The sequence below is a fragment of the Heterodontus francisci genome, chromosome 5, assembly GCF_036365525.1.
Source record: "Heterodontus francisci isolate sHetFra1 chromosome 5, sHetFra1.hap1, whole genome shotgun sequence".
Classification (NCBI taxonomy): domain Eukaryota; kingdom Metazoa; phylum Chordata; class Chondrichthyes; order Heterodontiformes; family Heterodontidae; genus Heterodontus; species Heterodontus francisci.
Genome location: NC_090375.1, coordinates 170,315,028 through 170,387,116, shown reverse-complemented (window position 1 = coordinate 170,387,116; position 72,089 = coordinate 170,315,028).

Below are 72,089 nucleotides of genomic sequence, written 5' to 3'. Positions count from 1 at the left end.
AATAGGAGTCTGAATGGGCTAAAGTTTCATTCCTGGGTGCCTGTTTTACATGACCAGCCCATGACTAGTTGAATCTCAAAACAAATGCAGTTTTTTAAAATCTATAGTTTCCAATTCCCAACAGGTTTCATTATATTTAGCTGAAATCTAAACGACAAGTGTCCTGTGCTCAGTTGGTGATAAATCTTCCCTCTTCAATTTGTACTAAGGATGTGAACAATGTTGATCAAGCTGCATTTGAGCCCATCCCTAGTTGCCCTGAGAAGATGTTGTGCCTTCCATAACTGCTGAAGTTTTTATGCTGATAGTATTCTCACAAGAGTGTTATGAAGGAATTCCAGTATTTTGACCCAGCAGCAATGAAGGAATGGTGATATCTATCTAAGCCAGGATGATGTATGACTTGGAGGAGAACTTGAAGGTGACGGTATTTCCACGTTATATAGCTACTCTTCTTAAAAAATCAGGAACTATTTTAGAAGCAAATGTATGCCAGTAATCTGAGACCTAACAGGTCAGCTATAGATTGTGGCTTGATTTTAACACTTGCACAACACTCCCCATCCCAACCCACATCAGAAATCAGTCTGATGTCATTGGTCCCTCACTGCAGTTTAAACTGGTGGCTTGAGAAGAGAAGCCACTTTGGCACTCCCACTAGGTGAGGCTAGCAGGAAGGTGAACCAGAGCCCAAAGAGATCAGTGCTCCACCTAGCCCTATAAATGAATGTTTAGGCCTTGTCTGCTCCTGGTTCCACCCTCTTTCTCCACAATTGAGAGACCTTCCAAAAGTCTCTTCCTGTGACATTTCACAAGGGTACAGAACAATAATGCTACCACTTGGTAATTTGCTATCGATTTCCACCAGAGTATTTATTTAAAAAAATGAATCTTCGATAGAGTAATTGTCTCACCTTTGACATTGACTGGTTAGTGCACAGAGATAGACTGATATTTAAAATTCTGTTTAAAGCTGTTAACTTAGCTGCTGTACAAGTCTCTCAGTTAAGGACCTTAGTTTAAATACCTTACACAATGTGCATTAAGACATTAATCATGTCAGTATAAGTGCTAATACAAATGTTAGTTCTTGATTCCATTGCCTGGCTTTCTCTTTTCATTTTAGCAAGGAGGATTTAGTCTGTTGTCTCAGTACTGGATATAATGTCTCAAGAAATGTTTTGACCATAGTCTGGACGATGATGCAAGTTGGTGCAAGATGATTCTGGTGAGCCAGGCATTTGATGGTATCTTGTTGTGACTGGTCAGTCATTAATGCCTCGACCTTATCTCCTAACGAAAAAGTCACCTTGTGCCTTGTAATTAAAGTTCCTTTTCGGATTTACCAATCCAACATTCACCATTCATCTTTACGGTACTCTACAATAAATCATAATAAACATTGAACTGCTACCCTACTTATCTGCCTGATTGATCACTCCTCTTCAATGCACATGCCTTTCACCAGCGACACAACTGAAACTTTGCCCACGTTTGCCTGCTTTTTATTTTTATTTACCAAAATGTTTCTGAATTTTGTGCCCACTATTATGGTGCTTGTTCTTCCCAATGGTTTGTGCGGTTGTACTGGACTATCTAATATGTTGCTGCATTTTAGTGACATTCCCAAGACTGAAGCCTGTGAGGTGGCTGGCAGCTAAGTGCCTTTCTGAGAATGGGGTGGCTCTCAGCCTCTTTGTTTATGACTGCTCAGATGGTCCTGCATCTGAAAGCAGCACTTCTGTAGGTGCGGGGTAAAACTGGCTATGCCCACTTTCTAGAATGTGAAGTCAGGCTTGAATAGCATAATGCATGGGTGAGATGGCAATATCAATCATTGCTAATTCAGGCCTGGCTCTGTTCCTATTATTGTGTCATATATATGAGCGAGCAGATCCCTTTGCAGCAATGACATTATTCAGCCACCATTGATGGCTCTGTTCATTCAAATAGCATGTTCAAAAAGGGGGTGACATAGCAACTCGAGACCTGCGTGAGTGTTCATGAGATGTGAAAAATGACATAACAGCCTCTGTCCTGAGGGGTTGCATTGCATGTGTCCCTATAATCCAAGAAAGGTAGCAGGGTTTCAATGCTGTGACTGAAAACCCATACATATGCAGTCCTCCACACTTCTTGTCACAGACTGAAAGTTGCTTGGGAAGTTTGCAATGAGTCAAACTATCTCTTGCTTCTTGAAATAATTAACCCCAGAGATCAGGACACACAGGGGACTAAAATTGGTTTGCGTCATTTTTCGAGCATGTGGTCAATTTGTGATCTGCCAAGGCTGGTTCCAGTTAGGAAGGCAGCACGCAAATTTGACTGATTGTAGCCAAGGGCCAAGCATCTACCACATTGCTGGCTGCCTCTGCACTCAGCTGGGGGCCAAGCAGCATTCACTCATCTCATGTGCTATAGCCAACCTTCTGATCTTAAAGGCAGCAGCTCCCTCTTAAAGGGAAGCTGCACTGAATGACAGGAGGCTTTTGCTGAACATAATTGCTGCAATTCTAAATAAGGACAATGGAACACCAAGGCAGAGAGATGGCTCCAGGTGCATGGATGTGGCATTGGAAGTTTTAGAACATAGAACATAGAACAGTACAGCACAGTACAGGCCCTTCGGCCCACGATGTTGTGCCGAACCTATTAACCTACTCTAAGATCAAACTAACTACCTACCCTTCATTCTACTATCATCCATGTACCTATCCAAGAGTCGCTTAAATGCCCCTAATGTATCTGCTTCTACCACCACCGCTGGCAGTGGTGGAAGCGGACAGGAAGAGAGAGGCCACAATTCCACTTGGGATGAAGGTGTGCCAGAAGGCCCTCAAGGGCCACCCTTAAAAGGGATTGGGAGCAGGATCCCGGAGTGTAGACCAGAGGACCTAGCAACAGTGCCACAATAAATCTAATGACCTCATGTGGGTGGTCAATGTCAGTGAATACCTCATCACATGACATCTCCTACACAATGTTTCACCAACTTCTCCCACTGCTCAATGTACCAGACCTCCATCACTCAATCAGCACCAGCCCTGGCACTCATGCACTCATTAGTACTTAGTACTCATGCAAAACATCCAGGTACTCCACCTCATCCTCACATACTTACCACATCTCACTGCCTCCACATACCTCCAGCTACTCAGCTAAGCCAGGCACATCACCCAAAACCAGTGCAATGCAATCACTGAGATTCTTCCCTCTCTTTTGCAGGACAAGATGATATACAACAGAAGGGATTAGAGCAGATCCATCGAAGGACAAGGATGCCTCCATCTCTTGAGCCCTACGAAGAAGATAGTTCTCCACATCATGAGGTTGGCTGCGATAGAGTCTGTGGCATCCAGTGTTGCTGAGAACATTCAGGATGATGGTATCTTCCTGCCTTATGCCCCTTCTCAGCTGTGAGTTTACCCTCATCTTGTACCTGGCATGATGAGAAAGCTGAAGACAGTATCACCATGGACCTCTTGCTTTCCATCCCACCCAACTTCCCTTATCCCAACCTTTCCCATCTGATTTTCTGCTGGCAGACATCCAAAAACTGTTACTTGCCCAGATACTGCAGGCCCAGGAGATGGAGAGAGAGAGCAGCAGCACAGCACTGATGAAGAGGCCCCATCATTTGATCTGACACTCACAGCCACCAGTTTGGATACTGGCACTGCACTTGCCTTAGAGGGTAGTATAGGACTGGAATCAGCATATCTTATGTCATCGGACACAAATGGCCTGCAGCTAGGGCAGGTGCAATGAATGGTTTGTGAGCCAGCTCAACAGAGATCGTAGATGCAGATGGGTTCAGCTACAGGGGACTCACATGAAGATCTCAATGGGGCAACATATATTGGTGGTCTCCTTGACATATAGCACATGATGCTTTGGGAGTGTCAGTGGACCAGATGTGGTGGAATGGCTGCTGGCTGCCTGCACATTTTTGTCTGGTGGCGCAAAGAGGCCTATTGATGAATTATCCTGTAATACCAGGCAAAACACAATTGGTACAAAATTAATCTTGGGCAGTAGAGTAATATGATAACGGTGACTCGGCAGCACATTTTACACTCTCCTCAATTTTCTTTTCCATTGGCTTTGATCTTTTCTGCTACCGCGTAAGTCAAATTTCACTGCCAATGATTTGCAATTCACAAAACACTTCAATAAATTCTTATTGCAAAACAAATCAACAGTCAGGAGATAAAAAAAGATCAGTAATTGGCTCCAAATGTCAGGAACAGTGAGTATTCAGAGGATTTGACAAAATAGAAAACAGAATGAAACTAATACATCTCCATATCTAAATATAATTTGGTTAACTACAGGAGCTCTCTTGCATGTCTTTTGTGGTGTATCAGTCGTAGACTGAAGTAGCTTTCCCTTTTCATGTCATGTTCATACAATATTAACCACAATTTCACATGACCATCTGTGTACCTGACAGTGAGGCCCATAACAACAGATGGTTGTGCATAAGAATCGAAAATGGCAGCAGACATACAAAGATCATCCACATTTTCAACATATTTTTGGGACAGTTGTTAAAGGTGCAAGTAATGCCCTTCAGAGGTTACTGTTAATTCCAAAAATACTTCCTTTTATATGAGGTAGTTCTTCATGGTATCAGGCACCTTTGACACTCCCCATCTCAAAGTTAGAGGAACAGCTCATCTCTCATGACTAGGCTCCCACATTGAAATAATGTACCATCAGTATAAGTAGATACCTATTTCCTGTGGAATTGCTCATGTACAAAAATAAAAATTGATTACTTTAATGTTTTCTGCATTTCTCCCATTAACTATTTCACTCATAAAATAACAAATCATCTGTCCCTGCCTCTATTATAGGCTAAAATCACTTACAAGTTACCTATCCCTGAGTTTACCTGCACCTCTGTTACAGGCTATATGTGTTCATACCTAGGTTCGGAGTCTCTCAATCTCTTAGACTGACTAAACTGTGAGATGTCTGTGCCTCTCTCTGACTGAGCCTACCACTCCAGAGGATGGAAATGAAAATAAAGACCATCCATTGACCTCTCTCTCAATTCTTGGAGGCTAGGATTGGATATGCTGCCAATTACAGTAGTCACACCAAATCAAAACAAATTTCTTTGGTTTGGCGGCACATGGTACCTACAGCATCTGTTCAGCTAGGCATCCTATTGGACACATTGAATGAAAACCAATATAGCATCAGGATATAAACTGCTATAGAATCTGCTCAGTGGAAATCCATTATTCCTAATTAACATGCAAAATGGCTTTTGTATCTCTGTGAGTTAACCCTTTGTAAGCTATCTAACATTTATCGATATCATAACATGAGTAAACTCTTCAATACTCCATCAACAGCACTTTCCAGACCCGCCACCTCTTCCAGTAGCAGATACATGGGAACACTACCACCTGCAAGTTCCCCTCCAAGCCACACACCATCCTGACCTGGAACTATATCGCTGTTCCTTCATTGTCACTGGATCAAAATCCTGGATCTCCCTTCCTAACAGCACTGTGGGTATACCAAGGACTGCAGCAGTTCAAGAAGGCAGCTCACCACCACCTTCTCAAGGGTAAATGGGATGGGCAATAAATGCTGGCCGAGCCAGAGATGCCCATATCCCATGAACGAATAAAAAAAAACAAAATTTGTCCCAGCCTATATAGGTAAAAGTACCAAAAAGTTATAGGATAGTTTTTCTCAAATTGGAATGATGCAGCAAATGGTTTTCCATCTTTATTGGTGCCATTTTTACTTACTATATACATAAATGATCTAGACTTAGGAACAGAGAGACAAATATTCAAATTTTCTGATGGAAGCAATTTGGGGTTACAGCAAATTCTGTTAAGAAGACTGGAAGATTGCAGGAGGACATAGATTGGCAAACGAGTAGCAGAGATATTTGGAAGCAAGACTAGAGAAAGGAAATTCTTCTTAAATGGTACGTTTTAAAATAATGTGCATTCAGATCATTAAAGGCAAGTAGACAGCACCATAAGAAAACAAATGGAATCTTTGCTTTTGAGTTTTAGAGACACAATTTTTTTTTAAAGAATTAAAGTTGAATTAGTATAAAATTTTAGTTCGACCATAGTTTGACTACTCTTCAGTTTTGGGTTCTCTTTTATAGGGAGGATATAAAGCAAGTAAAAGGAAGAGTGTTGGATTAAATGTTGCAAAAGACTTGTTGGGCAATTGATGTGCTTCCATCTTGTCATAATATATGATTGTAAAATGCTAAAATATCTTTCTCCTTTTTGCAGTGCTATGAATGCTGGATTAGTAATATGATTATTTTTTTTTAAAACTGTGATCTTTAATGCAGTGTAATGGATTCTGAGGAGACATGAGACCTCACATCAAGTCTACCGAGAGACAAGCCAGGGGTCTTGGTTAGCATGAGAACCAGGAACCCAGATCAAAGACACTTTTGAAAGGAGGGTGCAAGGTTATAACATTTAAGGACAATGGGTTTCGCTCTCCCAGACCCTCAGATCATAAACAGGGAGCCTGGGACTCTAAAAATGCAAATTTGAGTTGTAATTGTTAACACCTGGAAACTAAGGTAGGCCCAGGTGGTTTTGTGATGGCCAGACTTATGGACTCTGAAAAATTGTGAAAGGGCAAATGACTATTGAGATTTGATTTGAATAAATTCAACAGTCTTTCCTAGACAGTAAGGCTGAAAGGAAGACATGTAGACCAGCAGCAGCCTCAAAAAACAAAGAGAGAGAAAGCAGCTGCTAAGACTTGAACCTGATTCGAAAGTTGAGGCTTGCAGAGAAGATAAGACCAACAGGATCACCAGAGATTGCCTTATTAGCGGAAGTCCATGTCGAATGTGCTCGGAAAAAGTGGGTGAAGAGGACATTGGCTTTGAGAAAGATTGAGAGATCCAACCCATTGCAACTGGGAGGAGTTTGGGACTTTTATCCACAAGGATACCTTTTCTCCTGAGAACACTGTGTAACTTATAAATGTGGTGTCGGATTTTCAAGTGTCTTAATAAGTTAATGTGAAATAACTTTCTCTGTAATTTAGTGTATTAGCTACCTAATAAGTACTATTTAGTTAATGTTGACTTTTAGTTGAGTTGTTACAGTAAAAATCTTAAAATGTTAAATCTTATGTAATTCTTTAATTGTCTTGGTAGTTCCTATCTCTTGTTTTAAGATGAGGTCGTAATAAATTGAGGGCTGGTCTGGCATTTGAATCATTCACAATTAGGATACAAAACGAGTACACAGGAATTTGCTAGAATTTAAACAAACTAGATTTCACAATTACTTTTGCTGTACTCATAATGAAGAGTCAGCATGTCTACTTTTAAGACTCAGGCCTTGCAGAGAGAAGATTTGACTCTCAATGATTTAGTACAGTAACAGTGGATGTGTTTAAGGCTGAAACAGAGCAAGTGGGGGTTAGTTTAAAGTCAGAGCAAAAAAAGCAGAAATTGTTCAAGTGTTGCCTTGGCATTTTAACCTTAAGGAGAAAACAGTGGTTTTGGTACTTCCCAGATTGAGTTAGCTAGAATTAAGTACAAAGGAGGCAGCTGCAACTTGAAAAAGAGAGAGAAGATGAAATTAGAAATGGAAAGGGCAAGGGAAGAAAGAGAAAATGAAAGAACGAAAGGGAAAAAGACACAGTTACAACTTGAAATGAGAAAGCTTGAATTCGAAGAGAAAGAAACATAAAAGGAAAAGGAGAAACAATTATAGTTTGAAATGATAAAACTTAAATTAGAAAGAGAAAGGGAAGAGGAATACAAAGAAAGAGAATAATAAATGCAAAATTTGGTATGAGACCATGAAGTGATACTGGAGAAGCTCAAAGTCGGTGGGCATGCAGTGCGGGTGACAATTGAGGATGACCCAGATAAAACTCCTCATAGTTTTGATTTGGCAAAGAAATTACACTTGGTACTTAAGTTAGTGAAGAGGAAGTAGAAATGTATTTTGTGTCTTTTGAGAAAATTGCTATAAATCTGGCATGGCCTAAGTCACCTTGGCCAATCCTCATACAGAATGTTTTAGTGGGGAAAGCTTTGGGGGTGTACTCATCTCTGTCAGATGAACACTCAAGAAATTATAACAGAGTAAAGACTGCATTTTTCAATGCCTATGAGTTAGTACCAGAGGTTTACAGACAAGAACTCAGTAACTTTAAAAAAAGGACCAGACATATATGGAATTAGTTAGTGAGAAGGAAATGGTATTTGATAGGTGGAATAGGTCAATGAAGATTGAGCAAGACTTTAAGAACCTTAGGTAAGTAGTCCTAATGGAAGAAGTTAAAAATAGTCTTGCTTCAGGACTATGGTCCCACCTATAAGAACATAAAGTTGGCAAAATAGGGGATGCTGCAGCAATGGTAGATGATGATGAATTGACCTATAAAAGTAATAGTTACAGGCCCAGAGAAGTTGGAGAGATCGGAGAGTTGATATTGGAAAGATCTCTGGTTTCAGTGAGACAAAGGGTAAAGGAGAGGAAACAAGCAATCCTTAGAGTAGTAAGAAAGATAGTCAGGAGATGAGGTTTAAGTCAAAAGGACCAATGTGTTATTTTTGTAATAAAGAGGGCACAGAAAACCAGAATGCTGGAAGTTAAAAGGCAAATCAGTAGGTGTGGTAGGTTTACCGAAAGCCTGTCCTAAAAAGGATGCCCCAATAGGAGGCATTGCTGACAAGCCAGTAGCCTAGGTAATTTTGAATAATGAGCAGAAGTGTTCTCCCCTGTGTGCTGATGAATTAAATCAGGTCCCTGAAGGTTATAGAAGTTTTGTGTTGCAGAGTAAGATGTCCCTAAATTTGTCTGGTGAGACAGACAAGTCGATTGTTCTGCTTAGAACTACAGGGACAACCCAGTCATTAATGGTAGAAAAGGATGTGAATTTTTCTCTAAGTAGTTCAATGAATGTGAAAATTCTAGTATGTGGCATTGAGGGATGTTATTTATCTATTTCATTGTTTGAGGGTAATTTATTATGTGATTTGGTCCTATAACTGTGAGACCTATCGAAACATAAAGTTTCACTAAAGTTCTAACTTTACATCAAAGTGAAATATAGCTTTGAAGTATGATGGTTTGTTGCTTTGAGCCCTATTTTATGACCCTTGGGCTTCTCAGCCAGATATACCAGGGCTTGAAAGTGTTGTTTTTTTTTATCACAGTCTAACGATCTTGTTTATCTGCAAAAAAGCAGTCTGCTGCTTTTAGGAGGTTACTTCAAAAAGCCTTTTAGTCTTGCAAAGCATGCTGTTAACGTTTAGTCAGTTCCTGTATACCTGCCTACAGCAAACAGCATTCCATATTTCAATTAACCTATTGTTGCTCCTGGGTTGGACATTCTTGCAAGTCTCAACCACAAGTTTCGATTAAAATAATGTGCTGAATTTTGCAGAGTTGAGCCCCCAGTAATACTATCCCCCTCCCACCTCCCTTTATGCCTGCAGTGTTGTGCCCCTGGTAATGCCATCCCGCTCCCATCTCCATACACACACATGCAGAGTTGAGACCGATGTTGGGGTTTGTGGCGGGGGGAGCTGGAAAATGCCTCTGGGAGTGGCCCACCCTATTCCCCGACACTGGGAAGGCCCAGCCCCATATTGCCAGTGGTAGCGAGGCCTCATAGTGGCCACCTCCTCCATCGCCGCATGTCAACGGGAGCCCAATTTCAATATGCAAAGGGCTATGTACCTTGCCACTTTATACCTCTTGCTGCCTCTTCGTAAACAATTTTGATTATTCAGGTAAACGGGCATCTCTCACATGCCTTCCCATTCCCGACCTGTTAAAAGCCGGCGGGACAGAATTTGCAGTGCTCGGAGCCTGTGAAGGCTGGTGTTGCGATACGGGTCTCAACTCTGCATGCGTGTGTATGGAGATGGGCGGTGATGGCATTACCAGGGGCACAACTCTGCAGGCATGTAGGGAGATGGGAGGGGGATAGTATTACTGGGGGCACAACTCTGCAGGCATGAATGGAGGTACCGCATACCCTCCTTCCGTAAAGGGGGGCACTCTGGGCCCTGGTGTGTTTATGTGAGTGAAGGAACAACGGCACTCCAGGAACCCTTTGTGTGGGGTAGGTGCCATAAACGGTAGGCATTTAAATGTAATCTGGCTGGTGCGCCAATCAATGCAACTGCTACAATCTGAATGTGGTCATGCTCTGCCATTCTTAGTGGAAGCTAAGATGGGCAATACCATGCCACGCCAAATAGCTGATGTATGAAAGCACCTGATGTACCAATCAACATCATTCTTTGCCCTGTTAGGTGCCTTGGAAGTAGTGAAGGAAACGAGTTTAATTGCAACTTGGAGATGGGGATGGTACACCCTGTATTCTTTGATCCGCTTGTCATGAGGAGCCATATCTGCCACAGGCAGAACCAAGAGGCAGATGCAGCCCACATGGAAGCCCCCAGTCGTGAACAGCAGCAGCTCCCAAGGCCAACTCACCAATATAGAACGCCGCACATCTACAGGTCCCGCATGACATACTTGCAGATGTCAGAGCGCCAGTGTCGGGGCAACTGCAGATGTCGAGAGAGGTGGTGACACATCTCTGTGCCTTGCTGAACAATGACCTGCAGCCCATGGGCTTTGGTGGATATCCTATTCCTGTGGCCCTCAAAGTGACAGCGGCTCTTAACTTCTGCATCTCTGCATCATTTCAGGGAACTGCCAGTGACCTATGTGGGATGTGTCATGAAGACCCCACCTGCCACAAATCAGGCTTATTAATTTTGTCATATGAAACATTAATTTTATACTGGTGCTGGGTTGAAGAGATGACTTGGTTGAAGAGATCAACAGTGGCTGAAAAAATTTACATTCTAAGAGTTGCCTAGGAAAAGACAATGGAACTGCTCCCTGATCCAATTAACCCAAATGGATTTTGATCACCAGACATTAACGGTGGAACAAGCCAACATTCCATTTCCTCCCCCTACCCCGCAGCCACCCCCCACCCACCCCCCACCTGTACTGCAGGTGTCTGCTAAGATGAAAGAAATCCACAAAAATGCAGGAGAATTTGTTAAAAAACATGACTAACCTGCTGGCCCAGGTTTGGTTTTGAACTGCTCACAAAACAGTTTGGGTCAGACTGCAACTCAACCTGAAGAAACAGCCTCTCTCCTACCTGGGTCTCTCTCTCTCTCACTCTCTCATGAATTTCCAAATCCACTGAAGCCACTTAAACCTCAAGAGAGAAGACTCCTCCATCGAAATAAGTTTGAAAGTGTGCACTGGGCCCCAATGAAACGACAAGATTTAACTGCAATCAAAGACTCTACATCAAACTCAAAGGACAGTAACTGAACCGCAGTTATTGCTTCAAACTTTTCCCCTTCATTCTTATTCCTTTTCTGTCTCTATCTGCGTGTGTGTTTGTCGCATATGCATTCTAGCGTGGTCACATCGTGTATTCCTAGTAGTCTGGTTGATTTCTTTGCCTTACCATTGGAGAGCAGTGAACAAGGATTCACTGAGGGGGAGCTAAAAACATGGTGTTTTAAAAATTAAACCCTATTACTGGCAAACCAGGCAAAAGCTGAGAGGAAACCCCTAGACCCCTTTCTCATCTGGTTGTAACACGTGACACAGTCAGCAGTGCACTGCTGCATCAGGGAGATCACTGATGCCTGTAACAGCGGGCCAGTGACTATGTCCGCTTCAGGACAGACCCTGAGAGCCAGACCCAGAGGACCATCAGGTTTGGCTCCATCGCGGGATTCCCACAGGTTCAAGGGGTCATAGACCGCACCCTTGTGGCCATCCAGCTGCATACCTAAACCAAAAGGGCTTCCACTCGCTCAACATGCAGCTAGTATGTGATCACCATAAGTGCTTTATGCAAATCTCTGCCCGCTTTCCAGGCAGTTGCCATAATGCCTTCATCCTGTACTGAACTGGCTCACATTGAGGGGTGGCTTCTTGGAGATAAGGGCTACCCCTTGCAGACATGGATCCTGCTGCCAGTGAGAAACCCCACCACTGCAGCAGAGGAGAAATACAACGCCAGCTATGGAGCTAGGAGAGCCACCATTGAGCAGGCAATCGGCATGCTGAAAATGTGATTTTGCTGCCTGGATAGATCAGATGGTGCCCTGCAGTATGAGCTAGAAAAGGTAGCTCGCCTCATTGCTGTCTTCTGTGCTCTGCACAACTGCGCATTCAATAGGGGAGAGGCCTTGCAGGATGAGGACAGACATGAGCAGAACTCCTCCTCAGACAATGGGGACGTAGAGGACTTACAGCAGGAAAGGCGCTTGGGAGGACAGAAGGCATCCAGGCGGCGCATGCAGGGTGAGCAGCAAGCAAGAGATGCACGGCAAGGCCTTATTGATCAAAGGTTCTCCACACCATAGGAACCACCATGGGCTCTGCAAACCACACAATACCCTCATTCATCTGCTGTGTAGCAATCCTTATCTGCAACATCTTTGTCTCCACCATTACTGACAGCAGCAGACTGAGCCATTGTCCACGTTACTGCATCCGTGGAGACGCACATGAGTAATGCTGGCATGGCAATAATGTTATTCCATACATTGGCAGTTCTGAAAGGCCAATAGTGTAATGGGAGGAGACACGATCAGTACATGCTGGTACACTTCACACAGTAAAAGCAATACACATGTTAGTGAAGAAGATTTAGAGATTGAACCTTTTACAGTGTAGTGTCACCCGTGCAGACCCATTTGTGTCATGGTGTTTATTTTTACACATTTGGGGTGCTCCTTTGTGGTGCCACCTCTGTGCAAACAGCCTGACTGGAGGATGGCTGCTGATCAGAATGCCCTTTGGTTGTGGATGACTTTGGCGGTCGTATTCTGTGCTCACGAGGCTTGGAGGGCCCTGGCTGGCTGGGGGATTCCTGCGTCAGTGCAGAACTTACCTCAGACATTGTAGCTGCTGGAGCTTGACTTACTAGTGGAGGGGAGGAGGGGCCAGTGTCCACATTGGAATCACCTTGAGGGGGGAGCAGGCTCGCCTCCTCCATCTCAGGGCTCGTTTGAACCGTCTGCTCTCTCAGGAAGGACCGGGGCAGGGACAGTCTCCATGCCCCTGGTCCCTCTCTTGCCTTGTCACTGCCGAGTGGATCTGATGGCCTCGGCGAGGGATTGCAAGTCCGAGCTATTAATGGAATCTGGCTCACCAAGAGGCCTGCCGTCCTCTCCATGGATGAAGCCATGCGCTCAAATGCCTGGTACATGGCAGCTGTCATGGCCTGGATTTACTCCCCCGTCATCTGCTCAAAGCCGCACATGGCCTGTGGCATCTCCACCAGATGTTGCCATGACTGCTGCTACAACTCCAACGTGACTTGTGCTGTCCACAACAGAGGGTCATCAGTATAATAAAAGCAAAATACTGCAGATGCTGGAAATCTGAAATAAAAACAAAAAATGCTGGAAATACTCAGCAGGTCTGGCAGCATCTGTGGAGAGTGAAGCAGGGTTAATATTTCAGGTCAGTGACCCTTCATCAGAATATTATATTAGAGGGTCATCATTAGCCTGGAGCACAGCATGGGCCTGGCCACCCACAGCCCTCTGACTGTCAGAGGCCACAGCTGGCTCAGCCTCTGTCAGCTGTTTGGGGGTGTGTGCAGTGCTCTCACCAGCTTGTGACCCAGATTCTAAAGCCAATTGGATTCCCACTGGGGTGACTGTATCTACATTGGTGGAAGGTGCGGGAGTGTCATGGGATGCTGCATCCTCTGAGGTTGTCTCTTCCTCAGAGGTGCGGGGCGTGTCCTGGGCCGTCGGGTTGCAGACGGAGTATTGACCTGCAAGATACAATGTGAAGAGCACAATGTCAGTCTTTATGTTGCGCATGTAACCATTATAACAGCATTGTCTCAAACAATAAAGATTGTCCAGTGATCATTGTGTATATCAAATGGCTGTCTGTTCACCCAAGACCCCGAGCTCTACGGCAGTGACTGAATGGTCCACATGGATTTGGGCGAGCTCGACGGCCACCGCCACAGCCTGTGTCAGTGGTCTTACAGCTGGTACTCCTCCACCTGTCCTGTTTGCCTCCCGAGCATTGTGGGCCCTCTTTGCTTGGAGGAACAAGGAAGCAGATATTAATCATTGCAAAGCAACAACACGACACATGTCACAACAGGGGTGCTGGGCCCAAAGATGGGGAAGGCTCGGTCTGCACTACTGAGTGAGCCTGTCATTTAGGTGTTATGCTCTGAGCAGAAGACAAGGGTGAGTTCTTGCATACTTTCATCCACTATTGTTACGTCATTCCTCCCTGCCCGACCTCCCTGTCTTTGGCATGGCAGTGGCACACATGTGCCAGTCTGTGTGGTGACACCCAGGTTCAGCGGAGCCATGCAACAAAGTATCACTTACTTTTGAGGCGCGCAAGAGATCAGTCACCTTCTTGCGGCACTGGACCCAGTCATGCCGAATGGCCCCACGGCTGCTGACCTCCTCTGTCACCTCCACCCAGGCTTGCTTGTTCAGACGGGAGGGCTTCCTCTTACCATTGCTGGGGAAAAGGACCTCCTGCCCACACAAGGACACAGGACCCTGCCCACACAGCCTGGAGGAGACTGAACAGGGAGGCATCGCCGATCCGTAGGGCCACCCTCCAGCGTGCCTCTGCCATCTTCAGAATATTCAACAGACTTGATCTCAACAGGTAACTCCACAGTCTTCCCTTTGCAGCTGCAGCAGCAAGGTTGTATTTCTCATGTGAAAGTAATACAGGGCTGGCTGCCGTTTAAATATGACACCAACACCTGCTTTCCTGTCACCTGACGCCGATCATAACAGCGTCAAGCCCACACCCTCCACGTCATTTGGGGGGGCGGCGCAACCCAGGCATGTTAATGAGCTGCCGTGCTGAATATCGCAGCAGCTCCACAACAAGTGGTCCGCGCGGGCAGACCACCATCTTTGAAACTCACCACCGAGATTGGCGGCGAGCTTATAAAATCCAACCCAATATTACTGTTTCTTACAGTGAGTAATTTGGTGCAGGTTAGTGAGGTACTGTAAGGCCAAAGCAAAGTTGTCTGTCAACTTATTTAAGGTGACAGACATGTTAGCATCCAGATTCTGCACAGCCATAGTCAAGGAATGCATGGATTTAGTTGATAGCCTTGTTTGAAGCTTCACTGAGCTGGCCACGCTATCCAAGACGACATCATCACAATGTTCTGCAACAATAGTCTGCTCATGATTTATGCAGACTCCTCTCTTCAATTTACTTGGTAGGCCTTTCAATGCATGGCACATTGTCTCCTGTTCAATGATTCTCCTTTTCTTCAATGGCCCAAGTGTCTAATTGAGCAGAACTTGGTGAGGGCTGTGGCCTCCGATGCAGAATCTCCACTGGTATCCCTGTCTTCTCCATTTACCCTTGCTCACTTGTGAAGTATGAGTCACCAGGTGAAAACCCAACAATCTGCCTATGAGGCCCCACAGAAGAATATCTGAGTTGCTGCATGGCACACACGAGCCCTGTGACAGTGGACCCACAGGAGGATTCAGCTCTACTAAATCCATGGTTGGCCACCTCCACTGACTTCTGCTGCATGCATGAAGGCTCTGAAGGAGATAAAAGACATGAATAAGTCCTGGCAACGTAAAAATATTGCTCGTTGTCATGATGAAGATGGTTATATTTCACTCATTGTTGAAATCAAGTCAATGTGACTGAATGTGGGTGAATGATATTTAATTGTGTCATTGGGTAGCTGGGAGCTCCCTGTCTCCATATCTCTGATGGCCAGGGACACCAAAACTCCACAGATTTCCAACACCCCCTCCTCTGCGCTTGACAGTTCCAAGAAATTTAGAGAATCAAATCCAGTTCCAGTTCCAGTTCATTGTGTTCTGCATTTGCTTCTCCTGAAATGAGTGCGATGGCATGTGTTCACCTGATGGTTGGAGTCCATTTGGTGAGGACAAGTATGCGAGACAGGTATAAAATTGTATAAGGATCAGGGTGAGTGGGAGTAGTATGAATACATGGGATGGTAACTTTTGACCCATTTATCATAGATGCTTATCTTTGACATACCATGGATTTGCTGATCAAGTGTTGTCTTTTCTCTATCTTTCCATGGGACAGAAGAGTAAAAAGAAGAAAAAATGGAAAGGATTCGACTGTGATTCCATATTAAGATATAAAAAGTGCTGTAATGAAATAGTTAAATAGTGCCTGCTATAAATGCTGACTTCGATGATTAATACTTTGATAGACAACGTAAATGGGTATCGAATGAATAAAGAAATCCATTGCCACAGCCAGCTAAATTTCAGCTCGAAGTACTGTAGTATTAAAATAGAAATAGATTTCAAACCTGAGCTAGCTCTATTGATGTCCCAGTTCACATGCCTTTGCTTGCAGTATTACTTTAGTTGCTTGAGCTTTTAATTCAAATTAACTCCTGTTTCCACTTGTGAAGGTGGGGGCTGGAAGTTGGGGGGAGGGGCTGGAAGTTGGGGGTGGAGTGCTGGAAGTTAGGGGGAGGGGGCGAGTGACCATAAATGTAAGGTAGTCACTAATAAATCTAATAAGGAACTCAGCAGAAACTTCCTTACTCAGAGGGTAGTGAGAGTGCTACCACATGGAGTGTTGGAAGCATAGAGCATAGATGCATGTAAGGGGAAGCTAGATAAGTAGATGAGAGAGAAATAAGCAGAAAGTTGTTCTGATGGGGGTAGATGAAGAGAGTTGGGAGGAGGCTCAAGTGGAACATAAACACAGCCATGGATATTTGGACTAAGTGGCTTGTTTTTGTGAATGGATGCCACATTGGATTTGGTACTGGGAAATGAACCCGGCCAGGTGTTAGATTTAGATGTAGGTGAACACTTTGGTGATAGTGATCACAATTCGGTTAGGTTTACCTTAGCGATGGGCAGGGACAGGTATATACCGCAGGGCAAAAATTATAGCTGGGGGAAAGGAAATTATGATGCGATTAGGCAAGATTTAGGATGTGTAGGATGGGGAAGGAAACTGCAGGGGATGGGAACAATCGAAATGTGGAGCTTATTCAAGGAGCAGCTACTGCGTGTCCTTGATAAGTATGTACCTGTGAGGCAGGGAGGAAGTTGTCGAGCGAGGGAGCCGTGGTTTACTAAAGAAGTTGAAGCGCTTGTCAAGAGGAAGAAGAAGGCTTATGTTAGGATGAGACGTGAAGGCTCAGTTAGGGCGCTTGAGAGCTACAAGCTAGCCAGGAAGGATCTAAAGGGAGAGCTAAGAAGAGCAAGGAGAGGACACGAGAAGTCATTGGCGGATAGGATCAGGGAAAACCCTAAGGCTTTCTATAGGTATATCAGGAATAAAAGAATGACTAGAGTTAGATTAGGGCCAATCAAGGATAGTAGTGGGAAGTTGTGTGTGGAATCAGAGGAGATAGGGGAAGTGTTAAATGAATATTTTATGTCAGTATTTACAGTAGGGAAAGAAAATGTTGTTGAGGAGAATACTGAGATTCAGACTACTAGGCTAGATGGGATTGAGGTTCACAAGGAGGAGGTGTTATCAATTTTGGAAAGTGTGGAAATAGATAAGTCCCCTGGGCCAGATGGGATTTATCCTAGGATTCTCTGGGAAGCTAGGGAGGAGATTGCAGAGCCTTTGTCCTTGATCTTTATGTCGTCATTGTCGACAGGAATAGTGCCGGAAGACTGGAGGACAGCAAATGTTGTCCCCTTGTTCAAGAAGGGGAGTAGAGACAGCCCTGGTAATTATAGACCTGTGAGCCTTACTTCGGTTGTGGGTAAAATGTTGGAAAAGGTTATAAGAGACAGGATTTATAATCATCTTGAAAAGAATAAGTTCATTAGAGATAGTCAGCACGGTTTTGTGACGGGTAGGCCGTGCCTCACAAACCTTATTGAGTTTTTCGAGAAGGTGACCAAACAGGTGGATGAGGGTAAAGCAGTGGATGTGGTGTATATGGATTTCAGTAAGGCGTTTGATAAGGTTCCCCACGGTAGGCTATTGCAGAAAATACGGAAGTATGGGGTTGAAGGTGATTTAGAGCTTTGGATCAGAAATTGGCTAGCTGAAAGAAGACAGAGGGTGGTGGTTGATGGCAAATGTTCATCCTGGAGTTTAGTTACTAGTGGTGTACCGCAAGGATCTGTTTTGGGGCCACTGCTGTTTGTCATTTTTATAAATGACCTGGAAGAGGGTGTAGAAGGGTGGGTTAGTAAATTTGCAGATGACACTAAGGTCGGTGGAGTTGTGGATAGTGCCGAAGGATGTTGTAGGGTACAGAGGGACATAGATAGGCTGCAGAGCTGGGCTGAGAGATGGCAAATGGAGTTTAATGCGGAAAAGTGCGAGGTGATTCACTTTGGAAGGAGTAACAGGAATGCAGAGTACTGGGCTAATGGGAAGATTCTTGGTAGTGTAGATGAACAGAGAGATCTTGGTGTCCAGGTGCATAAATCCCTGAAGGTTGCTACCCAGGTTAATAGGGCTGTTAAGAAGGCATATGGTGTGTTAGCTTTTATTAGTAGGGGGATCGAGTTTCGGAGCCACGAGGTCATGCTGCAGCTGTACAAAACTCTGGTGAGACCGCACCTGGAGTATTGCGTGCAGTTCTGGTCACCGCATTATAGGAAGGATGTGGAAGCTATGGAAAGGGTGCAGAGGAGATTTACTAGGATGTTGCCTGGTATGGAGGGAAGGTCTTACGAGGAAAGGCTGAGGGACTTGAGGTTGTTTTCGTTGAAGAGAAGGAGGAGGAGAGGTGACTTAATAGAGACATATAAGATGATCAGAGGGTTAGATAGGGTGGATAGTGAGCGTCTTTTTCCTCGGATGGTGATGGCAAACACGAGGGGACATAGCTTCAAGTTGAGGGGTGATAGATATAGGACAGATGTGAGAGGTAGTTTCTTTACTCAGAGAGTAGTAAGGGCGTGGAACGCCCTGCCTGCAGCAGTAGTAGATTCGCCAACTTTAAGGGCATTTAAGTGGTCATTGGATAGACATATGGATGAAAATGGAATAGTGTAGGTCAGATGGTTTCACAGGTCGGCGCAACATCGAGGGCCGAAGGGCCTGTACTGCGCTGTAATGTTCTAATTCTAATTCTTATGTAATTTATGTAATGTATGTGAGGAAGTGCATAGACAGAGAAGAATGGGTGCATCGGAAAGCTAAGTGGATGTGAGGAGTGATGTGATAGAACAGGCTTGAGAAGGCAGAGTGAGGGGTTTGAGACAATGCACAGAGTACAATGTAGGTGAATGTGCAACGGGTTAGGCTATTAAAGTGCTTCCTGCACTGAATCCAGGAGTATAGTGCCGTGATCCAACTATTCACCTCCTGGGAAACCCCCAATTACACCTTTTTTGTTTCTGCCACAGTTTGTATCCTCCCATTACTGGAAAATAGAATGTCACTCTGGCTCCTCATAGCCCCCAGCAGTACATCAAAGGAGGCATCAGTAAACTAGGGGTGAAGTAAAATAGAAGCAAAATACTGCAGATGCTGGAAATCTGAAATAAAAACAAGAAATGCTGGAAATATTCAGCAGGTCTGACAGCATCTATGAAGAGAGAAGCAGAGTTAACGTTTCAGGTCAGTGACGTTTCATCAGAACCAGGGATGAAGCCCTTTGAAAGTCTCAAATCCATTATTGAAGTTGCTTTTCTCTTCTTCTCAATTCTATTTCATCCAAATTGTCCTCATCAGGCCCACTGCTGTGGATTGGATGGGAAACCCAGAACTGAAATGATAATGAGGTGGCTGAGTTAAAAGTTGCTTGTCGATGCGCTGAACTTACTTTGGAATTTCCCAGGAAATACTGAAACTCATCCCACTCCAGTTGTGTCTCCCAGTTAATTAATTTATTTATTTAGAGATACAGCACTGAAACAGGCCCTTTGGCCCACTGAGTCTGTGCTGACTTTCAGCCACCCATTTATACTAATCCTACATTAATCCCATATTCCTACCACATCCCCACCTTCCCTCAATTCCCCTACCACCTACCTATACTCGGGGCAATTTATAATGGCCAATTTACCAATCAGCCTGCAAATCTTTGGCTGTGGGAGGAAACTGGAGCATCCAGTGAAAACCCACGTGATCACAGGGAGAACTTGCAAACTCCACACAGAATTGAACCTGGGTCACTGGAGTTGTGAGGCTGCGGTGCTAACTGCTGTGCCTTTGACTGTATCTTTTTCTGTATGCCTTTCACAGTCTTTGATTGTCATCTCAATATCTCAGTTTAATTTAGACATGCATTCAATCCCTGCCCCTTTGTTGAAGGCTCTCTTTGCTCATGGTGACAGATCTCGTAAGATCAGCAAAAATGATTGCATCTTCTTCTGAGAATGGAGGCCGGCAGTGTGAATTCTTGAATACAAAGTGAATAGCAAACTGCAGCCTGAGACTGGATGCAGATCATACCTAGGGATGAAACTCTAGCCATATCTTTATCTAGATTATTAAAATTAACACATGTTTCACACCAGACTTGTGACAATACACTTGAACCTGGCTCTTGAGATTTTAGATTCTTTTGATTAACTGCACTTTAGAAAGATGCAACTTTCCATCAGTACTCAGGAAAATCTATCAATTAAAAACAACCCCTAAAAATTAAATCAATCAACTCACTCAAAGTACTGTTTGAAAGTTTTGGGAGGGGCAAAGGTCTATTTTTGCCCTCAGCTAACTACAGGCTCAAAATAAAGTTTCTTATATAGTTCACACAACATGACTAAACCTACCTATAAAATTATTTTCTATGACTGAATACCTCCATTCATTTTTCTACTTGCAGACCTCAGCCACTCTCAAGTGCCCGGGGGTCTTGATATTTTTCCTGAGCTCTCGCTCTGTCAGCTTACCAATTACACCTGTTCCTATAATTTCCACAATGCCATAGTATGAGCATGTGCACCATATAGTAATGTGCAGCAGGCAGCGACATGATTCTTCATATAGCTTTGCATCTCCGTTTGCTAAAGCAAGTTTTACCAGATCATTCGGTATTCCAACTGATTTGAAAGAAGCTAGAAAACTGTAAAAGCGTACTAAACAAGCGTTTAGCATTTACTCGAAAGAGGGAGATTAGCCCAGAGACAAAGTCGTAAAAGTTTTATTTGTTTTATTTATACTCAGAAGTCCAAAACAATGATTGCTTACACAAAATTCTGTTCAGTACAAATGTCAAATTGTGTGTGGAGACAATAATACAAATTTAAGAAATGCTATGATTGGTTCAGCTTTATCTGACTGTCAGTTCTCTGTCAAATTTGCGGGCTGGAATATTAAAACCTGGGATGTTTTTGTAACTATTTTCTGGATTATTACAAAATTATGCCATTTGATTTGAGGTGGGCATTGTGGAAAGGAAGTCAGTTTTAATGATAAAATAAAAGCAAAATACTGTGATGCTGGAACTCTGAAATAAACCTCTCTACACCTCTAACCCCCACCAGGACGGTTTGAGGGCTGTCTGCTTTTTCCTTGAACAAAAGCCCAACCAGTCCCCTCCTCCACCTGGCTGAACATGTTCTCACATTGAACAATTTCTCCTTCAACTCCACTCACTTCCTTCAAATAAAAGGTGTTGTTTTGGGTACCTGCCTTGATCCTAGTTTTGCCTGTCTTTTTGTGGAGTATGTCAAACAATCTGACTCAGGCCACCTCCCCAACTCTTTTTCTGGTACATTGATGACTGCATCAGTGCAGTTTCCTGCTCTTGCCCCAAACTGGAAAACTTCATCAACTTTGCTTCCAATTTCCACCCTTCTCTCACCTTTGCATGGTACATCTCCGACACTTCCCTTCCCTTCCTCGACTTCTCTGTTTCCATCTCTGGGGATAGGCTGTCTATCTAATATTTATTATAAGCCCACTGACTCCCACAGCTACCTCGACTACACTTCTTCACACCCCGCCTCCTGTGAGGACTCCATTCCATTCTCCCAGTTTCTCCGTCTCCGATGCATCTGCTCTGATGATGTTACCTTCCATGACAGCGCTTCTGATATGTCTTCCTTTTTCCTCAACCGAGGATTCCCCCCCACTGTGGTTGACAGGGCCCTCAACCGTGTCCGGCCCATTTCCCACACCTCTACCCTCATCCCTTTCCCTCCCTCCCAGAACTGCAACAGGATTCCCCTTGTTCTCACTTTCCACCCCACCAGCCTCCACATCCAAAGGATCATCCTCTGCCATTTCCGCCACCTCCAGCGTGATGCCACTACCAAATACATCTTCCCCTCCCCTCCCCATGTCATCATTCCAAAGGGATCATTCCCTCCACGACACCCTGGTCCACTCCTCCAGTACCCCCAACATCTCATCCATTTTCCACGGCACTTTCCCATGCAATTGCAGGAGGTGTAATACCTGCCCATTTACCTCCACTCTCCTCACTATCCAAGGCCCCAAACACTCCTTTCAAGTGAAGCAGCGATTTACTTGTCCTTCTTTCAATGTAGTATACTGTATTCATTGCTCACAATGAGGTCTCCTCTACACTGGGGAGACCAAACACAGATGGAGTGACCGCTTTGCGGAACACCTCCTCTCAGTTGGAAAACATGACCCGAGCTTCCGGTTGCTTGCCATTTCAACACTCCCCCCTGCTCTCATACCCACATCTCTGTCCTGGGCTTGCTGCAGTGTTCCAGTGAACACCAACACAAGCTCGAGGAACAGTATCTCATTTATTGATTAGGCACACTACAGCCTACTGAACTGAATTCAATAATTTCAGAGCATGACAGGCCCCCCATTTTATTCGTAGTTATTTTTCTTTTTTCTTTTTATTTTATTTTATTTTATTTTAGTCTGTTTCATCATTCATTTTTTTAACCATGTGCCTGCCCACTGTTTTTTTTTTTCCATGTTTGTGCTTTGGGCCAGGGCTGTTCATTTTTCTATAATAAAAACAAAATAAAAACAAAATACTGCAGATGCTGGAAATCTGAAATAAAAACAAGAAATGCTGGAAACACTCTGCAGCATCTGTGGAGAGAGAAGCAGAGTTAACGTTTCAGGTCAGTGACCCTTCTTCAGAACTCGCAAATGTTAGAAAGTAAAAGGTTAAAAGCAAGTAAATTGGGGGTGGGGCAAGAGATAACAAAGGAGAATGTGTAAATAGGACAAGGTCACAGAATAGCTGACCAGAAGGTTCTGTCCATTAAATGACAGCTGATGTGATGCTGTACCATTTTCAAAGACTGGAATAAGATCGCACCAAGATATAGGATAAGTCCAGCCACTAAAGGAAACTACCACACAGGGTTTGCTGTTCATTTCCGACACACATTACTGAAAGCTTATCTAAATCTCAAGGCACGAATTGACACTCTTCAAGGAGTAATAGAGCTGTGACTCAGTCATGAGATATTGATCTATGATATGAAAGGAGAAATAATCTAGATTAAGGTTAGAAAAGACTTGAAATGCTATTGTGAGCATTTCGCATGCTTTATTGCTTGCTCAGCCAATCACACAGCACAATTTTGCTAACAATTCTAAGGGGAAGTGTTTTCACTGCAGGACACTTTCCTTTTCTGATGTAAAAAAAAATGTTACACATCAAGGATGACAAAATAATCAATTAGTTGGGCCATCTAAGAGTGGTTCACAGGAGCAGTGTAGATTCATGTCATGGATGCTGCCGAGCAGCTTTCCAGCTTTCAAAGATATGCTACCCTAACAAGAGGGCATAGCAGTAAAAACTGACTTCCTTTTAACATGCTAACAAGATGTTTACGAACCATTTTCCCACTTTAAAAATGTAGACTGCTAGAACTATCTCCAACAAAAAATGTACAGTCATAGGATGACTAGCTTTTATGACCTTAGTAGAGAGCATTAACTTTAAAAACAAGAGACCTGAACTTCCCAGACCAATTAAAGAATTACACAACAAGATTTCATGTTTTAAGACTTTTAGTATAACAACTCAACTAAAAATCAATATTAAACAGAACTCAGTAGGTAGCTAATGCACTAAATCACAGAGAAAGTTATTTCCCATTAACTTATTAAAACACTTGATAACCTCACACCACATTTATATGTTATACAATGTTCTCAGTAAAAAAGATATCATAGAAGCATCGAAAAGTTATGGCACAGAAAGTGGCCATTCAAACCATCGTGTTTGCGCCAGCTGAAAAAACAAGCCACCCATTCTAATTCCACCTTCCAGCACCTGCTTCATCGCCTTGCAGGTTACAGCACTTCAGGTGCAGCATTCTGGAGGGCGAGGGTGCGCAGCCAGAGGTCGTGGTCCACATTGGTACCAATGATATAGGTAGAGAAAGGGATGAGGTCTTGCAGGCTGAATTTAGGGAGTTAGGAAAATGATTAGAAAGCAGGACCTCAAAGGTAGTAATCTTTGGATTACTCCCAAGGCCACGTGCTAGTGAGCATAGAAATAGGAGAATACACCAGATGAATGCATGGCTGGAGAGATGGTGCAGGAGGGAGGGCTTCAGATTTCTGGGTATTGGGACTGGTACTGGGGAAGGTGGGACCTGTACAAGCTGGACAGTCTTCACCTGAACAGGATGGGGATGAATATTCTTGCAGGAAGGCTAGCTAGTGCTGTTGGGTATGGTTTAAACTAGTTTGGCAGGGGGATGGGAACCTGATGGCAGTTTCAGATAGGACAATTTCAGGGCAGGGAACAGGAGACAGAAAATTAGTGAGTGACTCTGAAAGACAGAAGAAGCAAAGGTTAAAAAGTTTGCAACACAGGAATTTGGCAGTGTTAAAAGGTATTTATTTAAATGCAAGGAGTATAGCAAATAAAGCCGATGAGCTCAGGGTACACGTAGACACTTGGCTGCTTGATATCATTGCTATAACGGAAACTTGGCTTAAAGTGGGGCAAGAATGGCAGCTCAACATCCCTAGATATAGAGTTTTCAGACAGGATAGCGAGGGGGACAAAAAAGGAGGGGGTGTAGCTTTTTTGGCTAAAGAATCAATTATAGCTGTGAGGAGGGATGATATGCTAAATGAATCATCAAATGAGGCCATATGGGTTGAGTTCAGAAATAAAAAAATGGGCAGCCACACTACTAGGAGTGTACTATAGACCCTCAAATACTGAGAGGGAGATAGAAGAACAAGTATGTCGGAAAATTTCTGAGTGTAAAAACAATAGGGCAATAATAGTTGGGGATTTCAACTAACCTAATATCAACTGGGATACAAACAGTGTGCAGGGCACAGAGGGCCCAAAATTCTTGAACTACATTCAAGAGAACCTTTTTAGCCAGCACATAACAAGCCCAACGTGAGGGGGTGCAATTCTAGATTTATTCTTAGGAAATTAAGCTGGGCAAGTGGATGAAGTACCAGTTGGTGACCATTTTGGAGATAGTGACCATAATACAGTTAGATTTAGCACTATTTTGGAAAAGGACAAAGATAGAACTGGAGTAAAAGTTTTAAATTGGGGAAGGCAAATTTTACGAAGCTGAGAGGTGACCTGGCGAAAGTGGACTGGATACAGCTACTTGAAGGAAAATCAGTGACAAATCAGTGGGAGGCATTCAAAAGCAAGATTCTACGGGCACAATTTAGACATGTCCCCACAAAAAAGAAGGGTAGTACTGCCAAATCTAGAGCCCCCTGGTTATCTAGAAGCATACAGGGTAAGATAAAGTAGAAAAAGAAAGCTTATGACAGTCACAAAAAATTTACTACTTTAGAAAGTCTAGAGGAATATAAAAAGTGCAGGGGTGAAATAAAAAAGGAAATTAGGAAAGCAAAGAGGAGGACATGAAAAAATATTGGCAGGTAAAATCAAGGAAAACCCAAAGATGTTTTATCTGTCTTCTTCTTTCTTCTTTTGGGCCTCCTTATCTCGAGAGACAATGGATACGCGCCTGGAGGTGGTCAGTGGTTTGTGAAGCAGCGCCTGGAGTGGCTATAAAGGCCAATTCTGGAGTGACAGGCTCTTCCACAGGTGCTGCAGAGAAATTTGTTTGTTGGGGCTGTTGCACAGTTGGCTCTCCCCTTGCGCCTCTGTCTTTTTTCCTGCCAACTACTAAGTCTCTTCGACTCGCCACAATTTAGCCCTGTCTTTATGGCTGCCCGCCAGCTCTGGCGAATGCTGGCAACTGACTCCCACGACTTGTGATCAATGTCACACGATTTCATGTCGCGTTTGCAGACGTCTTTATAACGGAGACATGGACGGCCGGTGGGTCTGATACCAGTGGCGAGCTCGCTGTACAATGTGTCTTTGGGGATCCTGCCATCTTCCATGCGGCTCACATGGCCAAGCCATCTCAAGCGCCGCTGACTCAGTAGTGTGTATAAGCTGGGGGTGTTGGCCGCTTCAAGGACTTCTGTGTTGGAGATATAGTCCTGCCACCTGATGCCAAGTATTCTCCGAAGGCAGCGAAGATGGAATGAATTGAGACGTCGCTCTTGGCTGGCATACGTTGTCCAGGCCTCGCTGCCGTAGAGCAAGGTACTGAGGACACAGGCCTGATACACTCGGACTTTTGTGTTCCGTGTCAGTGCGCCATTTTCCCACACTCTCTTGGCCAGTCTGGACATAGCAGTGGAAGCCTTACCCATGCGCTTGTTGATTTCTGCATCTAGAGACAGGTTACTGGTGATAGTTGAGCCTAGGTAGGTGAACTCTTGAACCACTTCCAGAGCGTGGTCGCCAATATTGATGGATGGATCATTTCTGACATCCTACCCCATGATGTTCGTTTTCTTGAGGCTGATGGTTAGGCCAAATTCATTGCAGGCAGACGCAAACCTGTCGATGAGACTCTGCAGGCATTCTTCAGTGTGAGATGTTAAAGCAGCATCGTCAGCAAAGAGGAGTTCTCTGATGAGGACTTTCCGTACTTTGGACTTCGCTCTTAGACGGGCAAGGTTGAACAACCTGCCCCCTGATCTTGTGTGGAGGAAAATTCCTTCTTCAGAGGATTTGAACGCATGTGAAAGCAGCAGGGAGAAGAAAATCCCAAAAAGTGTGGGTGCGAGAACACAGCCCTGTTTCACACCACTCAGGATAGGAAAGGGCTCTGATGAGGAGCCACCATGTTGAATTGTGCCTTTCATATTGTCATGGAATGAGGTGATGATACTTAGTAGCTTTGGTGGACATCCGATCTTTTCTAGTAGTCTGAAGAGACCACGTCTGCTGACGAGGTCAAAGGCTTTGGTGAGATCAATGAAAGCAATGTAGAGGGGCATCTGTTGTTCACGGCATTTCTCCTGTATCTGACGAAGGGAGAACAGCATGTCAATAGTCGATCTCTCTGCACGAAAGCCACACTGTGCCTCAGGGTAGACGCGCTCGGCCAGCTTCTGGAGCCTGTTCAGAGCGACTCGAGCAAAGACTTTCCCCACTATGCTGAGCAGGGAGATTCCACGGTAGTTGTTGCAGTCACCGCGGTCACCTTTGTTTTTATCTGTACATTAAGAGAAAGAGGATAACTAAGGAAAGGATAGGGCCTATCAGAGATGTACAAAGCAACTGATGCGTGGATACAGAAGATGTGGGCAAGGTTCTTAATGAGTACTTTGTTTCTGTCTTCACAAAGGACAGGGATGATACAGACATTGCAGTAAAAGAGGAGGAGTGTGAAATATTAGATAATGATAAGCATAATGAGAGAGGAAGTACTAAACAGTCTGACATCCTTGAAAGTGGATAAACCGCCAGGGCCGGATGGATTGTATCCCAGGCTGTTAATAGAAGTTAGGGAGGAAATAGTGGATCATCTTCAAATCCTCACTAGGTACAGGTGAGGTACCAGAGAATTGGAGGTCTGCAAATGCTGTGCCATTATTTAAAAAGAGTGCAAGGGATGTGCCAAATAATTATAGGCCAGTCAGTCTGACCTCGGTGGTGGGCAAATTATAAGAATCAATTCTGAGAGATGGGATAAACTGTCACTTAGAAAGGCACGGATTCATCAGAGATAGTCAGCATGGATTTGTTAAGGGAAGGTCATGCCTTACTAACTTAATTGAATTTTTCAGGAAGTAACAAGGAGAGTTGATGAGGGTAGTGCAGTGGATATTGTCTACATGGATTTGAGTAAGGCATTGGACAAGGTCCCACATGGCAGACTGGTCAGTATCCTTGTGGTTAAAAGTCCCAAACTCCTCCCAGCTGCAATGGTTGGATCTGTTAATCCTCAAAGCCAATGTCCTCTTCAGTCATTTCTTCCGAGCACATTTGACCTGGACTTCCATTAATAAGGCAATCTCTGGTGAGCCCATTGGTCTTTTCTCCTCTGCAAACCTCGAGCCTTCGAATCAGGTTCAAATCTTAGCAGCCTTTTGCTGTATCTGTGATCTGACAGCAGTTATTTTTTCTCTCTTTTGAGGCTGCAGCTGCTGGTTTTCATTTCTTCCTTTCAGCCTTACTGTTTAGGAAAGACTGTTGAATTTATTCAGATCAAAAATCAATAATCGTTTGCCTTTCACAATTTCTCAAAGTCCATAAGTCTATCACAAAATCAACTGGGCTTTCCTTAGATTCCAGGTGTTAACAATTGCAACTCTAATTTGCATTGTTAGAGCTCCAGGCTCCCTGTTTATGATCTGAGAGTTTGGGAGTGCAAAAGCCATTGGCTTTTAAAAGTCACAACCTTGCACCTTGTTTTCAAAAGTGTCTTTGATCTGGGTTCCTGGCTGTCATGCTACCCAAGACCTCTGGCTTGTATCGAGGTAGAATTGGTGTGAGGTCACATGTTTCCTCTGAATCCATTACACTGCATTAAAGATCACAGTTTTTAAAACATAACCATAATACAAAGTCCAGTATTCATAACACTTGCCCCATAAATAGAAAAATCATCATCATGGTAGTAGTCATTTTTCTACCACATTATCAACATATAACATTGTAGACATTCCAATCATTAACATGTTACATTTTACACAGGTAACAACAACATTTTCATATCTCCGAGTTGTTTTTCTCTATTATACCTTTTTTTTAAATTCTGGATATAACATCGGCAATTACATTGCTCTTTCCTCTAACAAGTACAATTTTAGGGTAAATGGTTGCAGCATTAAACTCCATTGGAATAATATGGCATTCTTGGTCTTGAATTTCTGTAAAAACCTAATGGGCTTTGATCAGTATAAGCGGATATCTGCCCACTCTGTCAAAACAATCCTCAAGTCCTTAGATAAGAGTCTGTTTTAGTTACTGCATTGGCTTTCCAATAATCAATACAGAAGCTTTTGGAACTGCCTGGCTTTGGTAAAAGCACAACTGGACAACTGCAGCTACTTTGACTATGTTCAATTATATCATTCTGTAGCATATATTGAGCCTCCTCTGATCTGAGCCAATTTATCAGGATTGAGTTGGTAAGGGTTCTGCTTAATGGGTGTAGTTATTCCTACATCAACTTCATGAATAGTCAGAGTTCGACCTGGCTTATCTGCACATACTGCTTTAAACTCTTTTAACAGCTCACTATGTCCTTTTTAAGTTGTTTTAAGTAGTGTAAAACTGTACCTAAACTTTCTAACACTTCAACTTGAGTATTGTGTACAGTTCTGGTCACCTCATTACAGAAAGGATGTAATTGCACTAGAGAGGGTACAGAGGAGATTTCGAGGATGTTGCTGGGACTGGAAAATTGCAGTTATGAGGAAAGATTGGATAGTCTGGGGTTGTTTTCCTTGGAACAAAGAAGGCTGAGGGGAAATCTGATTGAAATGTACAAAATTTTGAGGGGCCTGGATAGAGTGGAGGTGAAGGGTCTATTCACTTTAGCAGAGAGGTGAGTAATGAGGGGGCATAGATTTAAAGTGATTGGTAGAAAAATTAGAGGGGAGATGCGGAAAAACATTTTCACCCAGAGGGTGGTGGGGGTCTGGAACTCACTACCTGAAAGGGTAGTTGAAGCAGAGACCCTCAACTCATTCAAAAGGAATCTGGATATGCACCTCAAGTGCCATAATCTGCAGGGCTACAGACCAAGTGCTGGAAGGTGGGATTAGAGTAAGTGGACCGTTTTTTGGCTGGCACAGACATGATGGGCCGTGGCCTCTTTCTGTGCTTTAAACTTTCTATGATTCTGTGTTTGCCAGTTTCACTGCCAGGGTTCAATTTGAGAGTTCTCAGTCTCTGCTTCATTATGCAGCTCATTAAAAGTAACACTATCCTTATCCTCATCTTCACTCATTTGGCATACCTTTACTGGCTGACAATGTTCACAGCCATAGTATCTTTTCAACATATTGAGGCGACACACTCTTTGACTTTTCCATCTGTTTGGGGTACTAACCAAATAGTTCACCTCACTGAATTTCCTCTTAATGAAGTAAGGTCCACTGAACCTTGCTTTCAGTGGTTCCCCAGGCAAAGGTAACTCCCTATCTCCGTGTTGAAAATTATGTGCCTTAGCTGTTCTATCCACTTGGGCTTTCATTACCTGCTGAGAAACCTTGAGATGTTCTCTGGCCATCTCACAAGCTTTTGAGAGTCTCTCTCGAAACTCTGACACATAGGGCTGGATTTTGTGGAGCCGGCAGGGCTTCCGATGCCAGGCCGAAAAGACAGGGTCAAGCCCTGCCTTGGCCTTTTCAAGCCCTCCCCCCTCCCCCCAGCGCGATCCTCCATTGCTCTGGAACCAAGTGTCCAGCATCGGGATCCATCTTCCTTTGAAGATGGGGTTCTCGCCTCCAAGAGCTGCCAGTCAATCACAGGGCTGGCAGCTCAGCACTATTGGCAATGCCACCAGGAGCGATGGCTACAACTGGTACTTCAGAGGCCTTGGACCCAGGCCCAGAGCTGGAGGCATGGACCTCAGGTAAGTGATGCGGGGCTGCCAGGGCCAGTCTGGGAGGTGCTAGCAAGGGGGGTGGGGGGGTGGTGATGAAGGGTGTGTATTGCAGCGGGAGGGGTTCCAGGGAGGTGGAGGTTTTGCTGGCGGAGGTCCTCCATGGATCACAGATTGCCCATGGTGAAGGGAACACCCCACAAGTCTGCCTGGCATCCTGGGCAGTAATGTGAGGAGCTGGGGTGCATTGCTCTCATTATCTTCCTCCTCACCTTTGTTCTCCAAATTGTCCGAGGGGGATCTCAGCTCTTCACCTTGTTCTCTCTGCAGGTCCAAGCCTCACTTTTGCACAATGTTGTGCAGAAGCAGCAAACCATGACCATTCTGGACAGCCTGACTGGTGCATACTGATGACTTGCTCAATCACACAAGTGGTGCTCATATGGCATTCATAGTAGCACTGTTGCACTTCATTTTTCAGGATTTTTTTTCATTCAGAGAATGTGAGCATTGCTGTGCCATTTTAGAGGTATATATAAGTCAACCACACTGCTGAGAGTCTGGAATCACATATAGGCCCAGGACAGGTAAACACAGCACATTTCTTTATTTATGAATTAATGAACCATAAGAACATAAGAAATAGGAGCAGGAGTAGGCCATTTGGCCCTTCGAGCCTGTTCCACCATTCAATAAGATCATGGTTGATCTGATTATGGCCTTAACTCCACTTTCCTGCCTGCCCCTCATAATCCTCTACTCCCTTGTCGATCAAAAATCTATCTCAGCCTTGAATATATTCAATGACCCAGCCTCCACCGCTCTCTGGGGAAGAGAATTCCAAAGATTAAGCACCCTTTGAGAGAAGAAATTCCTCCTCATCTCTGTCTTCAATGCGAGACCACTCATTTTGAAATTGTGCCCCCTAATTCTAGATTCTCCACAAGCGGAAACATCCTCTCAACATCTACCAAGCCTCCACAGAATCTTATATGTTTCAGTAAGTGGCCTATTAAGGGCCTTGTAAAACGAGGCACCCTCCCTGCAGGCTTGCGCAGGGTTGGGGGGGATGGGGGCATCCCTCCTTCGTGGGCAATTCGTGGTCCATGGAGGACTCCCACCAGGAACAACTTTACCCCCGGGACCCCCTTCCCTCTGGACTGAAAGAGCACCCCCCCAACCCACCTTGCAGGAGCCTTCCAGACTGGCCCCGGCGTCCCCACCACACCTACCTCTATTTCGCCGTTCCACCTCTGGGCCTGGATCCGAGGCCTCTGCAGTACCGGCAGTGGCCACCACTCCTGATGGCTCTGCCGATACTGCAGAGCTGCTGGCCCTCTGATTGGAGGTGGGGTCCCCGTTCCTTTAAAGATTTTTAAACATTGAACCCAAAGGACCTGAGGATCGCTCCGGAGGTGGGGGTGGAAAGGGGGAGGGGTGCTCGAAAAGGCAGAGGTAGGGTTCCCCCCAGCCTTTTTGACCCAGCACCAGGAGCCCCACCTCCAGCACAAAATCCAGCCCCTAATTACTTGCTGTTTCTGCATGTTACCTTTCAGTGATTCATGTACAAGGACACCCAAATCATTCTGTACTACAGCATTCTGCTGTCTCTCTCCATTTAAATAAGATTCTGCTTTTCTATTCTGGGCCATACACCAAACAGCCGCGGTAATTCCAAGCACGGCCTCTCATTTAAATAGCTGGGATGGGTCGCCCCCCAACCCCAATCATGTGGAGAGGGTGGGCTGTCCGTCCCTGGCAATGGCACCAGCTGCCCGTGCACTGGTGCTGATGCCATTTTTAAAGGTCTGTCAGCCCTACTGGGATATTTAAATATTTAAAGTGACATTGAATTAAAATAAATAAATACATTTCTTTTGCCCCTCTCCCACCCGCCCCCCCACATCAATTTAATTAATTATTTGCCCTTTTCTCCCCCCTAAACACTTACCTTCACAAACTGACCTTCCCCCCCCTCAAACTGCACAAAATTTAAACTATAACCCTTCCCACCATCCTCTACACCCATGGCATTAATTTGATTCAGTCCCCCGCTCCCGCACTGAGAAACATACCTCCACCCCACCTCCCCACCAGTGTTGCGCCTCAGTTCCCCGACAGTGCTGGCCGCCGGGATGAAGATCGCAGCGGGACTTCAGGAGGCGATGGAAGACTCATTCATTCAGGTAAGTTAATTTATTTAAATATTTAAATGGCGGTCCCGTTAGCAAGTGGAGCGGGGTGCCACCACGAGGCCTCGCTGCCGCTGGCAATATCGGGCTGGGCCCTGTCCGCATCAAGGTCCATGGCAGGCCTTATCCAGGCCAACCTTCATGGCCTCGCTGCCACAAATCTCGACGCTGAGGGCTGTATAAAATCCAGCACCTTGTGTCTGCCTCATATCTTGCTTTCCTACCTATCTTTGTATCGTCAGCAAATTGGGCCACAATACACTCGGTCCCTTCATCCAAGTCATTAATATAGATGGTAAATAGCTGAGGTCCCAGCACTGATCCCTGTGGCACTCCACTAGTTACAGTTTGCCAACCTGAAAATGACTCATTTATCCCAACTCTCTGTTTCCTGTTAGTGAGCCAATCCTCTGTCCATGCTAATAAACTACTCCCAACACCATGAGCTCTTATCTTGTGCAGTAACCTTTTACATGGCACCTTATCAAATGCCAATTTTTTTTTATATGACAATCTGTAGTTTCATGGTCATCATTACTGTCACAAGCTTCTCATTTCAGATCTAATTAACTAATTGAATTTAAATTCCCCAGCTGCCACTCATGTCTCTAGACTATTAGTTTAGCAACATAGTTATGATGCTACCATACTCCCTGACGCATGTCATCAGCTAAGTTTGAAGTGGCTATCGCTTGTCTCTGAATAACCATCCCTTTAGTGTGCTTCCAGGTCCAAAAATGTCAGGACTGCTACAGGATAAAAGCATCATGGCAGCTCCCCAGGAATCTTGGGAACACCTGCAGAAATATATTTTTGTGGTTGCACACCAGTGGCAGATTGATAGAGTAGAAGCTCATACAGTTGATGAATACTCATGGGTAATCTCGGGGTGCCCAAATTGTCATGTATGTGCCATTGATTATGACCTGCACCTGTTGGAAACCAGTTAGAGTCTCAAACCCGAGTGCCTGCTCATTCTAACTGGCGTCATCGCAGCCAAAGTTGACATAATTGTCAGCTCTGGCAAACAAGACTTCAGTCGCTGATCTTATGCATTTGTGGGCTGCCGACTGCGACATCCTGGATATGTCTCTGATAATCCCCTGGCAGGACCCAGAGGCAAAGATGATGAGGGCGGTGGTAACTTTGACAGTCACTGGTAATACATGGTCACCAAGTGCAGCTGGGAGCAGGTCTTCTTCTAGGAGACTGCAGCTGTCTGCAACCACCAGAGGTGACAAGCTGAGCCTCCTGAGACACTGCTCTTCTGACATTTCAAAGAAACACAGCCTCTGCCTATAGACCCTGTCCCATGAGTAATGCTGCCTGTAAGCTTCACCCCTCTGCTGCTACTTTCTCTACTATCCAGCTGCAGGTCTCTGGCCTGCAGATTGGTGCTGTTGCTGGTGCTGGAAGTGATCATACTGGTCCTCATCCAAGGTCCAATCTAAGGCAACCATAGTACTACCGATCCTGATGTGCTTGAAAAAAACCTTCAAAGTGTAGAAAGTAACCTCTCAGCATAAGTACTGTGAGTGACCCCTTAACAGGTGCAGGTAAGAAAGCAGCAGTGAGTACTGAGTATTTATGGATGCACTGTTAAATCTGAAAGCCGGTTGAACTATCGCTCCATTTGAGTGATTAACATACATTAATTGGCAACCTGCATCCCCTGAATGGGTTACTCGCAACTCGCCTAACATGCTCCAGTCAGCAGATTGGAGCCGGCTTTCTAATGCACTGACATTTTTGCAGGTTTCAACCCGCCCACCTGCACCCAAACCTATACTCTCCGATAGATTAAAATTCCCCTCAAAGAGTAATACAAAGATAAAGTCAGCGAGAGAGAGTGATAGAGAGAGAGAGAAGCAAGCAAGAAAAAGAGACAAAATTTCCCCCACATTTTGTCCATCAGCTATGCCATAACTGGTCAATATATCAGACATGATATAATACTTTAATTAAAAAGCGTATCAACTGACTTGCTATGAGGAACACCACAGGAGATCGACTAGTAGTATTATTAAAGACTGCAGTCTCTGTTTAATGATGCCTTGCGCAGACTAAAATATTTGTGCTTTAATTATTTTCCTGGTCCTGTATGTATAAACTTGCTGAAATAATATTTAAATGGAAGAACATGACTCCACTCAGAATTTATTCAAATGGACCTATGAAATTTAGTCATGTTCATGAGCTACAGCATTGTCTGACATAAATCCATTACAGTAGTGATCTTGTACTTGCTGATGGCATTGTTTTGCAAGTTGCATCTGGAGATGCAATGCCAATTTAGTTATCTGAGATAAAAATCGACAGCAGGAGTAGGTAGTTATCAAAATTCCCACAAAGGTTTTGTTATTCTTCACTGTAAGTGATTTATATTAGATTCAAACTATGTTCCAAAGTATATGGGGAGAAAGTTATTCACATTGTGGCGCTTCTAGAGGCACTACGCAGACTTACACCGATTCCCCGGGGCACATAGTGCCAAGGGTTGCTGCCTGCATGGTGTTCTTCATTGATAGCATGGGCCACATCAAAACTGGCCTACAATGCTGCCTGCCCCAGTGAATCAACACAAATCTGCATAGCGCCAATGGAAGAGGTGCAACGCAAATTAATGTCTTCCCTTTTATGTTTAATATAGCTATTAAAGAAACGACAATAAGATAAAATACAAAGGTTCTACTTACTACATAGTTAAACAGTAAATGAGCCATTGATATACAACTAAACTGATGTCACACAGTTGTGACGTGATCAGACTCGCTGTGCTTTGCCAGTGCTTGAGCATATTCAGTTCCAATCTGAGAACATTCTAATAATCAGGCTTACCGTAAACGGCTTTATGTCTTCCTTAAAATGGTTTACAAAGGCATTTTTATTTCTAACTATCTTTTTTCCTGAAAGTCTCCCATCAATTGTGGTCTTCGTATTAGCCGAACAAGCATTGGTTCTATTATCTTATCTGAGATAACACACACAGCACCTGACTCTGCAGGGCTGACCTGAAACCATCCTATAAAACATAACATAACAAGAATGCATAGATGCCCACTCACTTGACAAAGCTCCAAAGACAGGCTTGCCTAGAGCAGGGGAGTGAAAATGGGCTCAGCAACAGCTGTGGTTTGGCTGCTACGAGTGCCGTTCGGGGGAGCAAAATGGCATCTGATGCGTGTGAGCATACTTCAGCTGCAAATCACACTAACCGCATCTTGGCATTAGCGCATACATATTTAACATCTGCTGGAAGTTTGCAGAGCAGGTAGATCATAATATCCATCAGTGTGCAACACTGATTTGACACCAGCAGTGTCACCTTGGAGCTCAACGGTCTAGCCAATGCCCTGTCGAAACATCAACACAGCTGATCACACACTAAACAGTAGGAAGGAACCCCCACACATCAGTGCTACTTAAAGGGATCATCAACAACTTCCAGGTTAGTTGTTGGTAGATTTCCTCTGCCTGTTGCTATGATTCTACAAGTGGTGCGGCATGAGCTGAAGGACTTGGTCCTGACCTCAAGACTTCTACAAAAACCAGTTGCTCCCAGATATGGGTGCAGTAGCAGACATTCCTCTTGGAATACAGCATGGCTTGGAGAATGAACAGATAACATGCAAAGCAGGACAAGCTGCTGGAAGAGGGAGAAGGAGGAAGAGGAGAAGGGCTCTCGGCAGGAGGCTACGTCTGACCTGGGTGTTGAGGGAACAATTCTCCTTCCTGAACCTCAGCGAGGAACAATGTGTGAGATGTCTGTGCTTCACTAAGGATGTCCTTAGAGAAAGCTGCCACGTACTGCAGCCACAACTGTAGCCTCAGAACAGGGCAAGGACCGCATTGCTAGTGACTGTGAAAGTGACCATGGAGGTGAACATTTATAGGTCTGACTCCCTCCAGGCTGAAACTGGAGATAGTTGCAACATCTCACAATTTGCCATCCCCTGTTGTATTAGGGAGGTCACGGAGGCTCTCTATTCAAACAGAACTAACTACATTTAATTTGTCATGCTAGGCCCCACCTGCCAAGAATGAGGCACATGAATTTTGTCATGAACATTGATTTGAAACAGTTACTGGAGTGAAGAAAGGACTTGTTAAACAGATCAGCCATGGCTGGAAAAGACATTTGCATATTGACAGACAGTGTTTGGAAGGACAAAGTAGACATTCCCTGACACATTCAACCCACAATGGTCTTTTGATCACCAGGCGTAGAAGGTGGAGGAGCTCGCATTCCAGGTTGACTGCTAAGATGGCCGAATGCACAAATGGACATTGACAAACCAACTAGTCGCATGACTAACCTGCTGGGCAACTGGAGTTTTTTGAATTTGTACAAACAGTTTGGGCAGAAAATCTGTTTGCTCCTGAACTGAGAAGATCTCTTCTGCCTGATCCCATCTTTTTCTCACAATCCTCTGAATCCACTGAAGACACATAAACCCCAAGAGAGAAAAGTCTCCTACAGCGAACAAGGTTTAAGAAGAATACTGGGCCCCAACGAAAATCAAGATCTCCCTCCAATCAAGGACTCTACGGTGAGCTTGAAGAACCGGAACAACAACTCTTCAGATATTGCTTCAAACTTTTCCACTTTATTTTTCTTCTGCTCTTTTCTGTCTCTATTTGCATGTGTGTATTGCATTTGCATGCTAGTGTGGATGCGCGTGATGTATTCATAGGCATTAACTGAATTAGAGTTTAAGTTTAAGTGTAATAAATTTCAAACTTTTTTTCTTTAAACCTGAAAAAGCCTGTTTGTGCTGGTTTCTTTGCCTTATAATTGGAAAGAGGTGAACAAGGATTCACCAAGGGGGAGCTAAAAACACCGTGTGTTTAAAATTAAACCCTGTTACAGTAACACCAGGTGGAGGCTGAGAGGGACCCCAAGACACCTTTCTCACCAGGTCGTAACACATTCTATCTTACCAGAGACCAGCAGAAAGAGCAAGCACAATGCTTTGCTAGGATTGCAGGTCTCCCCACCGGTGCAGGGTGCCATTGACTGCACACACATCGCTTTGCGAGCACTGCATGTCAGCTCTGCCCCATATCAGAACTGAAAGGGATTCCACTCCCTCAAAGTCCATTTGGTGCTTACCATAGGCAGTGAATCATGCAGGTCAATGCCCAGAATCCAGGCACCAGTCATGATGTCTTCATTTTTTTATTTTTTCACGGGATTTGGACATGGCTGGCTGCCCATCCCTAATGGCCTGTGAGAAGGTGGTAGTGAGCTGCCTTCTTGAACCACTGCAGTCCATCCAATGCAGGCACACCCACAGTGCTGTTAGGAAGGGAGTTCCAGGATTTTGATCCAGCAAAGTAAAGGAACAGCGATATAGTTCCAAGTCAGGATGGTGTGTGACTTTGAGGGGACCTTGCAGGTGGTGGTGTTCCCACATGTCTGCTGCCAATGTTTTTCTAGGGGAAAGAAGTCACAGGTTTGGAAGGTGCTGGTGAAGTTGCTGCAATGCATCTTGTAGATGGTACACACTGCTGCCACTGTGCGTCTGTGGTGGAGGGACTGAATGTTGAATGTGATGGTAGGGTGCCAATCAAGCAGGTTGCTTTGTCCTGGATGGTATCAAGCTTCCTGAGGTGTAGGTGTAGCACTCATCCAGGTAAGTGGACAGCATTCCATCACACTCCTGACTTGTGCCTTGTAGGTGGTGGACAGGCTTTGGGGAGTCATAAGGTAAGTTACTTGCCGCAGAATTACCAGCCTCTGACCTGCTCTGGTAGCCACGGTATTTATGTGTATGCTCCAGTTTAGTTTCTGGTTAATGGTAACCACCAGGGTGTTGATAGTGATGGTAATGTGTTGGATATCAAGGGGAGATAGTTAGATTCTCTTTTGTTGGAGAATGTCATTGCCTGGCACTTGTGTCGTGCAAATAACACTTATCAGACCAAGCCTGAATGTTGTCCAGGTCTTGCTGCATATGGGCACAGACTGCTTCAGTATCTGAGGAGTTGCGATTGGTACTAAACATTGTACAACCATCAGTGAACACCCCATTTCTGATCTTATGATGGACGGAAGGTCACTGATAAAGCAGCTGAAGGTGGTTGGGCCGAGGACATTATCCTGAGGAACTCCTGCAGTGATGTCCTGGGGCTGAGATGATTGGCCTCCAACAGCTACAACCATCTTCCTTTGTGCTGGGTATGACTCCAACCATTATGACTGCATCAGTCCACTGTTCCATCTGCATTTGAGCCACAATGCCTCTGCTACCTGGACTGCTCTGGAGGAGTCCTGCTGTACTCTGAATAGTGGATTTCAAGATTTGTGGTGGTCTGCTGCTTTCTGCACAACCTTGCCATCATGAGGGGACAGACTTTGTCACCAGCTACATGGTGAGCAGCTGAGGAGCAGCAGGATGAAGCATAGGAGGAAGAAGAAGAAGAAGGAGAAAAGGAAGGGAAGAGGAAACCGAAACAGCCCCAATCTGTCTGGGCTATCAATGAAGTGCTAATTCAAGTTCAATACCAGTAACCAAAACCCTAATTTCCCAGTCACCAACAGTTCCACACCTTACCTTCCCTCTGTCACTGACCATCACAACATCCAATTGGCCACAATACAAAGATAAAAGCCACCAAAAAAAATAAACATTCCAAACTAAGTTTATAAATGAAATCATGCAATTTTGAAAATGACCATCAACTAATCATCCTTGTGCCTCACTTAGTGCTTGCCTTCCACGTGCCTTTGCCTGTCTTAGTGCCCCTAGGCAGTGCTATCCTAGTGGCTGTAGCATGTCTGATAGAAGGCTGCTGATTTTCAGTGAAGGAGACTGCAGATGACCTTGAAAGGTGACCGCAAGCAGCTCTGGCCCTGAAATGTCATGCTGCAGACTGTACCATCTTGGCATGGGTGGCAGCAGTCTGAGCTGGCAGGCAACAGCAAGAGCACTGGTGAAGTGGCAGGATGAAGAACACCAGGTTTGTGCTCTATGGAATCACTGTCACTCCCCCTGGGCGGAGCCTCTACAATCCTATTAGACTGTTGAGGGACACATTGCTGTACTCCTGTGACACTCTACAAGCCCCTTTGAACATTGTAAAGCATAGCCATGAGGGCAGCAGTCTGAACTTGCATGACAGTAAGCTGACATTGCATAACATCAGTCTGAGCTTCCACTGCAGCACTCAGATGTTGGTTGGCTGCTGCTTGTCCAGCAATGGAAGCTGAGACATTGGCCATTTGACACGACATCATGGTTGGGTCCACAAGTCTGCAAATGGAACTTCAGTGATGGAAAGGATAGGCTCCAAACTCTGTGCAAAGACCTGTACCAAGTTGGTGCTGAACTCATTGCTCCTTGATATGCAACACAAGCTTTATTTTTTATTTTTTAAATTTATTTAGAGATACAGCTCTGAAACAGGCCCTTCGGCCCACCGAATCTGTGCCGACCAACAACCACTCATTTATACTAAACCTACCTTAGCCCCATATTTCCTACCACATCCCCACCATTCTCTTACCACCTACCTACACTGGGGGCAATCTACAATGGCCAATTTACCTATCAACCTGCAAGCCTTTGGCTGTAGGAGGAAACCAGAGCACCCGGCGGAAACCCACGGAGACAGAGGGAGAACTTGCAAACTCCGCACAGACAGTACCCAGAACTGAACTTGGTCACTGGAGCTGTGAGGCTGCGGTGCTAACCACTGCGCCCCCCCTTTCTGGCCGGCTTCCCAATGCACCAAGCATTTCATTGTACAAACCCATCAGTTTGTCCGTAGGCTGCCCCATCAAAGTCCTCATCTGAGTCCTCTGCTGCAGGACTCGTGTGCCGCCTCAACCTCCAGTGAGCAGCCACTTGTACTATTCTTTCCTCCTGCCCTGGCTGCAGTACATTAATGCCCGATATTCCACCATGTGCAAATCCCACCTCTAATCTATCCTCCAAGGTATGTGCAGTGTCACTATCTGAGCTGGTGACTGAGAGGGTGAAACCTATTGATGATTCTGCATCTTCATCATCACTCTCTTCTTGGTGTTCGCCCAGTGCCTAGACAAATTGCATCTCTTGGCTATCTGAAAGAAATAAGGCACACTGGTCAGGCTTGTGGTGAGGGGAGGGCTGAAAGTAAGAGGTAAACGATCTGCAGCTTGTAAATTAGCAGAGATTATGGGATAAGGAGGAAGTGGGATGTAAGAAGGAGGATTAGGTATGAGGATACAGTGATCTTCAATTGTTTCAGCCCTGTCACTGGCCTAAGCAATGGCCATTCTAATAACATCCAGCACTGTCTCCTAAATTGGGGTTAGGGTATACAGGCACCCTTATCCCCCTCTGGATTGTTCCTGTTGTCTACAGTTGTATGCCATTTGTCCTGCAAGAGAGAGGCAGATGTATCGATGAGTGTCATACAATCTGTTTGGGTGATGTGGCTGTCATAGTTGAACAGCTGGCAGCACCTGCAAGGTGTGCGATGTGGGTGTGAGGCTTGCAACAGTGCTAAGGTGTGGGGGTGAAGTGATGCTATGAATGTTAGGTATGAGCTTCTATTGATAGAGATCATTGGTCGATGAGTGATGGAGGAGTTGTGAATTTAGCAGTGGCTGAAGCTAATGGTACAGTTGGTAGGACATGGCATTTGAAGATATATTCACAGACCTTGACCATTCATATGAGGTCATTGAACTTTTTGTGGCACTGCATCCAGTACATGGGGCTTGACTTCTGGCATTGACCTCCATGGCTATCTGCTCCCACTGTCTTTTTACTGTGTGTCTGGAGAACCTCCTGTCCCCCCCTTAGGAAATTGCAGAGGCACTGGCCATAATCTTCCAATCCTCTTTTTATAGAAGGGTGGTACAAGAGGACTGGAGAATTGCAAATGTTACACCTTGGTTCAAAAAAGGGTTTAAGGACATGCCCAGTAACTACAAGCCAGTCGGTTTAACCTCAGTGGTGGGAAAACTTTCAGAAACAATAATTCAGGAAAAAAATTATCAGCCACTTGGACAAATGTGGATTAATTAAGGAAAGCCAGCATGGTTTTGTTAAGGGCAAAGCATGTTTAACTAATTGCTTGAGTTTTTTGATGAGGTAATAAAGAAGGTTGATGAGGGTAATGCGGTTGGTGTACTTGGACTGACAAAAGGCATTTGATAAAGTGCCACATAACTTGTCAGCAAAGTTAGAGCCTATAGAATGAAAAGGACAGCAGCAGCTTGGATACAAAATTGGCTGCATGCCAGGAAACAAATGGTTGTTTTTTGGACTGGAAGAAGGTACCTAGCGGAGTTCTCCAGGGGTCGGTATTAGGACCGCTGCTTTTCTTGATATATATTAATGACCTGGACTTCGGTTTACTCGGAACAATTTCAAAATTTATGGATGACACAAAATTTAAAAGTATTGTGAACTGTGAGGAGGATAGTGATAAACTTCAAGAGGACATAGACAGGATGGTGGAATGGGTGGACAAGTGGCAGATTAAATTTAATGCAGAGAAGTGTGAAGTGATTCATTTTGGTAGGAAGAATGAGGAGAGGCAATATAAAATAAACAGTACAATTCTAAAGGGGATGCAGGAGAAGTGGGACTTGGGGGTATATGTGCAGAAATCATAGAAGGTGGCAGAACAGGTTGAGAAAGCGGTTAATAAAGCATACAGGATCCTGGGTTTTATAAATATGGGCATAGAGTACAGAAACAAGAAAGTTATGATAAACCTAATTCAAACACTGGTTCGAACTCAACTAGAGTATTGTGTCCAATTCTGGGCAAGGAAGGAAGTGAAGGCATTAGAGAGGGTGCAGAAAAGATTCATGAGAATGGTTCCAGGGATGAGGAACCTCAGTTACGTGGATAGGTTGGAGAAGCTCCTTAGAGAAGAGAAGATTACGAGGAGATTTGATAAAGGAATTCAAAATTATGAGGGGTCTGGACAGAGTAGATAGAAAGAAAACTATTCTCACTGGGGGAAGGATCCAGAACCAGAGGACACTGATTTAAGGTAAATGGCAAAAGAAGCAATAGCAACATGAAGAAAACCTTTTTTACACAGCGAGTGGTTAGAATCTGGAATGCATTGCCTAAGAGTGTGGTGAAGGCAGATTCAATCAAGGTCTTCAAAAGACAATTGGATAATTATCTGAAAAGAAAAATTGCAAGGCTACAGAGAAAAGGCAGGGGAGTGGGTAGAGAGCTGGCACAGACATAATGGGCCAAATGGCCTTCTTCTGTGCTATAACCATTCTATGATTCTTAGGATATAGGACATCTCTCTTCCTCTCCACCTCCTCCACCAAGACCTACAGGGCAGTGTTTGAAAACCTTGGAGCTCGCTCTTTCCCATGTTGTGCCACTCCCCGCTGCTTCCTAAGTCAGATTCACCTGTATGACTCCCAGAACCTGCTCCAGCCACAATGCATCTCCCCTGTAAGAGGTGATGGCTCGCTTTAAGCAGTGCAGGCTAGCTTTATGTGGTGCTGGAATGTTATGACTTAGGGCCACAGCTTGCTTATGTGTGCAGCCGATCAACAGCAGGGTTAGCACTGGCTGTATGCAGAAGTAATTTGAATGAGCAAGCAGCATGAAGATGACATGCTGCCGCATTTCAATCAGTGAACGCGGATTCATCACGCATTATATTCTCCATGGCTGTTTGAGGAGTATCCAATTTAGCCCTCATGGTTTCAATCTTTAACTGCCTAATTGTTCATGATATAATATTTATATAGAAAGCTTCATTTTAAAATGGAAGTCTTATTTTAAGATGGAAGCCAACCTAAACCATCAAAATATAGTCTTGAAAGTGCATAATTCTCCATTGGGCTCATGCACAATGCTGAGCTGTGGATACTTATATGAGTCTGAAGCTATGCAATTAACCTTCATTAATCCTTATACATCCATTTTGGAGTTGAAAAATATAGAATCCTTATTTTAATTTATGCAAATGTAATTTTTAATTATTGTGACCCTGGAAGACGTAAGCAATACAAAGTTTTCTTTTCCACCACCAGCCATCTCCGCAGACCTCTCTTACCTTTCATCCCTACCTCTGGCATTAAATGTGAAGAGTGTATGGATTGTTTTTGTCTCCAAAATTGAGGTAATTTTCTTGGCTGTCACTCTCTCCTCTGCTTTTTCCCTTGCCCCTTTTGCCACTGCCTCCCTTTCTTTCTATTTCCGACTTTGCAGCTTCTGCAATAATTATTCTTCCAAATTTCATCAAACTTCCTCTATGAAACCTTCTACCTATTTCATCACATACGTTCTGACCCAAGTCTTGGGTATCTAGCTCCCTCCCTTTATTTCTATGTGCACCATCATTGTCAATATTTCCTTATCTTCTTCCAACATTCCCACTCTTGTCAGTGCTGTCATTACCCTTTTTTAATAATACCTACCGCAATCCCACTACTATCTCAAACTATCAGGCTGTCTTCAGCCCATTCTTTCTCTCTTAGATAGTTGAACATGTTTAACTCAATTCTGCACCAGCTCTCCACTTTGTTGAATTCCTCCATTGTAATTTCTATTATTCCCATAGTAGTGAGGTTACCATGGTCAGAATCAGTCACATCATGTCTGATTGTGATAATAGTTTGCTGTCAGTCCTCATTAAACTCAACCTCGCTATTGCCCTCAATGCTGTTGTCTACTCCGTCCTCCTCCATTGTAGTACCTCCATGTCCATCTTCAAGGTCTTGCTCTCTCCTGGTGGCAATCATATCTTGCTAGTGTCACAATTAAATCTCGTTGAATGACTTCTGCAATCCTTACAAGGTCATTTGGAATGTGTCCCAGGACTACATCCTCTTGGCCTTCTAATTTAACAGCTACCACTGCCTGTCTATGATGTTCAAGTACGTCTTCTGAATTTGTGTTTCCAGCACCGAAGTGTGCACGCTACAAATGTATGTCAGCAATTCAAGTACTAATGTCAAAGAATCCTTGCAGGACCAACTGTCCATTCATTTTAATGGGTTTAAGTTCTACTCTGATATTGGCATCGCGTATGTCCTGGGGTACTACTCCCTCGTCCCAGCACAGGCATAGCAGTTCATGTAGTGCTGAGAGTATAGCAGGCTTGGCACTCTTGATTATTTCAGGGGTAATGCTGTCTTTCCCAGGGGCTTTTCCACTGGCTAGAGAATCAATGGCATCACTGAGTTCCGATTTGGTTGGCTGTATGTCCAGCTCATCCATGACTGGTAGAGGCTGGGCTGCATTGAGAGCAGTCTCAGTGACAACATTCTCCCTGGAGTACAGTTCTATGTAGTGCTCAACCCAGCGGTCCATTTGTTTGCATTGGTCAGTGATTATGTCCCCTGATTTAGATTTGAGGGGGGCGATCCTCTGGATGGTTGGCCCAAGAGCTCTCTTAATGCCATCATACATTCCTCTGATGTTTCCGGTGTCTGAGGCCAGCTATATATGACTGCATAGGTGTTGCCAGTAGTCGTTTGCGCAGCGCCTGGCTGTTCTTTGTGCAGTGCTTCTGGCTGCTTTAAGTGCTGCGGATGTTAAATCGCTGGGGGCTTTCTTGTAGTTCAACAGTGCAATGCGCTTAGCGGCTATGACAAGTTCCAGCAGAGAGATCGTGCAGAGATCAGCAGAGAGATCGTGCAGAGAGATCGACCGTTGACATGCTGTTCTCCCTTTGTCAGAGACAGGAGAAATGCCGTGAACAACAGATGCCCCTCTACATTGCTTTCATTGATCTCACCAAAGCCTTTGACCTCGTCAGCAGACGTGGTCTCTTCAGACTACTAGAAAAGATTGGATGCCCACCAAAGCTACTAAGTATCATCACCTCATTCCATGACAATATGAAAGGCACAATTCAACATGGTGGCTCCTCATCAGAGCCCTTTCCTATCCTGAGTGGCGTGAAACAGGGCTGTGTTCTCGCACCCACACTTTTTGGGATTTTCTTCTCCCTGCTGCTTTCACATGCGTTCAAGTCCTCTGAAGAAGGAATTTTCCTCCACACAAGATCAGGGGGCAGGTTGTTCAACCTTGCCCGTCTAAGAGCAAAGTCCAAAGTACAGAAAGTCCTCATCAGGGAACTCCTCTTTGCTGACGATGCTGCTTTAACATCTCACACTGAAGAGTGCCTGCAGAGTCTCATCGACAGGTTTGCGGCTGCCTGCAATGAATTTGGCCTAACCATCAGCCTCAAGAAAAAGAACATCATGGGCCAGGACGTCAGAAATGCTCCATCCATCAATATTGGCGACCACGCTCTGGAAGTGGTTCAAGAGTTCACCTACCTAGGCTCAACTATCACCAGTAACCTGTCTCTAGATGCAGAAATCAACAAGCGCATTGGAAAGGCTTCCACTGCTATGTCCAGACTGGCCAAGAGAGTGTGGGAAAATGGCGCACTGACACGGAACACAAAAGTCCGAGTGTATCAGGCCTGTGTCCTCAGTACCTTGCTCTATGGCAGCGAGGCCTGGACAAAGTATGTCAGCCAAGAGCGACGTCTCAATTCATTCCATCTTCGCTGCCTCCGGAGAATACTTGGCATCAGTTGGCAGGACCGTATCTCCAACACAGAAGTCCTCGAGGCAGCCAACATCCCCAGCTTATACACACTACTGAGTCAGCGGCGCTTGAGATGGCTTGGCCATGTGAGCCGCATGGAAGATGGCAGGATCCCCAAAGACACGTTGTACAGCGAGCTCGCCACTGGTTTCAGACCCACCGGCCGTCCATGTCTCCGCTTTAAAGACGTCTGCAAACGCGACATGAAATCCTGTGACATTGATCACAAGTCGTGGGAGTCAGTTGCCAGCGTTCGCCAGAGCTGACGGGCAGCCATAAAGACAGGGCTAAAATGTGGCGAGTCGAAGAGATTTAGTAGTTGGCAGGAAAAAAGAGAGGCGCAAGGGGAGAGCCAACTGTGTAACAGCCCCGACAAACAAATTTCTCTGCAGCACCTGTGGAAGAGCCTGTCATTCTAGAATTGGCCTTTATAGCCACTCCAGGCGCTGCTTCACAAAGCACTGACCACCTCCAGGCGCTTATCCATTGCCTCTCGAGATAAGGAGGCCAAAGAAGAAGAAGAAGAAGTTCTACTCTGGGAGCGCAAATTAATGAAATCTGTCCTATTATTTGCTAACGTGTGGTCAACTTTCCCATGTATGCCAATGAGGCCGGCCACTCCACCTCCATAATGAGCTCCAAAGTTGTCGGAAAAATCAAAGCCAATTTCTTTGGCTCATCTCACACATATGTGCTCCAGCTGTAGTTCCCTCAACTTTCCCAACTGTGAGCTCTGGTCAGTCATCAAGACTGCATTTATTCACTTCACAAACATTGCCTCCTTTTACCCTTACCTCTCTTCCCCTTCTGCCTTCACCATAATCCATGTCATTATCACTTCATGGATTGAAGAAAATGCTTTCCTTGGCAGCTTTCCTTCCTGCATTTCTCATAAGCATTCGTAAATACAAAAGTGATACAAACACCCAGAATTTGCTGGTGAGTGGCGATAATTGGATTTTTTTCCTCACTCTTCAGCTTAAATTAATTTTGAAAGTTATGCAAGACGTTCGCACATTGTCCTTTCACAAATTGTACTAGTCTCCTGTCTCCACCTTTTTATTTTTTATAACAGCCAAGAAGATGTCTAAGTACTAACATGACATCAACTATGAGTGCCAATATGACTACATGGCCAATATGATACAGGCTTGCTAAAAGATAGCACGGTCAGGTTTTCATTATCTGAAGTGATGTGCTCTGTGTCTGCATGGTCACCAGAAGACTTGTTGGATAACTAAGGAAAGAAAATACAGTATGATTCACAGGTGAGTTTTAATTTTGTCCTGAAACCCAATTGTTTCATGAATTGTTATTGCACACAATGGATTGTATTTTGTGAGCCTGTCGTGGGTACCTGGGGTGGACTTGGAAGCGGGTGCTGTCACCGCATGTTACATGTGCGGCCACCGACCGCAACCATGTGATGGGTGGCCACTTAGCATTGTGGAGGCACAGGGCCCGTGCAATTGAATGATGGGGTGGGCTCAGAGGCGGTGATTGCGGTGTCAGATGACTCCCATGCAGGTGCTGGAGCCATATTTAATGTGCTGCCAGCCCTGCCAATAATGCTGCCTTTCAGTGAGGCAGTGAAACTGCAGGGCTGATGGACCCCGCTAAAGTGGTGTTGCAATGACTGGACCCCCACCCCCATACAAGGACTAACAATTGTTGGGATGGAGCGGGAGTGACCTGGCACCTTCGCTGAGGCAAGATATTGGGTGGCCCCATGGTTTAGCGATGCCTCCCTGGAGATTCTCCTCCAAGCTGCAAGGGAAAGGCGGGAGGTCCTCTTTCCAAGGGATGACATGAAGAAATCCTCCCACCTGACCAAGCAAGCCTGGATGGAAATGGCAGAGGAGGTCTGCAGCTTTGGGGTCACCCCAGGGAACTAGGTCCAGTGTCAAAAAAAAGTCAATGACCTCCTTTGCTCTGCCAAGGTGAGTCCTCCAGTCATCTCTCCTCTTTGGGACTTGCATGTGGCTATGTGGGAGGGAACGCAACATGGGGAGGGAGTAACTACAAAGGTGCTGGCAAGGGGAGCTATGCATTATTACATCTTGGCATATGCATGGCTGCATGTCGGCCACAGGCCACCTTCTTTCACAACTCACCCCATTATATCCCGTGAGAGCTGACATGGGGGCGAGCCATATAGGAAACCCCATCAGGGGACAAGGGGCTGCCACTAGCATTGCTCTTCCTGCAAAGTCTTACAATGTCCCTTTTTCTACTTGAAGGACAAACTGGCCCATAACGCCAAGGACTGGTGGAGGCATCCTACATCTACAGCCTCTGTTGTCAGCTGAGGAGGCGGCACTGGAGTTTCTGGGGGGGCCCAGGGCGGTCGTTCAATAGCCAATGGTGAGACAGGAGTCTCCGTACAAGAGAGTGAGGATTGTGTTCATGAGTCTTCCACCACATTTTTAGAGATTCACATCATGCATGGTTGGTCTGAGGAGATCTGCACAACCTAATCCACAAATGTTTGTGTTCTTTCATGCAGGTTGTCGTCCACAGGAGGCTAGTGCTGACCCTCTGACAGGGGCCCAACTATCAAACTCTGAGGAGGAGCAGCAGCAGTCAGAGGATCTACCGTCACATCATTCTCCTGCATCTTCCACCAGCACAGATTCTTTCACTTCGGTGGGTATGCTTTTAGGCTTAGACTCAGGGTCACAGTTGCTGAGAGCACCATACACGTGCCCAAACAGCTGAAGGAGGCTGTGACAGCCAAGGCCACTGACAGTCAGAGGACTGTGGGTGGCCAGGCCCATTCTGAGCCCCCAGCTTCTAGTGTTGTCAGCACAGGGCATGCTGTTGTAGAGAGGAGTAAGACAAGAGAGCTGCTGGAGGCAGCGGATGATGGAGGAGTCCATCCATGACATGAGAGCTGCCATGTCTAAGCCATGTGAGCACATGGCTTCATCCATCGAGAGGCTGGCGACCCTCATGGAGAGCCAGATTATACAGAAGTGCACAGACTTGCACACCATCACCTTGGCCATTAGCTCAACTCGGGAGTGGCATGGTGAGAGAATGATGAGACACCTGGAGTATTCTCCATCTCCTTGTCCTTCTCTGGTCAGCAGGGAGGTTCAAGCAGCCTTCAAAGGGTGGAGGAGAGGCTGACCTCCACAGCTCGGGGCTCCCCCTAGGGCGCTGAAAGTGTGGACACCGGCTCCTCAGCCCCTCCGCCAGTGATCCCAGCTCCACTAGCTGTGACAACTGAGAAGAGTACTGCCCCAGTGTAGCAACCCCTCAGTCAGGGGGGGCCCTCCAGGCCTCAGGCAACCAGAGGACAGCTGTCAAAATCATCTCAGGCCAAGGGGCAGCCTGATCAGCAGCCTGCCTCCAGCCCAGCTACTGGCGCAGGGTGTCACATCTTGAAGAAGCACTTGTAGAGTCATAGAGTCATAAAATTATACAGCACAGAAACAGGCCCTTCAGCCCATCATGTCTGTGCCGGCCATCAAGCACATAACTATTCTAATACCATTTTCCAGCACTTGGCCAGTAGCCTTGTATGCTATAGCATTTCAAGTGGCCATCTAAATACTTCTTAAATGTTGTGAGGGTTCCTGCCTCTACCACCTCTTCAGGCAGTGCGTTACAGATTCCAACCACCCTCCGAGTGAAATTTTTTTTCCTCAAATCTCCTCTATGCTTCCTGCATCTTACCTTAAATCTATGCCCTCTGGTTATTGACCTCTCCGCTAAGGGAAAAAGTTTCTTCCTATTTAACCTATCAATGCCCCTCATAATTTTGTATACCTCAATCATGTCCCCCCTCTGCCTTCTCTGCTATAACGAAAACAACCCTAGCCTTTTCAGCCTTCATAGTTGAAATGCTCCAGCCCAGGCAACATCCTGGTGAATCTCCTCTGCACCCTCTCCAGTGCAATCACATCCTTCCTATAGTGTGGTGCCCAGAACTGTACACAGTACTCCAGCTGTGGCCTAACTAACGTCTTATACAGCTCCATCATAACCTCCCTGCTCTTATAGTCTATGCTTCGGCTAATAAAGGCAAGTACCCCATATGCCTTCCTAACCACCTTATTTACCTGTGCTGCTGCCTTCAGTGATCTATGGACAAGTACACCAAGGTCCCTCTGACCTTCTGTACTTCCTAGAGTCCTACCATCCATTGTATATTCCCTTGCCTTGTTAGTCCTCCCAAAATGCGTCACTTCACACTTCTCAGGATTAAATTTCATTTGCTACTGCTTCGCTCATCTTACCAGCCCATTTATATCGACCTATAATCTCTTTCCTCCTCACTATTTACAACACCACCAATTTTCATGTCATCTGCCAACTTACTGATCATATGCGACCCGGGTTCAATTCTGGGTACTGCCTGTGTGGAGTTTGCAAGTTTTCCCTGTGTCTGCATGGGTTTTCGCTGGGTACTCCGGTTTCCTCCCACCACCAAAAGACTTGCAGGTTAATAGGTAAATTGGCCATTATAAATTGCCCCTAGTATAGGTAGATGGTAGGGGAATAGAGGGACAGGTGGGGATGTGTTAGGAATATGGGATTAGTGTAAGATTAGTATAAATGGGTGGTTGATGGTCGGCACAGACTCGGTGGGCCGAAGGGCCTGTTTCAGTGCTGTATCGCTAAATAAATAAATATCTCCTATATTCACGTCTAAATCATTATTGTACACTACAAACAGCAAGGGTCCCAGCACCGATCCCTCTGGTACACCACTGGTCACAGGCTTCCACTCGTAAAAACAACCCTCGACCATCACCCTCTTCCTCTTGCCCCGAAGCCAATTTTGGATCCAATTTGCCAAATTGCTCTGGATCCCATGGACTCTTACCTTCTTAACCATGCGGGACCTTAAATAAATCTCCCATGCGGGACCTTATCAAAAGCCTTACTGAAGTCCATGTAGACTACCTCAACTGCTTTACCCTCATCTACACATCTAGTCACTGCTTCAAAAAATTCAATCAAGTCAGTTAGACACGATCTCCCCCTGGCAAAGCCATGCTGACTATCCCTGATTATTCCCTGCCTCTCCAAGTGGAGATTAATCCTGTCCCTCAGAATTTTTTCCAATAGTTTCCCAACCACTGATGTTAGACTTACCGGCCTGTGATTACCTGGTTTATCCCTGTTACCCTTCTTGAATAATGGTACCACATTCACTGTCCTCCAGTCCTCTGGTACCTTTCCTGTGGTCAGAGAGAATTTGAAAATTTGTGTCAGAGCCTCTGCTATCTCCTCCCTTGCCTCACATAACAGCCTGAGTGCGGGCCTGAGGACCTATCCACGTCTAAGTCCGCTAAAACAGCTAAAACTTCCTCCCTCTCAATGCTAATATGTTCAAGTATATCACAATCCCCCTCCCTGATCTTTACACCTACATTGTCCTTCTCCATAGTGAACACGGATAAAAAGTAAATATTTAAAACCTCACCTATGTCCTCCGGCTCCACACATTGATTGCCATTTTGGTCCCTAATGGGCCCTACTCTTTCTCTGGTGATCCTTTTGCCCTTAATATACTCATAAAAACCCTTAGGATTTTCCTTTATCTTTCCCACCAGTGTTTTTTCATGTCCCTTCTTTGCTCTCTGAATTACTTTTTTAAGTACCCCCCCCCCTACACTTTCTATACTCCTCTAGCGCCTCCGCTGTTTTCAGTGCTCTGAATCTGCCATAAGCCTCCTTTATTTTCCTGATCCAATCCTCTCTATCCCTTGACATCCAGGGTTCCCTGGACTTGTTGGTCCTACCCTTCATCTTAATGGGTGCATGTTGGCTCTGGACTCTCACTATTTTCACTTTGAATGACTCCCACTGGTCTGATGTAGACTTTCTTACAAGTAGCTGCCCCCAGTCCACTTTGGCCAGATCCTGTTTTATCATATTGAAATCGGCCTTTCCCCAATTCAGTACCTTTATTTCCGGTCTATCTTTGCCCTTTTCCATAACTGCCTGAAATCTTACTGTTACGGTCACTATCCCCACAAGTCTCCACCACTGACACTTCTATCACTTGTCCAGCTTCATTCCCTAGGTTTAGGTCCAGTACCGTCCTTTCCCTGGTAGGAATTTCTACATACTGGCTCAAAAAGCTCTCCTGTATGCATTTTAAGAATTCTGCCCCCTTTAAGCCTTTTGCACTAAAACTATCTCAGTTGATATTGGGAAAATTGAAATCCCCTACTATTATTCCCCTATTATTTTTACACCTCTCTGAGATTTGCCTACATATTTGCTCCTCTATCCCTCCCTGACTGTTTGGAGGCCTGTAGCCAAGTGATTGACCCCTTTTTGTTTTTAAGCTCTACCCATATGGCCTCATTTGAGGAACCTTCTAATATATCATCCCTCCTTACTGCAGTAATTGACTCCTTGATCAACAGTGCAATGCCACCTCCTCTTTTACACCCTCCCCTGTCTTGCCTGAAATGTATAAAGCAGAGCACCTAGACACAATTGGGGATTCACAGGTGTATTATATCCACCCTTTATATTGTTCTCTGCACTTTTTTCATTAATAAAGTTCACATTCATTGTTGTGAAATGCTCATTCTGTCACAACTGAATTGTGAGATGCTGCCATCACCTTTGCTCCCTTAATGGGCTGCCAGTGTAGGCACAGGCCATATTTGGTTAGCACAGTGGCACAGTGGTTAGCACCGCAGCCTCACAGCTCCAGCGACCCGGGTTCAATTCTGGGTACTGCCTGTGTGGAGTTTGCAAGTTCTCCCTGTGTCTGCGTGGGTTTCCTCCGGGTGCTCCGGTTTCCTCCCACATGCCAAAGACTTGCAGGTTGATAGGTAAATTGGCCATTAGCAATTGCCCCTAGTATAGGTAGGTGGTAGGGAAATATAGGGACAGGTGGGGGTGTGGTAGGAATATGGAATTAGTGTAGGATTAGTATAAATGGGTGGTTGATGGTCGGCACAGACTCGGTGGGCTGAAGGGCCTGTTTCAGTGCTGTATCTCTAAAACTAAAACTAAAACTAAAAATCTCAGGTGTGCCAGAGCGCGTGGTACAGCTGGGCGCTAGGAATGAATTCGTGATAGAAAGGAGGTGAGAGGTGGAATAAAGAGAGGTGAGTCTTTATTGAGTCCACTTTGAAAGGCCGTCATGGTGGCAAGAACCGGGTATATATGAGATTGTCTATTGCTTCCCTTGTGCGTCTCTCAATAACCCTGTTCTCCACTGCAAGGGAATCATTATGCAGTGATACCTGCTCATTATCTTCCTTGTCAGATGAGGACTGGCGATCAATCATGTCCTCTTCATGTTAGTCCTCCTGCCGCGCAGTGCAAGTTTTTGCAGAGCACAGCAGACCACCAAGATACATGAGCCCCTCGCGAGAGCATACTGCAGTGCTCCACCGGATCTATCCAGACAACAGAGGCTCATCTTCAGCAGCCCAATAACCTGCTCGATGGTCACTTGTGTGGAGCCGTAGCAAGTGTTGTACCTCCCCTGTGTTGCAGTGCGAAGGTTCCTCACAGGCATCATTAGCCGTGTCTTCAATGGGTAGTCTTTGTCCTTGAGAATCCATCCCTAAAGGTGAGAAGGTGGCCTGAAAAGTTGTGGCACCCTGGACTGCCAAAGTTAAAAAGGTTGCTGCTGCCCAGGAAGTGAGCACACACCTACTGGAAACATTTTTGGTGGCCACAGACCAGTTGAACGTTGATGGAATGGAAGCCCTTCCTGTTGATGAAGGCGGCAGGTTGTTCTGTGGGAACCTTGATGGCCACATATGTGTAGTCGATGACACCTTGCACCTGGGGGCATCTAATGATGGCCCCGCACCCGATGGCTGTCTTCACCTTTCAGTGTCAGTCTGGTACAGCACATAGTCGCTGGCCCTCTAGATGCAATGGTGGGTTGCTGCCTATGAGACCCCACACATGACCCTGGTGGATCCCTGGAAAGAGCTAGAGGCGTATAATTTGAGTGTCACTGTGATCTTCAGGGCCATGGGCATTGGGTGTCCACCAAAACCCATGGGTCACAGCTTGTCCTGCAGCATGGCGCATAAGTCGGTGACAGCCTCCCTGAAGGGCTGCAGTCTTTGCTGACAATGCTGCTCAGAAATGTGGAGGTAGCTGAGGCGTGTCCTATAACTCTGGCACAGGTGGGCCCTACCTGACGTGGCTGGCTGCTGCCGCTCTCCTACTGGTGCTGCACAGGCAGGCATAGCTACGTCCTGGCCCTCCGTCCTTCTGAGTCGCTGCTCGGCAGCACAGGGTTCACAAAGACAGGGTGCATGAGACCCATGCCAGCTGATCAGTAGCCCTCGAGAGCACTGCCTTTGAAGAGAGGAACTTGCCTTGGTACCTTTCACTTTGCTACTCCCACAGAATACACACCAATGCTCCTTAGTGCCCATCCTTAAAGATAGCCCAGCACCCAAAATATAGCCCAACCGGGAAGAGAGCCTCGTACTTTGCCCACCGAACAATTGCACCCGAAATATGGCCTGACCATGCAGAGAGCACAGCACCACAGGCTGATAATGGTCTCTGATCCCCCCACTTCCCATATCCACTGCTCCCCATGGCTGCCTTCTCGCAGCAACATTGAGCCCTCATTTGGTGCCGCCACCTTTAAATGGCCAGAAATCAGAAGGCTCATGATCCTCACACACTATTTAAAATTTAAAATCCCCCATAAAATCACAGTCACCTCCGTGAAAATGTATTATAATTAGCTGTTCAGCAATCTAAATGACAGTCCCGCTCTGTCAGGGCGACGATGCTGCCTCCGGACTTTTCCACCGCTGACAAAATACGTAACCAACATCACAACATTGGGTTTCTGGGCGAGCATGTCTGTCCTGATTTTTCAGCCCTCCACGCCTCCACTTCTGCACCTTCTGGCTGAACAAAAGTCAGCCCTGTGAAAATTCAACTTTTCATTGTAAGGCTTATTACATTATATGGAGGTGCATTACAAGTACTGATTGGGTAAATGTACAAATACATTGAAGTTTTTTTTGTTTTGAATGTTTGTTCCCCCTTTTAAAATGAATATTTTCAATCATAGAACAAATGACTGCAAAATTCATCTCCCAATTTTTATCCGAAAGCATTATGAAGTTAAAAAAGAGAATTGTATGGTATTCTGGATTACATTTCAATTCCCAGTATTCTATGAATTAATAAACCAAGCATGTTTTCCTAAAGTGTCAGTGAAGGAAATTTAATGAAATCCTTGCAAAGTTTAATCTTGAGCAAGTTTTATTTGAGGTAAATTTTCACCAAGACAGTTCAGATATCAGAATTATGAGTTCTTGAGAAGTAATGAGTAGCTTCTGAATTCAAGTCAATAAAAACTGGGTCAGTTCAGATATATTATCATAGAGCCTCATAAGTAGAGATATTCACTATGTTGTACAGCTAGCTATGAGTGTATATTTATATCACACTTGTTACGACAAGGTGACAAAGGTGTCTAGGGGTCCCTTCGAGCCTTCACCTGGTCTTATTGGAACAGTGTTTTGTTTTAAACCACTCTGTTTTGAGCTCCCCCTTACTGAATCCTTGTTCGCCACTTTCCAATTATGAGTCAAAGAAATTAGCACTCACAGGCTTTCTTAGGTTTAAAGAATAAAAATGAAATTTATTAAAATTTTAACTCTAATTCGGTTAACGCCTACGGATGCACGACGCACCCACGATAGCATGCACACGTGATACATACATGCAAATAGAGAGAGAAAAGAGCAGAAGAAAAATAAAGTGAAAAAGTTTGAGGCAATCTCTGAAGGGGGTTTGTTACTGTGCTTCATGCTCACTGGTACTTGATGTAAATAGTCTTGCTTTACATTGGGGCCCAATATTCTTCTTAAACCTTGTTCACTGTAGGAGACTTTTCTCTCTTGGGATTCATGTGTCTTCAGTGGTTTTCAGTTCTGTGAGAAAGAACATCTCTCTCCTGTCTGCTCCCATCTCTAAGTCCAGGAGCAAAGAGCTTTCTGACTTCAAACACTGTTTCTCCAATTTAAAACTCCCCTAGTTGGCCAGCAGGTGGTCACATGACTGAATGGTTTGACCAGGTCTCTTCTCTGTATTGCGAGCATCTTAGCAGTCAACCTGGAATGCTAGCTTCTCCACCTTCAACGTCAGGTAATCAAAAGTCCATTGTGGATTAAATTGGAGCAGGGAGTGGCCCCTTTGTCCTTTCTAGTAACTGTTACTATGCAAATGTATTTCCAGTCAAGGGTCTGGTGTTTTTTTTTAAAGCAAGTTCTTTCTTTATTCCAGTAACAGTTTAAAAATCATTGTTCATGTGGTGAAATTAATGTGCCTCATTCTTGACAGGTGAGGGCCTGCATGACACATTGGAGAGCAGAATGAAACCTCATCTTCCATACCACTGCCATATTGTCTGACCTGTTTTCGCTGCAACCTCTATCCTCATCTTGGACTCCAGACTTCATTGTGTCCAAAATTGAGACCATCCCTGCCTTTGCTTCTGCATCCTCCAACCTTTCCCCTTTCCCTTACCAAGCCTTCATCTTTCTCATTCCCTGTAGTTTTTCCTCCTTCTCCCCACCCAATATATCTCAGCCTGCTTCCTTTATCCCCTCTCATCCCAGCTCCTGAGCACCAGGATACTCTACTGAGTCTCATGTTTAACAACATCATCAGCATATTGGAAAAAGACAGACCTGCTCCCCATCGCCACAATTTTCTTTCTGTCAAACAGAATGTAAGGGAAACCCTGAGTGTGTTCCTTTATGTAAAATCTCAGCAGGTGAAGGTCCAGCCAGGTGTGTGGTTTTGTAATATTTTCCTTTGTTTGTCATTTGAAGAAAAACCTTTATTTTCTTCAGTTAATTCATAAATGAAGTGAACGGGTAAATGAAAAGAATCTGAATAGTGAAAAGGTTGTTTATTATTAGAATCCTTTAAACATTTCTTCAAAAGAGCTCAAAGATTTAGCTCCATGTGATTCAAACCCTGTAATTACTGCCTTTGTATATTGGTACAACATTACATACCTACATTACAATACTGACTACACTTCAAAAGTATTTCTTCAGCTGTCAAGCTCTTCGGAATGTCCTGATGCTGTGGAAAGTGCAATATAGAAACAAGTCTTCCTTTCTTTTCTTTCTTTTTAGTTCGCTTACACGGGCAGAGACCTTACTAAAACTGATCATGAGTAATGAAATAGATCAGGTGGATGATCTAAATATGGGTAAGCATCTGGGGAGTAGTGATTATGATAAGGTTTAAGATCCATGGAACTTGTGAAATTGAGGCTTTTTCATTAGAACAAAGCATGTTATGGGGTGATAGGTTAGAAATGTCAGCTCCGGGAAGCCGGGAGCAGAAATGTCCTCGAGGAGTAACAGAGGGGAAAGACGCCACCAGCAGAAGACAGTCCAAACTTTGCTGCCTACACGACCTCCCTGATGTCATCCCAATAGAACAAATCCCCCGTGAGTGACTAGAAGGGTTTCTGAGCCCAAAGCATTTGCAACAGCTTGTGCACGCAATGGATATGCAGGAAAATACCCAACGACTGGGACTGGTAAGAACACCTGGTGTGGTAAGCAACATCCAGTTTTAAATGGGTATAACGATTGCTTCTGTTCATGTGTGTAGTGTTATATTTACTACGCGATGTGTTTCGACCTTGGATTACCTTGCCAAGTTCAAAGCCGACCTACTGTTTCTGCAGGAGTGTGGAATACCGCACCTCAGCACTTGCAGTCAATGGTTGCGATGGTGGTCCCACGGGCCATCGATCTGGTCAGGGGGGAATAATTCACATTCCTCTGGCCTGGGTATTCTGCTGCGGGGAGACAACTTCACCATCTCCGAAGTTAAGGAGGTGGTGGGCGGTTGCCTCCTCGTAACAGACGTAATGTACAACAATGCTCCGTTCCGGTTAATCAACATGCACGCCCTGGTCCAATACAGCGAGCAGCTGACCATCCTCCAGCAACTCCCACTGCTGCTGGCAACGTCCAGTCCAGTCATTCTAGGCGGTGACTTCAACTGCATCATCGATGCAGCTGGACGATCCGGCAGTGATGACAGCAAACTGGACACTAGGTCCAGATTCTTAATGGAAACAGTAAAAGATGCCATGCTGCACCATGTCTTCAGCAAACCTGCAGACGGAGTGCAGCATAGATACACCTGGTCAAGACTGGACGGGTCTGCCCATTCCAGGATTGACTTCCTGTTTGTGTTCTGTGCATTCATGGTCAGATCCACCAATGTCAAGCCGGTGTTCTTTTCTGACCACTGCCTCTTACTGGCCAACGGTCACTTACAGGATGACCAGCGATTTGGCAGGGGGACATGGAAGCTGAACATAAGGATTACAATGGTTTCAGAACCTTGAAACCCCTCTTTGAGTCTCCGTTGCACTGTTGGGACGCGATCAAGGTGAACATCAAGAGGTTCTTTATCCTCAAAGGTGTTCAGAAGGTGAGAGAGAGACAGAGGGAAATGTTCCAACTCCAGAAAAGAATACAGGATCTGCTCCGGCTGCAGTCGATGGGGGTCGAGGTCAAGGAGGATCTGCAAAAGGTGAAGAGCCAGCAGGCCTCGCTCTTTGACATGGAAGCCTCCAAGATCATCTTCTGGTTCACTTCGTTGAGCAGGATGAGACATGCTCATGTTTCTTCTTCCAAAAGGAGCATAGAGAGAGCTCTGTGATCAGTAGCCTGAAGGAAGAGGGCAGCTCGGTGACGTCATCGCAGTCTGACATACTAAGGATCAGCAAATCCTTTTACGCCGGGCTATACGACGTGAAGCCCATAATCAGCACGGCCTCCCAGTCCTTCCTGTCATCTATCACGGAGGTCTGAGATGACAGTACACGAGAGAGTATGAACAAACCGCTAACTCTGGATGAGCTGAAAAAGGCCGTCAGGTCCTTCGAGACGAGTAAAACTCCCGAAAGCGACGACTTATCGGTTGAGTTGTATTCAACTCTGTGGGACTGGATCGGCCTAGACCTGTTGGAAGTGTACGAGAGTATGCTTCTGGCCAGCAGCATGTCTGAATCCATGAGGAAAGGCATCATCACCCTCATCTACAGCGGAAGGGGGAGAGGGAGGAAATCAGAAATTGGCGGCCCATCTCACAGCTTAATGTAGACTACAAGATTCTGTCCAAAGTCATCGCCAGTCGGGTCAAGTCTGCTCTGGGGTTGGTGATTCACCCTAATCAGACCTGTGCAGTACCCGACAGGAAGGTCTCGGATAGTCTCGCACTACTCAGGGATACGATCGCCTATGTACGGGACAGGGAGGTGGACACCTGCCTCATCAGCTTGGACCAGGAGAAGGCTTTTGACATGATATCGCACAGATACATGGTGGACGTGCTTTCCAAAATGGGGCTTGGGGAGGGAATCCACAATTGGATCCAAGTGCTGTACACAAACATCAATAGCGCAGTCTCAATCAATGGGTGGGAATCAGAAATTTTCCCGATCAAATCTGGAGTCAGACAGGGCTGTCCTCTCTCCCCTGTCTTGTTTGCTTGCTGTATTGAACCTTTTGCTGAGTCCATTGGGAAGGATGCAGGCATAAGAGGGGCGACAATCCCAGGCAACGGAGGCACTCAGATCAAAGCCTCCCTGCACATGGACGGCGTCGCCGTCTTCTGCTCGGATCTGCTGTCCGTTCGCAGGCTGATGAGCATCTGCGACCAGTTCAAACTGGCCTCGGGAACCAAAGTAAATCACGGAAAGAGCAAGGCCATGTTCCTTGGGAACTGCGTTGACCGATCCTTTGTCCCCTTCGTCGTCAGGTCAGACTACTTGAAAGAGCTGGGAACATGGTTCGGAAGGACCAGGGCGTGCAGCAAAACCTGGTAGAAGCGAGTAGCCATGGTACACCATAAACTGAACATGTGGCAGCAGTGTTCTCTCTCCATTGTGGGCAAGGACCTGGTCATCAGGTGCGAGGCACTCACACTGTTGCTGTATGTGGCGCAGGTCTGGCCCATACCCCACTCTTGCGCCGTGGCGGTCACCCGAGCCATTTTCCGTTTTATCTGGAGATCCAAAATGGACCATGTCCAGAGGGACACGATGTTCAAACCTCTGGTTAAAGGGGGAAAAAACATACCCAACGTCGTCCTCATCCTGATGACCACCTTCATGTGCGGCTGCATCAAACTGTGCGTAGAACCCGAGTACGCAAACACCAAGTGTCGCTATGTGCTGAGGTTCTATCTGTCCCTAGTGTTGCGAAGGATGGGTCTGTTCACATTGCCGCAGAATGCTCCATCGAGTTGGACCGTGCCGTACCACCTATCCTTCATGGAAAAGTTTGTGCAGAAAAACACCTTTGACCACCAATCCATCAGGCAGTGGTCTGCACTGTATGTCCTCAAGGCCCTACGGGAAAAGGAGATGATGAATTCTGTCGGATGGTTCCCTAAGCAGACTACCAAAGTCATTTAGCAGAATGGCTCATCACCAGAACTTTCAAACAAGCACCAAGACGTAGCTTGACTGGTGGTGAAAAGGGCCCTCCCCGTCAGATGCTTCCTGCACGTTCGGAATCCCACCACCTCCACACGCTGCCCTTGAGCTGGCTGTGGTAGGGAAGAGACTGTTGCCTACCTCCTTCTGGAATGTGCTTTGGCAAAGCAGGTAAGGAAAGAGATGCAGTGGTTTTTGTCGAGGTTCATGCCGAGCAGCTCGGTAACACAAGAGTCTGTGATGTATGGTCTGTTCCCAGGGATGCACACCAAGATAAACATCAACTGCTGCTGGAGTACCATCAATTCGGTGAAAGACACTCTTTGGTCTGCCCAAAACTTGCTGGTCTTCCAGTGCAAAGAGTTGACCACAACCGAATGTTGCAGACTGGCACATTCCAAGGTCCAGGACTACGTGCTGAGGGACGCACTGAAGCTTGAGGCAGTGCAATAGTGAACCAAGGGGCTGGAACCTTTGTACAACCCCTTGGGCTGTATACACCAAAATATGGTTTTGCTGTGTAATGCAAATGTACATTACATGTAAAATGGAATGGAAGGGTTGTGAGGCAACTCACGTCCTGTATAGATGAAAACTGATTTCTTTTGCACTTTCTGGAATGTCAACTTGGAACTATTTTGAACTTTTTGTAATTTTTCCCCCCAGATTTTTATGAATAAAGTATATTTTGGGAAAAAAAAGAAATGTTTAATATTATAAAAGGTTGGGACAGGATTGATAGAAGCAGACTGTTTCCAACAGTTGAGGATCCCTATATACAAGCTTAAATGTAAGAGATTAGAACAAAGTGCAGGAGAAATGTCTTAACACAGAGAGGGAAATTCAATGCACAGTTGCAGAAACTACTCTCAACATTTGATATGAGATGTATAGGTGGGTGAAGGAAAAGGGATTAAAGGGACATGAGAACAGGATGGGTAAATGTGATTAGCACTATTTTCTTGAGTGAAGGGCAGGTGCTGGTACAGACTGGTTGGGCTGAATGACCTGTTTCTGTATTATGACTTCTCTGCATTTCTATGACTTGTCTGCATGAATGATGAGAGTTGTTTAAGATTCTTGCTCTTATCCTTGTAAAAAGCAAAAAGCCTTGCTGCCAGTGGCACAGTAGACATTCTAACCTAAATTTTTCAGTCGAGTTTACCCAATGAATGGCTACTTTACAAAAAGTAAACCAACAATATGTAATGCAGGATCTTCACCCATTTCATGCTACTTTCTGGAACATCCTCATAAACTATATGTCACCCTTTCTATTGCATTCATCAAAGTGTTATAAAGAGGTACCCAAAAGATGACCATGTGAGGAGTAATTCCTTACATGATTTATATTCTCAAAATGTATTATGTCACATTTCTCTGATTTGAAGTATTTCTGTTGTTCATCTGACAATTTTACTTGCCTATGTGTCTTCTTGCAGTCTTTCAAGTCTTCCAATTTTCCATATCACCATTTCATGTCATCAGCGAATTTCAATGTTCCCTGAATTCCTCAGGCCAGATCATTGTTGTATATAGTAAGTAACAGCAGCCTCAGCACAGACTCCTGTGAAACGCCACTCGCATCTTTAGAACAAGAAGCTTCCCTTTATGTTTTATGCTTGCTGCCCACTATATCTCTATCCATGTAGACATATAATCCTTAATTCCAGGTGCCATCATTTTTACCATGGTCTCTTATGTGATAGCTAATCAAATGCTTGTTAAAATCCATTAAAACCATATCCACTACATTTCTTTCATCTATCTTTTGAAAGGATTCTGCAAGCCAAAAAACAATCTATAGTGACTGGCTGGCCTTCATTCACTAAGGTTTCTCCAACTGCTTAATAATTTTATTCTGCATTATAGGCTCTTGCAGTTTACAAACCTCTTAAGTATGATTAACTGATCTATACTTTCCTAACTTATTCCAATCTCATTTTCTGAAAAGGGAATTCATATTTAATACCCTCCAGTCCTTTGACATATCTTCCCTTTCTGAAGAATGTTGAAAAATTAGAATCAGAAGGTTTTTTTTTCCCCCCAGAATCCATTTGATTTAACCATCAGGTCCCTGTGATTTGTCTCCCTAACTTGGTGTAAGTTATTCAAAACAGTTTCTCTTTGAATAATAGCCTTAACTAACAGTTCCGCACCCATGTTTGATAGTTCTGCAATCCCAATGTCGACTGCCCCTAAAGATAAAGGGGGTAAAGTACTTTAGTATTTCTGCAGTTCCTTAAATTTCCACAACAAGTTTGTCTCCTTAAACTCTTAGAAACATTACAGCTAATCTGACTTTCCCTACTACCAGTGTACATATCAAAAGCCTTCTAATTGCCCTTTATGTTATTTGCTCAGTTTCTCTCAAACTCCCTCTTCATTTTCCCAATGTCCTTTTCTGGAGCTTTCCTATACTCTTAATCTTTATTCTTCGCTACTTCCTTATTGCCAGCCCTGCAGGTTTTAATCTCTCTATTTATTCATAAGGATATAATAGCTTAACAATTATATATCTAGCTTAGTCCTCCAGATGAATTGATAAATGTGTACTGTAAATCCCACTACAGTAGTTTTAGATTATGAGTTTGTTTAATAAAAAGCTGGAATGAAGAGCTGGTATCAATAAAAAGTGACCGTGAAGCCCCTGTCTGATTATTTTAAGCACCCATTCTAAGGGCTGGATTTAGGGGAGCCAATGAGGCTCCTAGCACTGAGATGGAAAGGCGGTTGGAATCCCAGCACGGTGATTTGAAACCCCCGCCCCCACCCCAACTCTATTTAACGGTGCCTGGGCAATTAACTGCCTGGCACCAGAATCCCCATCCCTTTAAGGATGGGTTCCCTACTCCAAGAGCTGCTGGCCAATCAGAGGGCTAGTAGCTCAATTGTATTGGCAATGCCACCAGGAGCAGTGGCCACTATTGGTACTGCGCCAGGGCTTGGAACCAGGCCCATCGCTGGAGACAGACCTCAGGTAAGTGAGACAGGGTTCCTGAGGCCGGTCTGGCAGGCTCTTGCAATGTGGGAGGGGGAACGGAGGGTGGGCGTTGAATGCAGGGGAGGTGAGTTCAGGAAGCTGGGTTGCTTGCCGGCGGGGGCCCCCTGCAGGCCACAGATTGCCATGGAGGAGGCCCGCCACCCCACCAAACCTGCAGTGAGGTCACCTCGTTTTAATGGGCGAACTCCCTGTGTGGTGGAGGACCTCCTGGCCGCTGGTTTAATCTCACTGGCGGCGGGAAGAGGCCCTTAAGTGGTTAATAATAGGCCTCTTAAAGGCCTCAATTGGTCTCTGGGTGGGAAGGCAGTCATCAGCGTATCCTACCCCTATCTTAATTGCAGTGCAATGGGAAGGTGACAGACCCTCCGCCCCCTGCCTTCCGTCACAATTCTATGGGCCCCCCGCTTCCTAGCCCATCTCCGGGGAGGGGGGTGGCAATTAAATTTAGCCCTATGTCTCACTTTTTAACTTTACAGATGTCTTCTGCAAAACTACAACATTGCACCCTCTTACCAAATGTTACAACATATCAATTAGCCATCACACATTTTCCTTGACCTTCTAACCCTACCTACATTATGAGTTTCATGTTGATTGTCACCTGGCACATCACAGGTGTGGTCTGTGATTGGATGTAACCTTGTGCCAGTTTCAGGACGGAGGATAATGGAAGTGCTTGCAAACTTCACACTTCACCATAACTTCAAGTCAGCTTTTCTGGTGCTATAGCAGGCTATAACTCAGGAGGATTTGCAGTCTGATAGCAAGAGATCACTGCACCTGGAACCTGGATCACTTACACTCCTCATGGATGAAAACATACTGTAAACGGCTAAGAAGGTACAACCATTAGATTAATGTTTAACAGCCAGGATAGTACTGGATAGTGCTGCCACATTAACTGGTGTCAATAAATAAGGAAGCTACATCTTTGTCATGTACCACTTAGCTCCTCTTCTCCTTGCTGCACTTCAATTACAGTAATCGCTTTGAGCACCACATTACACTGGATTACATGTTTACAGAAGGTATTTGCAGCAATCAATTCTCTGTTATTGATGAAAATAATTAAATTAACTCTGTAGGCTACAATTTGTCAATAATTATGTTAAAGTGAAAATAGTCACTAGAGAATCAGCCTATGGACAACAACAAATTAATATTCTGCACCGAATTTCTGACCAGCTTCAGTTGCGTCAAATAAAAAATTCTAATCTTGTACGTTTAAAGCTGATTAAAAAATCTTAAAATTCCTTAAGTCTGGAAGCGATTTCAGATTGAACTCATATGGATTAGGGTTCTCCCAATAACTCAGCAAGCTGATGAGCAGCTGAGTCATACCTTACTGGTTGACCCAGGTTTCATGGCTGGTCTGTACTTAGTTAACTGATATCAATAAGAGTTACAGCACCTGTACCCCAATTTAAGGGGTTTAAAGTCTTCCAAGGTTTCTTCTCCTGAGACCTTTTCAATCCCTGCCTTTCTGAATTGCTGGAGGGCTACACGTATGGACTTAGAAGGGAGATATGATCAGACTCATCCATACCACTGATATTTACTGTCGAATATCACGTATAAATAAGGGTCATTCAAATCAAGTAGCAAAAGATGATAAACACCAGGAAACCAGGAAGGAATTAATGCATTCAGGAGTGGACAGGAGAAAATTACAATTCTACGTTTATTGAGCCCATTGCGTCAATGCTGGCTCTTTGAAAGTGTTATCCAATTGGTCCCACTCTTCTGCTCTTTCCCCATAGCACTGCAAATTTTTCCTTTTCAACTATATATCCAATTCCCTTTTGAAAATTACAACTGAATCCACTGCATTCCAGATCACAGATCCACTTGGCTGCATAGAAGAAATTCTCCTCATAAACCTTTTAGTTCTTTTGCCAATTATTGTAAATCTGTGTCCTCTGGTTACCAACCCTCCTGCCATTGGAAGCAGTTTCTCCATATTTACTCTATCAAAACCATTCATCATTTTGGACACTTCTATGAAATCGCCCCTAAAATTTTCTGCTCAAAGGAGAATAACCTCATTTTCTCTAGTCCATGCACATAACCCTTATCCCTGGTAGGTTCCAGAAATTTGCCTCTACATCCTTTTCAGGGCCTTGACATCCTTCCAAAGTGTGGTGCCCAGAATTGGATACAATACACCAGCTTAATCAGTCATTTATAAAGGTTCAGCATAACTTCCTTACATTTGTGCTGTAAACCTCTATTTATAAAGCCTAGGATCCTGTATGCTTTTTTAACAATTTGACAGAGAAAATATGATGAAAATGAACAAATAAAGAGCTAAATAAGACTCTAAAGAGCACAGTTACACAAACAAAAAGGAGATCCAGACCTTTTGAATCAAAACCTATTACATTTCTAACTTTTGCCAGTTCTGATAAAGGGTCACTGACCTGAAACGTTAACTCTGCTTCTCTCTCCACAGATGCTGCCAGGCCAGCTGAGTATTTCCAGCACCTTCTATTTTTATCTCAGGATGTCTCAAAGTGCTGAACAGCCAATGAAGTACTTTTTGAAGTGTAGTCATTGTTGTAATGTAGGAAACACAGCAGCATATTTGTGCACAGCAAGCTCCCACAAACAACAAAGTGTTAATGACATGATAATCTGTTTTTGTGTGGATTGAGGGATACATATTGGCCAAGACATCAGGGATAACTCCCGTGCTCTTATTCAAAAGAGTGCCGCAGCATTTTTTAACATCCTCCTGAGAGGGCAGAAAAGGCTTCAGTTTAACATCTCATCTAAAAGACAGCACCTCTGACAGTGTAGCACTCCCTCAGTACTGCACTGGAGTGTCAGCTTTGAATTTTGCACTCCAGCCCTGGAATGGAACTTGAATTCATAAACTTATCATTTAGAGACAAGGGTGCTACCAGCTGAGCCAAGTCATTATTACACTGCTGGTTGTGAAAGCTTGCTGTACAAATGTTAGCTGCAGCATTTCCTATATTACAACAGCAACTTCAACGGAATCCAAATGGGCAATCTATATAGTGGCTGTCTAATCTAATTGCATTGATTTCCTACAGGGCTGGTTAGGTTAAAAATAGCCACTGTTCATATTGCCTCATTTCTTCATCCTTTGAAATTCTGTGTCAGAATTGTGTTCTGCACTTGGAGGTGGGCATGAAAATGGGGAGGGGGCAACCAAAATGGCAGGGGGCATGTTCCCAACTTTGCCTGGGCCTTCCAGCCAACTGAAGTCACGAAGGGCCTCTTCTGCCTCCATCTCAATTTTGCGGAAGGTGGAGGGGCCTGCCACTGTGGGGAGATGCCACCAGGTAAAGCCCGGCGGCCTCCTCACAGGGCTGGGGGTCGTCCCTCCTTTGGGGGCAATCCAGGGGCCTGAGACCCCCCCCCCCGACCCTCTTGCTGGTGATTTCTTGCATCCCCAGGAAGACCCCCAGATCCTCACTAATCTCACCCCCACCCCATCATCAGGGCCGACTTGAATTGCACCGGAGTCCCCAACACCACTCCCCTGTCCTGAGGTCTCCTCTATTTGGTACTGCAGGGCCTCCTGCAGTGCCAGCAGTGGCTACTGCTCCCAGTGATGCTACCGGTACTGCAGAACTGCAGGCCTTCTGATTGGCTGGCAGCTGTGGCGGAGGGAGCTCGTCTCTTAATTGGGTTAATTGGCTGCCCACCATCAAAGGGCTTTGGGGGTCTGATGGAGGGCCAAGGCAGTGTCTCCCTCTGCCTTCTGGCCCACTGCCAGTACCCGTCTCGCCAGAATAAAATGCACTCCTTCAGGTTGTGCAGTTCTCAGCTTATGTACATGTGATTAGAAACTTAGTTGTCCATTATTTTAACATAATAAATAGGAGCAGGAGTAGACCATTCAACCCCTCGAGCCTGCTCCGTAAATCAATAAGATTGTGGCTGATCTGATTGTGGCCTTCACTCTAACTTCCTGTCTGCCGCTCATAGCCCTTTACTCATTTGTAGATCAAAAATCTGCCTGACTCAGCCATGAACATAATCAATGACACAGCCTCCAATGCTCTTTGGGGAAGAGAATTCCAAAGATTAACAACCCTCTGAAAGAAGAAATTCCTCCTCATCTCTGTCTTCAATGGGAGACCCCTTCATTTGAAACTGTGACCCCTAGTTCTAGATACCCCCACAGGGAAAACATCTTCTCAGCATCTACCCTGTCAAGCCCCCTCAGAATCGTATATGATTTAATGAGATTACATATCATTCTTTCATTCTTCTAAACTTCAATGAGTATAGACCCCACCTGCTGAACCTTTCCTTTATCCCAGGAATCAACCGAGTGAACCTTCTCAAAACTTCTTCCAATGCAAGGATATTCCTCCTTAAACCCTCCTTAAATAAGGAGACCAAAACTGTATGTCGTACTCTAGATATGATCTTACCAATGCACTGTACAGCTGTAGCAAGAATTCCCTACTTTTTTATTCAATCCACTTTGCAACAAAGGCCAACATTCCATTTGCCTTCCTAATTACTTGCTGTACCTGCACACTACTGGCAACACCTATGCAGTCATATTCAGCTGGCCTCTGATACCGGAAACATCAGAGGAATGTATGATGGCATTAAGAGAGCTTTTGGGCCAACCATCAGGAAGATCGCCCCTCTCAAATCTAAATCAGGGGACACAATCACTGACCAACGCAAGCAAATGGACCGCTGGGTTGAGCACTACCTAGGACTGTACTCCAAGGAAAATGTTGTCACTGAGACCGCCCTCAATGCAGCCCAGTCTCTGCCAGTCATGGATGAGCTGGACGTACAGCCAACAAAATAGGAACTCAGTGATGCCATTGATTCTCCAGCCAGCGGAAAAGCCCCTGGGAAGGACGGTATTACCCCTGAAATAATCAAGAGTGCCAAGCCTGTTATACTTTCAGCACTGTATGAACTGCTTTGCCTGTGCTAGGACGAGGGAGCAGTACCACAGGACATGCGCGATGCCAATATCATCACCCTCTATAAGAACAAGGGTGACCGCGGTGACTGCAACAACTACCGTGGAATCTCTCTGCTCAGCGTAGTGGGGAAAGTCTTCGCTCGAGTCGCTTTAAACAGGCTCCAGAAGCTGGCTGAGCCCATCTACCTTGAGGCACAGTGTGGCTTTCGAGCAGAGAGATCCACCATTGACATGCTGTTCTCCCTTTGCCAGCTACAGGAGAAATGCCGTGAACAACAGATGCCCCTCTACGTTGCTTTCATTGATCTCACCAAAGCCTTTGACCTCTTCAGCAGACGTGGTCTCTTCAGACTACTAGAAAAGATCAGATGTCCACCAAAGCTACTAAGTATCCTCACCTCATTCCATGACAATATGAAAGGCACAATTCAGCATAGCAGTGCCTCACCAGACCCCTTTCCTATCCTGAGTGGCGAGAAACAGGGCTGTGTTCTCGCACCTACAATGTTTGGGATCTTCTTCTCCCTGCTGCTCTCACATGCGTTCAAGTCTTCAGAAGAAGGAATTTTCCTCCACACAAGATCGGGTGGCAGGTTGTTCAACCTTGCCCATCTAAGAGCGAAGACCAAAGTACGGAAAGTCCTCATCAGGGAACTCCTCTTTGCTGACGATGCTGCATTAACATCTCACACTGAAGAGTGTCTGCAGAGACTCATCGACAGGTTTGCGGCTGCCTGCAACGAATTTGGCCTAACCATCAGCCTCAAGAAAATGAACATTATGGGCCAGGACGTCAGAAATGCTCCATCCATCAATATTGGTGACCATGCTCTGGAAGTGGTTTAAGAGTTCACCTACCTAGGCTCAACTATCACCAGTAACCTGTCTCTCGATGCAGAAATCAACAAGTGCATGGAAAAGGCTTCCACTGCTAAATCCAGACGAGCCAAGAAGTGTGGGAAAATGGCGCACTGACATGGAACACAAAAGTCCGGGTGTACCAAGCCTGTGTCCTCAGTACGCTGCTCTACGGCAGCGAGGCCTGGACAACGTATGTCAGCCAAGAGCGACGTCTCAATTCATTCCATCTTCGCTGCCTCCGGAGAATCCTTGGCATCAGGTGGCAGGACTGTATCTCCAACACAGAAGTTCTCGAGGTGGCCAACATCCCCAGCATATACACCCTACTGAGCCAGCGGCGCTTGAGATGGCTTGGCCATGTGAGCCGCATGGAAGATGGCAGGATCCCCAAGGACACATTGTACAGCGAGCCCGTCACTGGTATCAGACCCACCGGCCGTCCATGTCTCCGCTTTAAAGACGTCTGCAAACGTGACATGAAGTCCTGTGACATTGATCACAAGTCGTGGGAGTCAGTTGCCAGCGATCGCCAGAGCTGGCGGGCAGCCATAAAAGTGGGGCTAAAGTGTGGCGAGTCGAAGAGACTTAGCAGTTGGCAGGAAAAAAGACAGAAGCGCAAGGGGAGAGCCAACTGTGTAACAGCCCCGACAACCAATTTTATCTGTAGCACCTGTGGAAGAGTCTGTCACTCTAGAATTGGCCTTGAGGGACTGCCTCAAAATGTAGGCATCATGGCAACTTCCCAGGAAGCATGCATAGACCTGCAGAATCCGTTAATGGTTGTCTCAGACCAGTTGAACTTTGAGTGAGTGGAAGCCCTTCCTGTTGATGAAGGCTGCTGGCTGGTGTTCTGGAGTTTTGATGGCCACATGTGTGCAGTTGATGACACTCTGCACCTGGGAGAATTAGCGATGGCTCCGAACCTAATGGCTCTCTTGGCATGAGAGTTGGGATCCATGTAGAACTGCACAGAGTCGCCGGCCATCCTGGGAAGGGCATTGGTGACCTTCTTGATACACCGATTGGCCACTGACTGTGAGATCCCACACATGTCCCCAGTGAATCCCTGGAATGATCCAGAGGCGTAGAAGTTCAGCATCACGGTGACCTTCAGGGCCACTCAGATTCTCACCAAATCCCCTGGGGCTCAGATCGTCCTGCATCATGGCGTAAAGTTCTGTGACAGCCTCCCTGGAGAGGCGGAGACTTTGTTGGCACTGCCTCTCAGACATCTGCAGATGGTTGAGCTATTGGAGGATACCTCCTTCTGTGCGGGGCAGCTCCCTCTCTCTCTCCTCTGTGCCCTTCTCCAGCATCTGGAGGAGGCTGCTGCTGACACTGCTGTATGCCTGGCTCTCCTGCCTGCTCTGCTGCCCTTGTCTTCAATGGGGTCCCCGAAGGCCTGCAGGCCTGGATGAATGAGGCCCATAATAGGTGGCCTCTCTCTGAAAGCATGTCCTTCCTGCCAGCGGCACCCCTTTCTTGCCCCAACTTGTGAGCTTTTCCCAGTTGTTACCTGCCCGTTGCTCCCCATTGCAATGGCAGCCCCCCACCCCCGCAGCTCAAACAACATTCCCCTCACGCATCATGCAATGCACAATTCCCTCCCTTCGTCACCTTGTCAGGCCCTCAATGGTTGCCCTCCTGATGGCCTCCCCTAGCAGGTAGCCATGCTGCTCTGCTTCCATTTTGCCTCCTCGATGAAGGTGAGGCTCTGAAGCCCCGTGAAACCTGGACGGCATTCGAAAAATTCATCGTGGACCATAAAATCACTTTCAATTGGTTTCTATGGCATCTTAATTACCTGCTTGCCGTGTTGCCACCAGACCTCTGCCAACCATGTTTGCCGCCATCGTCAAAATTGAGATGTGATATCACAATGTCAGACTTCCTGTCCGACATGTCCCATCCTGATTTTATGCCCCCGGCACTTCTGTTCCCATCCATTTCATTCCCTTAAGTTTCAGCCCAAAGTGTCCAGGTAACGTTCCTGCTCCCTGATGCATCGCAGTGTCCGAAGCCCGGACTCCAGTTCATCAACTCTGAGCTGAATTCCTCCAGCTGCAGACCTGATTGCTGTGGATCACACTGGTGTCCACCAGCTGCCACATGCTACAGCGGCAACATATCACCCTCCCTGAGATCTTTATTTATTTAAAGCCTTTGTTAAAATATAGGACAAAGGAATTCCACGCAAACACATTATGGGGGGATTTTTCTCCCAAAAATGGGTGGGTTGAGGGCTGCTGGTGTGTTAAAATTATTTTTTTTTCAATTGGGAGTGCAACCCAGCTTCAATTCTTTCACGACCTGGCA